Below are 72089 nucleotides of genomic sequence, written 5' to 3' on the forward strand. Positions count from 1 at the left end.
GAGGTAGAGAGAGAGGTAGAGAGGTAGAAAGAGAGAAAGAGAGAGAGAGAGAGAGAGGTAGAAAGAGAGAGAGAGAGAGAGAGAGAGAGAGAGAGAGAGAGAGAGAGAGAGAGAGAGAGAGAGAGAGAGAGAGAGAGAGAGAGAGAGAGAGAGAGAGAGGGGGGTTTAAATGTAATAAACAAAAAAATTTGATAGGTTATAACACATTGGTGCTTATGTAATATCAACTGTATACTGTAGACGGTTTGAATAAGTTAAGAAATGGTATAAACGATACTTTGTTAGTGTATTCGTACACACTCAAGAGCGGCAGCTAGATGACAGCTGATCTAATCACAGCCAAAAGTAAAACAAAAAGAAGTCAACAATACTCGATTTTTAAAACACACCCGAAATTTAAAAACAAAAGTACACGCTTTCTTAATGTGCAATTAACTATTTAAAGAGTGGCAATTTTCTAGAATAAAGTGATATTTCCCAAAAAATAGTGGTTTGCTGATGAAATCGGATGCCGTATTTTTAGCTATGATTGAAATGGATGTAGACTCGGCCTAATTTTTTCGTTTCGTATTTTATTGACACTAAGAAAACTAATTTTAGTTTCTTCATCTAAATGTAAGTATTGTATAACACGAAGAGAGAGAGAGAGAGAGAGAGAGAGAGAGAGAGAGAGAGAGAGAGAGAGAGAGAGAGAGAGAGAGAGAGAGAGAGAGAGAATGAATCAGCTGTTGTAATCAAATGGCGTGTTTTTGTTTCGTGAGAATTTCATCGCCACGACTATAACAACAACATACTGTACTGGACTTTACAGTATTATACAGACTACTGTACTGTAATATGATAAAGTAAAATATTTGTAACCTATTTTATATGAAATGGGGCTAGTTTTTTAAAATTTACATTTACGTATGTAAAACAACTCTCTCTCTCTCTCTCTCTCTCTCTCTCTCTCTCTCTCTCTCGTAGATTGTTTTCCTGCTTTGCTACGTATGTATGATTTTATATAGATACGGTAAATAATATTTGTAATAACATATTTAATAAAAGCTTTTACTGTAATACCATTATTTATCACTTTTATCATGCGCGTTAAATTCCTTAGTTTGTTTACTGAGCGTACTTTATGACGCCGTCGTTTCAGGCAGCGTCATAAAGAAAAACATTTCATTTGGAAGTCCTAAGAAAAATTAAGTAAAACATTAGTAATAACCAAATCAACATACTGTACTGAATAATCAATATAATCGATGCAAAAAGTAACCTATACACAGATGTGTAAATGCGTTTGTTTCTTCATTATAATCAGAGATAAACGTAAACAAAACATTGGTTGCCATTTTTTACCGTGCTTTTTGGCGTGTACAGGAAACGCATGATATAAAATCGCCTTTAATATTTGTGCCTGTTTTAGTTTAGGGTACGTTAGTACATGCATTAAGTGTTCTGTACATTAAAGGGTAGTTTGTTAACAGTACTACGTACAAGGGAAGGTTTTAAAAGTCTGAAAATACATGTTAAATAAATAGGTAAATATGGTGTCACTACTTCGCGGATTTTCACCTATCGCGGCCGGGTCTGGAACCTATCTACCGCGATAAACGAGGGTTCACTGTATAAGTTATGTATTTATAACTACTGTACATGAGTAATTTACTACAGTACATATAATATTAATATTTACAATTATCTTAAATAGAAAAAATAATTAACACAAGTGTAAATTAAATCAATAAGATCTAAAATCAGTCCTTATTTGATAATTTTATCCATAAAACAAGTAGGTAGACAGTATGATTTAAAAGTAAAATCCATTAGTTCAAGTTTCCATGAAACTCAACTTATCATACTAGAGGCACAATGTTTTAACATCATCACAGAATAAAGTGGCTTACAGTTACTAAAAAGGGTGATGAGATTTACGGCTTTGCTTTTTCCACAGATGACTGTTTGATTCTGTAATCGCTAAGAGCTGCTTTGATAGCATCTTCTGCAAGCACTGAAATTACACAAAAAAGTTGGTTAAACAAGTGAAAAAGCTCAAAATTATAATCCTTTGTATCGCACACTATAAAAGAACACAGTAATCCCTGGCCATACCATGGCTCACCTACCACACCCTCGGCACTAGCAGATTTATAAACACACAGTATAGTGCAGTAAGGCCGGGAGCACGCAAGCGATTCTGTGGCGCCACAAAGCCACAGCATCGTGTGGCGGGGATGAGCGACAGAGAGCCACAGTCGCTAGTTTGCGCGGAAAAACTTGAAAACAATGGAAACCTATGGGAGACCACATCCCTGCCACACGATGCTGTGGCTTTGTGGCGCCACAGAGTCGCTAGGTGTGCTCCCGGCCTAGAGCCTCGCAACATAATTTGTAATTCGTTCTTGAGTGGCTTTCTTTTTGTAATGTCACATTTTACATGTAAATCACCCAATTCGTTCCAAACCCTACAAAAACACCACATTATATTTTAAAATAAAGCTAAGCTATTGATACCGTACAGCCAAATACATTTGAACCATTCAATAAACCTAAACTAACATGTTAATTACCTGTAAATTAAGTACTTATTAGAACATAATGCAATAATACATGGAAAATAATACAATACATACAGTAAAATACTGTACATATACAAAACATACAGTACTTTATATACTGTACTATTATAGTTACCATTACAACCGAGATACATTTTCTATTGTGTAAACAATAAGTTTTCATCAAATTTTTTTAATGGGTGACTTATTTTATTCTTGACCTGACACTGGAAAATCTCTCTTCTTATCATGAAACATTTTTCGCAATGCGAGTTGGAATAATCTTCACGTCTCGTTTCGCAGCGTGAAAATTTTGTAAGCATATTCTTTCATGAAGTGAGGTGACTGTACAAATAAATCTATAATCCCAGTCTTCTGTGGGGAAGTTTTTTTTTTTTTTTTTTTTTTTTTTTTTACCTAAAAATAAAAGTAATAAAGAAAAAGGAATTTGGTTTGGTAGCAAGAAAGCAATAGCAAGAAAGCAATGAGTACCATATGTGACACAATGAATCACTAAATTGTAAGTGGAAAACTAAACTTGTCAAGTTTAAGGAGGGTAGCCAAAGTTGCCCAGATGATTTTGTACAATGTAGACACGACCAGAGCACTCAATCTGTGTCCTGGCTGTTGGGCCACAGGATCACTCGCAGGCAAACACCTGCATTCGGTATCCAGTCCCGGTTTGCTTTTATGCATACCTACACGTTACACTCAATCTGTGTCCTGGCTGTTGGCCCACAGGATCACTCGCAGGCAAACACCCGCATTCAGTATCCAGTCCCGATTTGCTTTTATTCATACCTACACATTTTACTCTGTATCTTAATGTGTATTGCAAGGAGTTTTGCATTTTTGGCAAAAATTGTCATCGTAAATTACTTCAAGTCCTACAATACCAGCTCAGCATTCCACACTTACTAAGGCTCCTGGCAGTCGGCCATCATAGGACAATGCTTTATAGTGGAGAAGGTAAAACTTTTTGACATGCTTAAGGTAGGTAGAAGCTATGCTTTCACTGTGGCATTAATGAAACTACTGTTTGCTTCATCAAAAAAGACAAAATGAACATAAAGACAACAGAAAATGTCACTTTTAAAAGACAGCGGTAAGTGTGGAAGCTTCCCACAGTACTATAAGGCCATCATAAGGATGGAGACAACATTAGCCCTTTGGATTAGTGACTGTAGGAAGAACATTGTACCGGGTACCAACACCATACGAGAGATGTCCAGACAGATGTGGGGGATGGTGGTGATGACAACCCAGAAACAGGACTATCTCTGGCATCTCCCCCCAACCCAACCAAATTTAGTGCCAGTAAGGGCTGGGTTGATAAATTTCAAGGCAGGTTCAACCTTAAGAGTGTCACTGTATGGAGAAACTGACTCTGCTGACAAACTGGCCGCTGAAAAAAACGTTCCAGACCATCATTGAGGAAGAGGGCTATTCGCGTGAGCAAGTTTTTAATATGGATGAGCCTAGCCTCTATTGGAAATGTATGCTATTGTGGACTTCACTAGGAAAGAGGAAACCAGTCCCTGAATTAATTTGAAATATGTGGAAATGCTGTAGGCTTAATGATGAAGCCAGCATCTACTCGAGTCTATGGATGTGGATATTGACTTCTCGCTAAGGGAGTACTAGCGTGTGTGCACCATTGTAATATCTACAAAATATCCATTAAGCCGTAAAGTAGATGAAGAAAGAAATACTCAACGCTTGCTGGAAGAAACTGGCCAGAAGTGGTTAACAAGTAAAAAGAATTCTCTCCTAACATCAATTATTCAGCAGCAAATAAGACAGTGAGGCTGGCTGGCAAAAGTGCTAGGAGGATATGGCTTCACAAATACGACTACCAACGACGTAAATGACACGATTGAGCCTCCCTCAGATTCATTAACAAATAGAGCCGAGGGAGATGTCGAAGTGTAGAATTAAGAATGAAGAAAAGCATGAAGATCCAGGTGAAGAGGAAGTCAGCCTAACAATAGAATGGCTCTCAACTCTAGCAAAAACAAAACAACTTTCAGACAATGGCCGAACATTGGGACTAACAGAAGATTTGTGCGTTGCAATTCACAAATGCAATAGACAGAGTTATGGAAGTTTATAAGAACATCCTTTTAGCACAAGAAAAGGCAGCATCAGCAATTGCCAATCACTATATTCCTCGCACGCCAAAAAACCAGACATGGATACTACTCAGTCAGCGGAAATAAAAGTTACTTCGCTCGATGACAAAGATATTGCACCACCTGGCAAAAGTGCCTCAAGTGGTGCTTTCAAAATATCATTCTTCTATGTACCACATGGCAATTAATCATCATCAAAGTTTTTAAGCGTGTATAACAGGTTTACGAGTGTTGAGAAGATATATAAAAGCTTAATTTATAATGATAAAAAAAATACCATAGATTTGACGTATCTACTGTACTTTGCAGTTTTCCAGCTATCTTACAGTTCCTAGAAAGCAACACCCGTGTTGGCTGAGGAGAACTGTAACAACTACCGGGGAATATCACTACTAAGTATCGCGAGTAAGATTTTCGCTCGGATTCTCCTTGACCGCCTCCTTATTCTCGCAGAAGACGTCCTGCCAGAGTCCCAGTGCGGCTTTCGACCTTCCCGCGGGACCATAGACATGATCTTCTGTGCGCGACAACTACAAGAGAAGAGCCTCGAACAACAACAGCCCATAATGTTCATCTTCTGGGATTTGAAAAAGGCCTTCGACAAAGTACCCTCGACCTGCCATGTGGGCTGTCCTCAAAAGATATGGCTGCCCACCCGATTTTGTCAAGCTGGTGCGTGTCCTCCATGACGGAATGGTTGGGAGAGTCTGCCACCAGAACTCTCTTTCAGACCCATTCCCCATCAACGGCGGCCTGAAGCAGGGCTGTGTTCTGGCCCCGACGTGTTTCTCGCTATACACCGCAGCAATGCTCAACGAGATTCCCCCAGACACACCCTCAGTCGACCTACGTTTCCGCATGGATGGAGGCGCTTTCAACCTCGCTAGACTCCGCGCCAGAACCAAGACCACATTGTGTGCAGTGCGAGAACTGCAGTATGCTGACGACAATGCCACCCCAGGTCAGACGGCAGAGGACCTGCAGTCGTCAGCTGATGCATACAACTCTGCCTACGAACGTTTTGGGATGCAAGTCAACTCAGACAAAACCAAGACCCTCGTCCAACATCCACCAGGACTGATGCTCCCCAACTTCAATACCACAGTGAATGACCAACCGTTAGAACAGATGGACCAGTTCTCCTACCTAGGGAGCATCCTAACATCAACTCCCACAAGCAAAAAGGACGTGGAGAACAGGATCAGGGCAGCCCACTCCGCCTTTGGCCGACTCAACTGCCGCGTATTTAACAACCACGCTCTGACAATGACCACCAAAATAATGGTGTTCAGGGCAGTAGTCCTCTCCACGCTCCTGTATGCACGTGAAACATGGACGCTATATAAAAACGATCTTAAAAACCTAGAACGCTTCCAACAAATGAAACTGAGGCAGATCTTGAAAATCCCCTGGGAGAGCCACACCACCAACATTGAAGTCTTAGAACGTGCCTCGCTGACCAGCGTGGAGGCCACCATCATCCACCACCGCCTCCGCTGGATAGGACACGTGCATAGGATGGATCCATCTAGGCTCCCAAAGAAAATATTCTACGGAGAACTGACCCAGGGCACCAGACCACGAGGAGCCCCAAAAATGCGCTATAAAGATCAACTAAAGCGCACCCTTGCTCTAACTGACATCGATCCTTCCTTATAGAAAGAAACAGCCAGGGACAGGAAAACCTGGAGGAGTACAGTACACCATGGCACCGTGGACTTCGAGGAGAGGAGGAGACAAAATGAGGAGGCTAGGAGGAGAAGAAGGAGAGAGCGGTTAGAACAGCCCCGCCCACCACCTACCCTCCCTTGTGAACACTGTCCGCGACTCTTCCACCACAGACTAGGGCTTAACAGCCACATCAGGCATAAGCACCCACCCCACAGATAGGAGGCTGATGGCTAACGACAGAACCCAATACTCGGACACGAGTGGGCGCCGACGACGACGATTTTAAGGCAAAAGAATAACCAAAAATGAAATAATAGAAAGAACATAGAATGGGATAATTCAAGAACAGTAACTTTTGTATGTTATCAATCAACTTATGTGATACAAAGTAAAAATATGAAATCTATATCAATCAATCACATCAATCTGTAAGTAATTCAGATGAAAATATGGCCAGGGTTGATTATAAATAGTTTACTGTACAGTATTTGGTAATAAATTACTAATAACTTAAAGTAAAATTTATTGTTTCAAGGGACTACTGTACTTTATATCAAGTCATCAAAACACAATAAATACATACGTAAAGACATGAGATGATGATGATGATGAAAGACGTTTCTAAATATGAATTCTCTAAAAACACTCGATAAAATAAAAAAAATAATAAAAACTTTTGTATGTAAAATTCAAGTTTGCACCAGGAGTAGGCTATTTCAGAAAACTTACACTTTCAACCCCCCCCCCCACCACAAAAAAAGATAATAACTCCAGTACCTCAGTTAAAATATAAATAACAAAATACACCTTCAATATCTCATTAAAAATGAGGATGGAAAAATACACATTAAAAAAAAAAAGAAGTAAAGAGTTAAAGCAATGAAAAGAGAGAAAATTAATAAATAACCTTCACTAATTCTAATAAATACATATTCACCTTTACTAATTTTACATTACATGAATGATAAATCTTGATATAAAAAAATAGATGACACCTAGATCCTGATAAATCGACTAAGAGTGGTACACCACTTTCATTGGTATTCAGGCCAAGATCCAGTGCTACCATAAGACCAGTTTAATCTAATACAGCAACTTCGTCATCCAAGCTAACAGTCATCTATAAAGAAATTGCATTTTCTAGCCTTTCAACAACAACACCATCCAATACTCACTTGAACAATGAAGCTTAACAGGTGGTAGACTCAACTCTTTGGCAATGTCTACATTTTTAATCTTCAATGCATCATCAACCTGAAGAGTATATGAAGAGAGTAAATAACTAAAGAGTAATAAAAATTCATTAAACCAACCATGGAAAAAGCATAAAGTTCTCGCAAGAATATTTAATGGGAGCTAAACATACAGTATACTGTATATCCATTGATTTACATAAACATCAAATACTGTATTTTATCAAGATTTACTGTACATAGTAGTTTAAAACATGAGCTTTCAAGTACAGTATTGCATAAAAAAGGTCAAGTAAAAATTACCATCCTTATTTGAGAAGCATTAACTGCACAGTATTTTAAAATAAAAAATACAGTATACAATCATACATGGGGTTAAATAGCACAGCAAAAGTTTAAAATCTAAGAATAAACACTGGCTCCCTTAAGTAACACTCCCAGAGCCCCTATTTCCTTATAAAACTTGAAAAAATAATATTTGTAGTTATATAACACTGAAATTATTCACGATTGTTCTAATAAAAAAAATTCTCATTTGTACAGGGTAAGTACAGTTGCCTTCTCTTTGAAGGACTTCCCTTTGCCTTATGGGGTAGAATGTAGTTCCAATAAGCTGCACTGCCTGACATCACTTAGACCCCAGTAGCATATGTTCATCTGTTTTTCCAGTCACCAGCGTCCTTCCTCCCAGCAGCAAGGAGTCCTAGCACGATTAGATCGACAGAGACGCAAGGTGTGTTACTATTTTAGGTGTAGGATCAACTTTGTTTGTGTGTAATAGTCTGTAACACCCATTTGCTTTAAGCAAACCTATCCATCAATTACATACATAATCCTGAGGTATCTACACGGATAGCAAAGTGTCCGCCTCTCTGGTTGGTCAGCTGCAGATTTGAGCCCGTGCCACAGACTTCTGCCCTAACTGACTTAGCCATCGAGGCTCAAAAATTATTAAAAGTTATACAATACAAATTACAGAACAGCCTCTGATAGAAAAGACAGTCACCAAAAAGGGGGTTGAAAATTTACTTATGATACTTGTCTCCAGCTCTTCCCAATTACTGTGTTTGGTCTTTTAAGACTATGCTTTTATATTCTTTCAGTTAAGGTACATTCACAAGATTTACAATGCTTGCTTACCAGAATGCATGAAATATCACATGAGGTTGGGCTGAAGATAAATAGAAGACATGATGGGAACGGAATTTGCAATGGAAGATGAAATATCATTGGAAGGAGAAAGGATTAATAAGGTAGAATCATTTAAGTATTTGGGAACTATGATCTCCAATACAGGGTCTTCAGAACTAGAGTTTAGTGAAAGATTGAAAAAATGCAAATCAGACAATGGCTAGGTTAAGAAGAATTTGGAAATGAAATCGCCTGAAATTACATATAACAATCAGACTCTATTTCAGTTTAGTGAGATTGGTGTTAGACTATGGACACCACGAGTCATGGTATGACAATGAAACAATCTCCAATAGATTTAGTAGATTTGAGAACAAAGCCCTCAGAAGGATATGAGAGTTAAATGGCAGAACAGTATTAGAAATGAAACTATAAGAGATAACTCTAGTGCTATTTGTGGATGAGATCATGATGAGGGGTAGAAGACAGTTTGGGCATGCTCTTCGCACTCCCCATGACAGATTGGTTCACCAAATGTTCAGCTGGGCTCCACAAGGCACAAGTAGAGTTTGAACACCCAGGCCTACATAGCTGAGGACTATGAAGTGCGAAGTAGGAGATGATGAATGGAGAAGTATTGAATTAAAACTCAAGATAGAGACGATTGGCGAAATCTAACTGAGGCCCTTTGCATTGATAGGCGAAAGAGGAGATGATGGTGACATTCACGATTATATATAATTTTTCTCAATACATTACCATAGAAGCTTAGATAACCACAACTCCCACGGCTACAGCTCTGAGCACATTTTTCCCCATACATGTGTCAGTTATCAGTTTCAAATCTATTTGATATTTTCCCCCAATTGTTTGTGCCTCTTTAGTAGGATTCAATATACTGTATGCCATAAAATACGTGTTATGAGTTTTTCCATCTTCTTGGAGCTCTTTTCAAAATAAAATTTCAGAATATACCAGGAGACATTTTTTAATCCTTATTAAAAATCTCTTAAGAGGAAAATTTAGATGAGAATGAAGACACTCCTATCACTCGGCCCAGTTTTAATACCGACACCCTTTAGGGGTGAGCAAGATGGGTATATTCCTGGCATTCCATGCAACTTTTTTCTCTGGTATATTTAGCAGTATTTATACCTTTGAAATGGTGCTTTAAGGGACCGTCCGCCATGTCTGCCTTTTTTTTTTTTTAATGATCCAAATTACACCATTTCTATATATGTTTTAGACATATAGTATACCTTCATCATATAAAAATATCAAGAAATATATTATACCTTCATCATATAAAGATTTCAAGTCATTTTATCAAACACTTTAGGATTTATTAGCAAAAATCATGACTTAAAAAAAAAAATTTAGGTACATTTTCCCCCACTACTATAATACCAATTGTATTGAAACTTATACCATGAAAACTACTCTATCAACCGAACAATTCTGTCGGACAGAATTTTGATTTCCCTTTCTGTTTGTTTTTAATGAATTTTTTTTTTCCTCGCCTAGACGGAAAATATTCGTGAAAAAAAAATATAAAAAGAAAATCAAAATTTTGTCTGACAGAATTGTGGGATTTCTATTCTTCTTTTCAATGATATCTTTCTCTCTAATATCGAACAACAAATACATGAGAAAAATGTACCTAAGTGTGAATAAGTATGTTTTTGAGTTATGAGCTCCCGGGGTCCACTCTATTTCGATCTGTGATCAATAGTAGAGGGAACCCTACTCTCGCTAAAATCAAAGTAGTTACAAGGTAACTCACTGATAGCAGCCTGCAGAAGCTTGTGTGAGAGAGACTCGTGGCTTGTCTTCACGTAGGAACTCGAGGATTCTAAGACATATCCAATACCCTCCCTCAAGAGGTATTGGTGACGTAACAAAGTATTCATTCATACCCAGGATGCACAAGGGAAATGGTTCTTACCTGCAGAGAGGTGAGGTCAGCTATGCTTCGGTCTTGCGGAGCTATTTCCCCAGGGGGGGAGAAGGAGAAAGAAAGAAGTGAGCCAGACATTCTTTTCATTCACCCTAGACTAACCTGGGTAACCTAAGCCCTCAACCCTCTGCTACTGTCCATCAAGGAGCCTGAGGCATTAGATCACTTGTTGTGCGGCCACCACAGGACCAATGGAGAAGGTTTCCATGCTCCTGTGGGTTACGTCTTTCAGGTAGTGGGCTGTGAAGGTCGTCTGACGCTTCCACACGCCCGCTTGCAATACCTGTGCCACAGAAAAATTTTTCTTGAACGCCAGAGACGTTGCAATGCTTCTGACGTCATGATCTCTGGGTCAGTTGGACAGAGGAGGATCTGGATATAAAGCGTATTCGATTACTTTCCTTATCCAGGAGGAAATAGTATTCCTCGTGACCCTCCTCTTGACCTTCCCCATGCTGACAAAAAGTACTCGTACACGGGGGCGAGCTTCTGCTGTTCTTTTTAGGTAACACCTCAGACTCCTCACTGGACATAGTAACAGTTGGTCTGGATCTTCGGTTACAGAACGAAGACTCTCTATCCGAAATGGGCCGAACCTGGAGTCCGGCACACCCGGATTTTGAGTCTTGGCTACAAACTCAGGGACGAAGTTGAAGATTACTTCCCTCCATCTCCTAGAGTGGGAGACATCAGCAGATAGACCATGAAGTTCGCTGACTCTCTTGGCCGAAGCCAAAGCGAGCAGGAACACCTTCTTCCACGTGAGGTGGCGATCTGAGGCCTGGCGTAGTGGTTCATATGGGAAGCCCTTCAGAGACCTGAGGACCCAAACCACGTTCCAAGGGGGAGGTCTTAGCTCTGCCTAGGGGCAAGTAAGCTCGTAACTGCATATGAGCAAAGAAAGTTCAAACGAGGAAGAAATATCGACCCCTTTCAATCTAAAGGCGAGACTCAAGGCTGAGCGGTAGCCTTTGACTGCCGAGACCGAGAGAAGCTTTTCTTCCCGAAGGTATACAAGAAACTCCGCTATGGTTGGAACAGAGGCATCGAGGGGAGAGATACCCCTTCCACGACACCAACCACAGAAAACTGACCACTTCGCCTGGTAGACTTCCTCTGTGGATCTCCTGAGGTGTACAGCCATTCTTTTCGCATCCGGTTGCGAAAAGCCTCTCTGTGTGAGGAGGTGCTGGATAGTCACCAGGCGTGAAGTCGAAGCGAGGCTACGGCTCTGTGAAAGATGTTGGCATGTGGTTGTTTGAGGAGGTGTTGTGGAGGAAGCTCCCTCGCGATCACCGTGAGGAGATGCAGAAGGGACATTTGCAAATTGTTGCTTGCTCGTACCTGGTTGAGGACTTTTTTCATCAGACAGAACGGGGGAAACGCGTAAGCGTCCAGGTTTACCCACCGTTGTTGAAAAGCATCTTGCCAAAGATGCTTGGGGATCCGGGACTGGAGAGCAGTACAACGGGAGCCTGAAATTCAGGGGTGTTGCGAACAGATCCACCGTCGGGGAACCCCACAAAGTCAGGACTTTGTTGGCTATCAGAGGATTCAAAGACCACTCTATGCCAGCTATATTAGTCGCTCTGCTCAGCTTGTCTGCTAGCACATTCCGCTTGCCCGGAATGAAGCGAGCTGATAGAGTCACCGAGTTGTCTTCTGCCCATCTGAGTATCTCTACTGCAAGATGGCACAGTTGCTGCGAAAGGGTACCGCCCTGTTTGCTTAGATAAGCTACTACCGTGGTGTTGTCGCTCATCAGCACCACGGAGTGCCCCGCCAGGACCTGGTGGAACTCTTTGAGGGCCAGAAAGGCTGCCCTCATCTCTAAGAGATTTATGTGCTGGTACCTTTCTGATTCGGACCACTGGCCGGAGATATAATGGTGCAGCACGTGAGCCCCGGGGCCCATCCTTCTTTTGATGCGTCCGAAAACAGCATCAATTCCGGGGGAGAGATGAGAAGATCGACCCCGTTGCAAAGGTTCGGCTCCGACAGCCACCACCTGAGGTCCGACTGTTCCTCTCGCCCTATGCGGACTAGGTGATCCCAGGAATCGGAGTGCTGTTTCCACTGGGATTTTAGTCGCCACTGGAGGGATCTCATCCTGAGGCGACTGTTGGGGACCAGTTAGGTCAGGGAAGAGAGGTGACCGAGAAGGCGAAGCCAATCCTGCGCCGGGAGCTCTTTCCAACTGAGGAAGACCTGTGCTATCTCCCTCAGTCTCTGGATCCTTTCGTTTGATGGAAACGCTTTGTGCCTTAGGGTGTCTAATCGCATGCCTAGGTATACCAGTTCTTGAGAGGGGAGCAGTTGAGACTTCTCGAGGTTTACCACGATCCCCAGATCCTGGAAAAACCTTAGAAGCTCGTCTCAGTGACTGAGAAGGTCCGCCTCCGAGTCTGCCAGAATCAGCCAGTCGTCCCAGTATCTTAGGAGACGGATGCCGACTCTGTGAGCCAAAGATGATACTAGGGCGAATACTCTCGTGAATACCTGGGGTACTGTGGAAAGACCGAAACACAGCACCCTGAACTGGTAATGCTTCTGATTGAACATGAATCTCAGATACTTCCTGGAAGATGGATGAATTGGGATCTGGAAGTATGTGTCCTTCAGATCTAGAGTGCACATGTCTTATCGCTTGTCTGACTGTGTCAGCCGTCTCCATCCTGAAAGGTGTGTGTTTGACAAACCTGTTCAGGGCCGAGAGGTCGATGACTGGTCTCCAGCCTCCAGACGCCTTTTTCACAAGAAAGAGTCGACTGTAGAAGCCTGGGGACCCATCGAGGACCTCCTGGAGAGTGTCCTTCTCCAACATGGACTGGACTTCTGCCCTGAGGGCAAACTTCTGTGCGGATCCCTTTGTACAGGAGTTAAATGGAATCGGCACTCGAGTCAGTGGAGGGAGAGAGTGTGAACGGGATATGATACCCTGAACGAATCACCTCGACCGTCCAGGGTTCGGCCCCGTGGTAAAGCCACCTCTACCAGCAGCTTTGCAGGCATCCCCCCACAGGTGGACAAATGGGAGGATTGCCTGTCTTATTGGGACCGGCCTCGGCCAGATCCCTTCTTACCCTTTCCCCCACGGAATGACTTTTTGCTGTGAAAGGCCTGCTTTGCACCCTTTTTACCCTGCTGTTTTGGGTCTCTAGCCCTTTTCAGCTGCGGGTTCTGCTGTGCTTTCCGCTGTGGCTGAGAGGGGTAAGGTCTCGCTGTTAAGGCCTTTTGGATGAGGGAGTCCTGACTGGACTTCCTCCACCTCTCTGCCACCCGCTCGACATCTTCGGGATGAAACAAAGAATAGCCCTCGAAAGGAGCATTTCTCAGACTCGCTACTTCGGCCTGAGGGAGATGTCTATACAGCTTTCCTATGATGGCATCCCTCCTCTTCAGGATAGTGTTGGCTCAAAGGTTCACTACCTGATGAGAGAGGAACTCAATGGCCGGAGTGCCGGACAAAAGGAAAGTCTCCAAGGACTTCCTGGAGGACTCCCGAGACAGGTCTTTAGACCGCATCAGTTGTCCTAAGGATTCTAACCAGAAATCCAGCCACGAAGTAGCTTGCATGGCATACTTCGCCACCTTTTCCTGGTTTAGGATTTCAGAGGCCGAAAAGGAGACGGGAAGTCCCAAGAGTTTCTCGAGGGGGTGGCCTTCGAGAGTGCCTCTATATAGTGGTCGAGAGGCAGCGTTGGAAGGGATTCTCTGAGGATTTCATAGTACCTCCTCTGAAACACATACGGAGGAGGTAAGAGCTTGGAGGACGAGTTGGAGCGGAGAGAAGAGGTGGAACCAGTTGCCTGAGACACAGCCTTCTGTTTGGCACTCTTCAACCCCTTTGACCAGGGCAAAGCTGCACTAGTCCTATGAGGTTTCTGAGTGCCATAGAACTGGTCAAGGACCGTTTCTTTTCCATCTAGAGGGGCTGCCGATGGATCTGGAAGTCCATTGATGGAACGGATGCAGGCTAGAACCTGCCAGAAGGCGTGTTACGATTCCTTCCTCTCATCCTCTGTAAGCCTAGGGCTAGCGGCTACTGGCAGAGCGTCGTCCTCGAGATCGCTCTGCCCTTCCACGTCCAAGCTCTCATCCATAGGAGCCCGGCGTGGGTCGAAGTCGTCAACTGTATCGACTGGGGATAGGGAGACTACCGGGGAGGTGCTTGCTTACGGCTGCCTGGGAGGCAGTGAGGAAGAAAGCCTGGCCGAGGATTTGGGAATGGTGAACAAATCCTTCGGTTCCCTCCTACGAGGCCGGAGATCCTCTGTCCCCAAGGGCCTAGAGGATTCCGTCGGCTTACGGGTGGAAGTCCATTGCCATACGGGATAAATCCCGTCCGGTCGCATGTCGTGCCTCATTAGACACTATCTCGACCGGTAAAGAAGGGAGGGAGTCTCCATAGTAAGTAACCCTACCCTCCTTGGGGCAGAAGGACGAATCCTCTTCCATTCCCCCTTTGGCCTGGCCTGTGGCGTCTTGAACTGCAGGGGGCTACCCCGAGGTTCATGCCTGATCTCCTCCAGAGGTATTTTGCGAGGGGATGATCGTCTCCCCTGTCTGAGGGGCCAGCCTGTGCGAGAACTTCCGACCTCCTCCTAGGATCGGAGGGAGGAGAGGACCCCGGGAAGAGAGGAGGCGACAAGGGAATCCTAGGTATATCACCTAAGGACTGGGAGCGGGGAACGACTCCCTTCATGGCTTGGCGCATTACATTAAATAAGTTGCTAAGCCACGGGGGGTCACGGGCTCCTGTGGGACTAGGGGAAAGTTCCTTAGGAAAGGACTGCTCCCTGGGTTTAGGAACCCCTAACCCTCTTGTCCGATGGAGCTTCAGGCAAGATAGGCACAGGCCAACCCTTAGGGATAGGATCTGGGCTCGGTCGCACAGGCGACCGTTGTCTCTGTTGAAGCCCAAGGGCCTCGAGAGACTGATTGTGAGCGCCAAGATGATCGTGTACTCTTGCGCCTAACTGTTGGTAGGCGGAAGGGGGCTCGCGCGCGCCTCTCCCGATTGTGCGCACCTTTTTCGCGTTGCTGGAGCGCATGAGGTTGTTCGCGTACCTGGCGCGCATAAGATTGCTCGCGCTGCAGTGTGTTGTTCACGCGCATGGCGAGCAACAGGATGTTCGTGGGCATGGCGAGCAATAGGCTTTTCGTGCATATGGAGCGCCATAGGATGAACCTGCGCGCCATGATCGCCCTTTTTTTTGCGAGTGCCAAGTCGGTCGTGCTCGTCAACTTGATCATGCGTGCCAAATTGGCCGTGCGCGCGAGAGCTCTCAGGTTGTTGAGAGAACTCACTGCTACGCTCACCCAAAGGTTCACGATAGCTTGTGTTGTGTGAGCGCGAACGATCAACACAACGAGTTTAAAAACTCTGTCATAATAAGAATGACTCTGGTCACGAGAACCCGAAAGTTCAGCGTGAACTTTGTTGCGTGAACTCGAAGGAGCAACGCAACAAGAAACCGGAGTTTCTCTGTCACGAAACACTGAAGTGTTAGCGCGACTAGAGTTACGAGAGCCCAGGGGCTCAGCGTAACTCAGGTTACGAGACCCCGAAGGGTCAGCGTAACGAGGAATAGAGATTCCACTGTCACGAGATCCCGAAGGATTAGCGTGACTGACGGTACGAGAACCCAGAGGTTCGTCACCGTCGTTACGAGAGCCCGAAGGTTCAGCGTAGCAGAAACCCAAAGGTTTCAAGTCGCGAGAGCCTGAAGGTTCAGTGCGACGGAGACCCGAAGGACTCCTGCTGTCATGAGAACCCGCGGGATCAACACGACTAGAGTCCGAAGACTCACGATCACGCCAGCCCGAAGGGTGATCGCCACGAGACCCGGAAGGGTCAACGTGAGGAGAACCAGCAGGTTCAAAAAGACGTCTCCTCACAGCCCGAGGAGGAGAATGCCGGGGGTGGAGAGGGGTTACCCACCCCTCCACTCAATGAACCTCCGGAGAGGAACGTAGAACAGACTCTGCCCGAGGGGGAGACAGACAGATAAATCCTCCGCAGGGCAGAACTACGCTTATAACAAGGTTCTCTTTCCGCCCCCGGAGGAGAACTTAAAGCGTAAGGAGATTGCCGATGCACAGAGGCAACCTTCTCTCGCGAACGAGAGATATGTTCCCCCGAGGGGGAACCTCGCCTTGGAGAGAGCCCTGCCACCGCCCCTGGTGGGTTAGCTAACTCCTCGGCGTTGGAACCAGACCCAAGGTCTGGCAAGGAATAGGCACTCCCTGGAGGAAGAGAAGGAGCCGACTCACTAGGGGAGCCGTCATCCTCGTCTATCCCCCAAGGTTGACATGGAGTCACAAGCCCTGCGCTAATGCTCGACCGTACCCCAGAAGGGCCTGGTCAAGGATTAGCTTCGGGCAGAGATTTGGGCGTAGAGGAAGCAGAAGCCCGCGATTTCTTAGATTTCGAGGAAGACCCCGAAAGTGAAGATTCGCGTTTAGACTTCTTCTTACGCACAAACCTCTCCCACTGGGAGGCAGGCCACTCCCTACACTCGGAACAGGTGTTGTCCCGCGATCACCGAGTTCCCCGGCAATCCGGGCATAAAAGATGTAGGTCGGTCTCCAGGGACGACATGAAGGTGCCACAGCGGCGGCCCTCAATCCCAGGACATGTCCGCATAGCGGGACAAAAACCATACACACACCGACACACAAAAGAAAAAGGAAAAGCAATAAAGTCAAGGCAAAAGTAAAAGTGGTATCTCAACCGACAGGTGTGAGTGAGCGGGGTAGCTAGTCTACCCCAACACCCTCCCGCTAACTAGCGGATGGGGTAATTATCCCTCACTAAAATTGTCTTGGCTGGTTTTCAGCGTTGCCGAAAGTAATACCCTAATAAATAGCGAAGGTTTGTATCTGTGTCGGAACAAGTATGAATTAACAGATTCTTTTAGTTGTCACAACACTAACAAAAAAAAATAGTTTTCATCGTGAGGTCCTTAAAATGAAGAAGAATGCAAGTGCTCAAGCCTGTCACTCATACGGAACTTCAGGATTGAGTCCAGAATCCAAGCTGGTGAATCCTGGTTGTTTGATGTTTCAAACAAGTTGAGAAGTTCCTGTAGGACTTTATCAATCGAGAGGTCCAAGATACTGTGCCTGACAAGTCGCAAACACACACCTGTATCTCTTGATGGAAGAGGATGAACAAATGAGCTTCCTTCAAAGGAAAAACAGGAAGTCAGCAATCTGAGTTGTAGAGATACTGGAAGAGAAAACAGAGTTGACTCTACACCATTCTCTAAAACCTCCCACTTGGATTGATAAATCCTGATGGTAGAAGTCCTTATTGCTCTTGTAAAAGACTTAGCTGCCTCTTTTGAAAAACCTCTAGTTCCTGTGAGTTTTCATAAGGCTGAAGGTAGCTAGAAGAAGAGCTTGGAGACTTGAAAGGTAACTTTGCAAGAGAGGTTGTCCGAGTAAAACTACTCTTAATGAAAGACTTCTAGGAGAGTCCACCATCCATTCCAGTATCTCTGTGAACCATCCTCTTGAGGGCCAAAAGAAAGCCACCAAAGTCACCTGGTCCCTTCGTGTGACACAAACTTTTGTGTCACCTTGTAAAGGAAATAGAACGATGGAAAATGTACACATCCAGATTGGACCAGACTAACAGGAAAGCGTCTATGTGGACTGCTTCGAGATCTGGCACTGGAGAGCAGTAAGTTTCTAGTCTCTTTGTCTGCGAAGTCACGAATAGGAGTATACAAGAACGACACCAAAGTCGCCACCTATTCTTGCAGATTTCTCGATGGAGGGTCCATTCTCCAGCCGAGACTGTCTGCCATAAGTTCTCTCTTTGAAAGAACCTTGTTAGAAGGAATACATTCTTCTCCTTAGCCCAGATGAGAAGACTCCTCTCAGTCCCGTAAAGGAACCTCGAGTGGGTTCTGTCTTGCTTGGCAATGAAAGCCAATTCTGTGGTGTGATCGGCATAGACCTGCACCACTTTGTTCCAAACTGACCCTTCAAAGCTTTTTGAGAGCCAACTGGACTGTCAACAGTTCCTTTGGGTGATGAGGAAGCACTTCTGCTCCTCTGTCCAAAGTCCCGAAGCTTCCAACTGTATAGTGTTGCTCCCACCTCAAAGCCGGGGCGATGAGACACAACACAAGGTCTAAGATCCTCTGTTCAAAAGGGGTGACCTTCCGTTAGTTTGACTGGATCGTACCACCACTGAAGGCAACTTCTTATGACATCCGAAAAGAGATGCATATCGACTCGAGACCTTCTCCTTGTCCCAAAATGATTGAGGTTGAAATGGAGAGAATAAAGATAACTCACATAAGGACCATAGCTTCTAGCTTCTGACTGGCCGGGAATCGAACCCTGGTCCAAGAAAACTAGGATGAACAGTGACAGTGACATATCAATGGTCACAAAGAAAGAATCAAGTCTTCCCCGGGGAAAAAACCCCCTCCCAAAGAGGAGAGGTTTCCCAACATACTCATCTACTTCCTCGCAGAACACTTCTGTATCTTTAGAAAAGACTGCAGTTTCAAGAAGGCTTGCTCTGTTCTAAGAGGAGACGTAAAAGCCCGAAAAAACTTGACTCTGAATCACCATCGTTAAATAAAGTATTTTTTGTGATGGTGCGAGAAAATCTAACAGAAGTAGTGACGTTGTGTTTATCAGGATACATCTTTTTAAGATCCTGACTCCTGGCGTCAAGGAAACCCAAATCACCGCCTATGTCGCCGTGTTGTACTAAGGCTAGACGCTCGATAAAAAACTTTTGTGATCAAAGAAATCAGAACTAAGGCGTCCTTGATCTCGACATTCAATTGGACTAGTGTCATCACGAAGTCCGAGGTTCTCATGTTCAATGTCATGCCTCCTGCTAGATCTCCGACGTCGAGCGTCCTGAAAGACGGGGCGCCGAGCGTCCTGTAAGACGTGGCGCCGAGCGTCCTGTAAGACGTGGCGCCGAGCGTCCTGTAAGACGTAGCGCCGAGTGTCCTGGAAAGTGTGGCGCCGAGCGTCCTGTAAGACGTGGCACCGAGAGGTTAACAGAGCAAGACACCGAACGTCCTATAAGACGTGGTGCTAAGCTTCCTGGTGTCAAAAGAGACTCGTCTTGTTGACAGGAATACGCAATTCTTCTGATAGGTTCCAAGTTATCTGAAAATCCTTCATGAAGATCGTAAGAAAGAGCTCTGATAAGTCAACCGTCCAGATACAGGGAGGCTCTGATGTCTCTTGAGTGCAGTATTCTGCTACATTTAGCAAAACTTTAATTGCAAAGCCTGCCTCTTATACTCCTCTCTAGATCTGGGAGAGAGATCTATTGGAGCTAAAACTAAAGGAAGTTTCCCTATGAAAAGGAAATTGTAATCCTCCTCCAGAAGATATCTTCTCCCAAGACTGCCAGAAGTTTTGTAGTCTGGCTCTACTGCCTGAAGGCGAAAGCAGTCAGACTCTGCTTCGCCTTGTGACCAAGCTGACATGAGACTAAATAGTTCATGATTTTGATGTCTCCATGGAGAACTTTGACTTCTGAACGAAGGCATTGAGAGCAGTTACATCCAGGACCGGATAAAAGCCTCCCTGTCCCAAAAGAGAGACATTTGATGTTGCAAAGTCTGTTTTGCAGAGAGGTCTTATCGGAGTAACTAACAAAGGAGGTTTCACTAGGAAAAAGATTTCGCATCCATCCTTTAGGAATAGCACGGACCTCAAAGTCATTCTGCCCCATTGCCTGGATTCCCTAAGAGACTCAGCGTTCCACCCAGGAGGCTGTAAAAATCTCTGTGGGGCTTCCACAAGGTCCTCGACCTTAACGTGGCTAGACTTCCACCCTTGCTATCCTGGAATACCTGATAAGGAAGCTGGCTTCATAGGTTTATATGCCTCATTTACCTGCATTCCTTGAGAGACTCAGCAATCCACTCAGGGGGCTGTAACAGTCTCTGTGGGGTTGCCACTAGGTCCTCGACCTTAACGTGGCTAGACCTCCACCCTATATGACATATCTGTTTTAACGTTGTTATGACGTTGTTACTGTTTTAAGAATAATTTATTGTTAAATTATTCTCATCATTTATTTATCTCCTTTCCTCACTGGGCTATTTTTTCCCTATTGGAGCCCTTGGGCTTAAAGCATCTTGCTTTTCCAACTAGGGTTGTAGCTTGGCTAGAGATAATAATAAAAATAATCTCGTACCCAGATACAAGATTTAGAGGCCAGGTTATACAGAGGAAAAAAGAAAGCTGTCTTTCCTTGGTCCTTTTGAGATTCCAAACAGTCTCCCATCATCCTTAAAGCTCCATTGATGACCACGTGTAAATTCAGAGGGTGGCGAACGTGGAGCAACAGGCATAAAATAATTTGGAAACTAATCATAAAAACTTTCAAGAGTTTCTAAATCAACTGAAGGACAAAAGGAATAAGGATCTCCTCCTTCTGATAACCTCAAATTCAACAGGAGAAAAGTGATCACCAATGTCTCCTTCTGATAATCTCAAATTCAACAGGAGAAAAGTGATCACCAATGTCTTCCTCTGACAAAGATCTTGTAAGACGTGGCGCCGAACGTCCTGAAAGACGAGGCGCCGATCGTCCTGAAAGACGTGGCACCGATCGTCCTGAAAGACGTGGCGCCGATCGTCCTGAAAGACGTGGCGCCGATCATCCTGAAAGACGTGGCACCGATCGTCCTGAAAGACGTGGCGCCGATCGTCCTGAAAGACGTGGCGCCGATCGTCCTGAAAGACGTGGTTTCAGGACGTGGCGCCGAGCATCCTGATAGACGTGGCGCCGAGCATCCTGAAAGACTTAGCGCTGAGCGTAAAATTATCTTCATTACGTCACTCGGCGCGTTCGGTTCATCAGAGGGTTCTCATGGCCGACTGGCACTCTGGGATAAAAACCGTGTCTATGTTGATTCGTAAGCATTATAGTATTGCTATTATCAGCAAATGTGATGCAATGCAAGACTCTAACAGCAATATTAGTAGCTTAACGTCCAACGCTCTTTGCTTTCCCATGGCAAGGGCAAGCGTTCTTGAGAACGTCAACAGGAACACTCGAGAGGACGTCTGCTCTTGAGCTAACGCCTCTCATTTCCTTTGGCCAATCGACATTCCTTCTCCCAGGGGTTGGGGAGCTTGGAAGAGGTCTAAGGCTAGGAAAAAACGTCCACTGTGCTGAATAAATTCACTGCACTAATTTAGCACTGAAACTTGCACTTTTAAACTCTTACACAAAAGACCATAATTAGTCCTGCCCGTTGTGAGAGATCTTTCTCTACTGCCAAGGGCTTGAATGAGAATGCAAAATAGTTTCTAGTTCTTGCTACATAAAATTGTAATAAAATATTTATTATAAAATATTACACTGATATTTTCATTGTAAAATAAATGTTTGAACACACTTACCCGGTAGTTACATATAACTACCGGTAAAGATAAATGTTATACATACTCACCCGGTAGTTATATATAACTACCGGAAGAGTTACATGTTATATGATTCAAATGAACAGATATAGGAATAACATATATATATATATATATATATATATATATATATATATATATATATATATATATATATAAACAACCCTTGATTTTTAAAGGTTCCCAAATAGTGATTTGTTATGATTAAAATGAACAGATCGCAAAAATGTATATGCATATGTAAACAACCCTTAATCTTAAGGGTTTCCAAAAATAGTGGATTGCTACACTTTACAATTGGAACATATGTGTGAATATACGAATAATACTAGAATCCCAACATCGAAAGAAAATAAACAACGATATCAAGAATTGCTGGGACTGCATCGTATTTTCATGAGAACTACGCAGCGAAAATTAACAATACGCTAGTTCTACAGCGAGCCCTCGCTACTTCGCGGTTCGACCATCGCGGATTCACCACTTCGCGGATTTTTTTTCATAACACATGTATATATATATCGCGGATTTTCCGGAAATTTTGAAAATACCGCGATGTGACCGATGGTGCGAGATTGGAGAAAGTAAGGAAAATTGAATCATGATTGATTTTCAATATAAATGAAACTTTGAGGAGCAACAAAGATATTTGTTAGAGAGATAGAGAGAGGTAAGGAATGGGAGGTAGTGAAACGTAGCCCACAGCGAGAGAGAGAGAGAGAGAGAGAGAGAGAGAGAGAGAGAGAGAGAGAGAGAGAGAGAGAGAGAGAGAGAGAGAGAGAGAGAGTGTGTGTGTTGTTTTAAATGTAATAAACAAAAAAATTTGATAGGTTATAACACATTGGTGCTTATGTAATATCAACTGTATACTGTAGACGGTTTGAATAAGTTAAGAAATGGTATAAACGATACTTTTTTAGTGTATTCGTACACTCTCAAGAGCGGCAGCTAGACGTCAGCTGATCTAATCACAGCCAAAAGTAAGTCAACAATACTCGATTTTTAAAACACCCGAAATTTAAAAACAAAGGTACACGCTTTCTTAACCCTGGATAGGTACGGTGGGTCGTTTGCGACCCCGAGCGTCAAAAAAAAACAGGTTTTTCTCACGTGACTCACCCCTGTGACTGAATTTGTGGGTGATCGACCTGCAGGAGGTGTCTCCCCTACACGCTCTAGTAGTGTCCAGATGTGCATTGCTGTAGCTGTACTCCTTCCCCGATTTCTGAGACGCGTCGGGGTCGTTCGCGTCCGAGTTTACCCTTCTGAGGTAGTTTGCATAATTATCAAAGTTATTACGTATTATGAAATTGTCGTAGAATGGTGCAACTTGTATAGGTTATCAGTTGTGGAAAGTCTTGGTGGATTATTTGGCTACCATGTGCATGTTTTTTTTTTTAGTTAAAATGTCGTTCATCACCACGAGGACCATTTTACCGCGAGTGCCCCTTTTTCATTTTTTTTTCATTTTTTTGCCAAGTCATTTTTCCGTAAGATATTGCCAAATAGTGTCGTAAAACTTTTGCTTGTTTAGTGTTGGAAAGTGTGTCTAGATGATCTGGCTACCCATGCATGACTTTGTTTTTGTCAGATACGACGTAGTTATTGGTATATGGGGTATTTAACTGTGGTTACCAATTTCTGTTTTTTTTCAATATTTGTAAAAATTACTACGTAGTAAGGAATTGCCGTATATTATTCATTTTTTTTTCATGTTTATGTGTTAGAAAGTGTGCCTTGATGGTTGGGCTAACACGTGCATGTCTTTTTTTTTATCTGAGATGTCGTATATTAGAATGTCGGGCATTTTACCGCGAGTGTCCCTTTTTAATTTTTTTTAATTTTTTTGCCAAGTCATTTTTCCGTAAGATATTGCGAAATAGTGTCGTAAAACTTTTGCTTTTTTAATGTTGGAAAGTGTGTCTAGATGATCTGGCTACCCATGCGTGATTTTGTTTTTGTCAGATACGACGTAGTTATTGGTATATTGGGTATTTAACTGCGGTTGCCAATTTCTGATTTTTTTTCAATATTTGTAAAAATTTACTACGTAGTAAGGAATTGCCGTATATTATTGATTTTTTTTTCATGTTTATGTGTTAGAAAGTGTGCCTTGATGGTTGGGCTAACACGTGCATGTCTTTTTTTTTTATCTGAGATGCCGTATATTAGAATGTTGGGCATTTTTCCGCGAGTGCCCCTTTTTATTTGTTTTGCATTTTTTTGCTTAGTCATGTTACCGTAAGGAATTGGCAAGTAGTGTCGCAAAACTTATATTTTTATAGTGTTGGAAAGTGTTTCTAGATGATCTGGCTAGCCATGCCTATTTTTTTTTTTAGCCAGATATGGCGTATATATAAGTATGTGTTCGATTTTCCTGTGATTGCCCTTTTTTCGTTTTTTCCCATTTCTTTCAAAATTACTACGTACTAAGGAACTATCACAGAGTAATATTTCATTTATATGTTTATTTGTCGGAAAATATGCCTTGATGGTTTGCCTAGCACGTGGCTGAAATTTTTTTTTTCTGAAATGCCGTATATTAGAATGGCCATTTTTCCACGAGTGCCCCTTTTTATTTGTTTTGCATTTTTTTGCTTAGTCATGTTACCGTAAGGAATTGGCAAGTAGTGTCGCAAAACTTATATTTTTATAGTGTTGGAAAGTGTTTCTAGATGATCTGGCTACCCATGCCTATCTTTTTTTTAGCCAGATATGGCGTATATATAGGTATGTGTTCGATTTTCCGGTGATTGCCATTTTTTCGTTTTTTCCCAATTCTTTCAAAATTACTACGTACTAAGGAACTATCACAGAGTAATGATTCCTCTAGATGTTTATTTGTCGGAAAATTTTGTTTACTTTTTTTTTGATTGAATATCATCAAATTTTTTTAGCTAAAATATTGTTTTACATTTTTTTTTTTTTTTATTTTATTTCCCTTCAAAAAAAATTTTTTGGGTCAGAATTTTAATTTTATAGTCGTAAAATAATCGACAATTATCCAGCAACCCACCATACAATTTTTAAGCATATCCAATAATAATTAGATTAGTAAATAACACCTTGAAATTGACATACCCTTCCTACATTTCAAGTGGCAGATTACGGAGTCTGAGTCAGTGTGGTTGGCGGCCATTTTGTGGACATATCCGAAGCGTAAGCTGCCCTATCTATATATATTCTTGTTCCCTATAGAATTTGTGATATTTTGGTATATTTTTACCTGCATAAATATCATATTATATATTAAATATATGTATTTTTTTACGAAATTTCCTAGTACTCAAAAAATTACCTTTAGATATGGCCCCTGATATAAATGTAATTTACAAAATAATGAAGATTTTTTTACATACTTCTATTTTAGGATAACATATGTTTATTCCCTAAAAAAATTAGCCACTTCCTATTTCATTTGGGTACCCAAAAAAATTCATGAAATTTGGACAATTTTTTTTTGGCCAAAAAAAGTTACCCTTTTTTTCTCATTTCAGATCTTCACCTCCATGGGTCTGACTTCATCCAAAATACATCAAGATGTGTCCTAAACATTCAAGAATCAATTCCTAAAAGGATTTGTGTATATATGTATAAACTTTTTTTATGAATTTTTATGTCAGGTCTTTTTTTTTTCTACTTAATTTTTTAAAATATTTATAATAAATAGTTTTTCTGCAGATGAGTAGTATTTATCTTTACAGTTGTTTTAAGCATTCATTGAAGTTTTTTTTGGCAAAAGAAAAAAGGAGGTTACTGCAAAAACTGATTTTTCAAGAATTTTTTTTGGCGTCGGGGTCGTTCGCGTCCGAGTATACCCTTAAAGGGGTGTCCGAGGACCGTACCTATCCAGGGTTAATGTGCAATTAACTATTTAAAGAGTAGCAATTTTCTAGAATAAAATGATGTTTCCCAAAAAATAGTGGTTTGCTGATGAAATCAGATGCCGTATTTTTAGCAACGATTGAAATGGATGTACTGTAAACTCGGCATAATTTTTTCGTTTCGTATTTAATTGACACTAAGAAAATTAATTTTAGTTTCTTCATCTATATGTAAGTATTGTATAACACGAAGAGAGAGAGAGAGAGAGAGAGAGAGAGAGAGAGAGAGAGAGAGAGAGAGAGAGAGAGAGAGAATGAATCAGCTGTTGTAATCGAATGTTGTGTTTTTGTTTCGTGAGAATTTCATCGCCACGACTATAACAACAACATACTGTACTGAACTTTACAGTATTATACCGACTACTGTAATATGATAAAGTAAAATATTTGTAATAACCTATTTTATATGAAATGGCGCTATTTTTTTTTTTTAAACTTACATTTACGTACGTAAAACAACTCTCTCTCTCTCTCTCTCTCTCTCTCTCTCTCTCTCGTAAATTGTTTTCCTGCTTTGCTACGTATGTATGATTTTATATAGATACCGTAAATAATATTTGTAATAACATATTTTTTAAAAGCTTTTACTGTAATATCATTATTTATCACTTTCATCATGCGCGTTAAATGCCTTCGTTTGTTTACTGAGCGTACTTTATGACGCCGTCGTTTCAGGCGGCGTCATAAAGAAAAACATTTCATTTGGAAGTCCTAAGAAAAATTAAGTAAAACATTGGTAATAACAAAATCAACATACTGTACTGAATAATCAATATAATCGATGCAAATACTAACCTATACACAGATGTGTAAATGCGTTTGTTTCTTCATTATGATCAGAGATAAACGTAAACAAAACATTGGTTGCCATTTTTTATCGTGCTTTTTGGCGTGTTTAGGAAACGCATGATATAAAATCGCCTTTAATATTTGTGCCTGTTTTAGTTTAGGGTACTGTAGTACATGCATTAAGTGTTCTGTACATTAAAGGGTAGTTTGTTAACAGTACTACGTACAAGGGAAGGTTTTAAAAGTCTGAATATACATGTTAAATAAATACGTAAATATGGTGCCACTACTTCACGGATTTTCACCTATCGCGGTCGGGTCTGGAACCTATCTACCGCTATAAACGAGGACTCACTGTATTTAATCTTTGAAAATAGATTTTAGATTTAAAGAACGAATACTAAAAAGACAAATATTTTCTTAAAAATTAATATAATCTTTTTATATTAAAAGTTAAATACTATTGTAAGAAAAAGCAAAGAAAAGAATTATGTAACATATTACGTAGTACTGTACAGTACTATGTAGCTTACGTCACACGACTGTGACATCATAAAGATGGTGGAACAATCTCCGCCACCATGTTTAAAGAGCAGGTTTGCAAGTTTTACAGCAGGGGGAAAAAACTCCCATTCCCACAAATGCAGTTAAAGCACCAACACTCAGTAAAAACAAAATCCAACCAGCGAAGGCCAAAAATAAATTGTACATATCACCAAGATAAGAGAGAAAAAAATCTAACATCTTGCCGCTAGCGCGGCAGAGAATATATGAGGGTTCCTGGAATGGTTCCTAGGTACCTCGCTAGGGCGCAGGGGTAGTACACCTGGCTATCCAATTGGTGATTGGCGCGAGTTTTGAATTTTCTGCCGTGACGTCAGGGACGTAAGCTATATACATATAACTACCGGGTAAGTCTTATATTTAAAATTAAGTATTGTGCCCTTCCTTCCCCAGTCAAAATTCACGGGAGAAGGGGGGAGCGGAGTAACTGTAAAAAAGAAAAGAAAAAAAAAAAGTATTACAATTATTTAAATCAGCTAAGAACATTCACTAAAAATAATTGAGACAAACAATCGGAAAAGCAACCTAACCCACGCACGGAAAGGAGCTTCCCCAATAGTAGACTGTTGTTTTAAAAGGTGAACGACCTCGAGAAGAGAAAGACCAAAGTCAATCTTTGAGTGGCCACATACCCTTCGCTCAGAAATCCATGTTTCCCCGTAGGAAAATGGAAAAGGCGAAGACAATAGATGAATGAAGAGGGTCCAGGCGATGAAGATTTCCCTGCGGCGGCCGAGTTAATGGTTACATGCCGACGGAAAGATCGATGGACCAGAGAGGGAGAGGTCGTTCCCCACGAAGTGGAACTGTGCTGGCCTTGCTAATATACGCAAGTGTCGTTGTCGTATATGTATCACACACACAGCACAAACACTGAAAAGGAAACTTATCACATTTCTATACACATATACTGTATATACATAAACATTAAGAATGTTTTCATATATATACAAGTATAAGAAAAAGTTAAAAGACAAAAATTAATGGCAGACCAGAATAGGCGAGGAGGGAGAGAGGAAACAACTGCTCTCGATCCAAGCCAAAAGTAAAGCAACTAAATCACAGATGTGTGAATGGGAGTGGTAGCAAGCTACCCCCCTACCCCTGCTAACTAGCGGTGTGGGTAGTTAACCTTCGCTAAATTTTAATGGCTCATCATTTCAGCTCTGCCAAAAATATAACCCCTAATAAATAGCGTAGTTTGTATTCCAGTCACAGAACAAATATATATAAAACAGTAAGAATGTTTTCATATATTTATAAGAAAAAAAAAAAAGTTTAAAAGACAAAGATTAATGGCAGTCCAAAATAAGCAAAGAGGAAGTGGTAAGAATCGCTCTCCTTCCAAGCCAAAAGCAAAGTGAAGCACAGTCACAGATGTGTGGGTGGGAACGGTAGCTAGCTGCCCCCTATCCACGCTAACAAGCTTGATGGGTAGTTAGCCCTCGCTAAATTCCAATGGCTCGTCCTTTCATCTTCGCCGAAAGTAATGTACCCAAAGCGTTGGTTTATATTCCAGTTACGGAACAAACATGAATTAAAGGTTTGCTTGGTTGAAGATGATTCATTCTTTAAGGTACACTAGTCTACTCTAGTGTTGCTCTGGTATTAGTATTTGGAGACCACACTACATCATAATTTGATGAATGAAAAGCCTAGTATACAGGGGAGGCACGTGCTGTGTGGTCCACGAAGACTCTCCCACCTCTCTAGGCTCATGAAGGGGAAGTGGACATATGGTTTTTAGTCCAAATTTGAAAAATATGGCTGGGTGCATGTAAACAAGCACTCTGGTAGCAATATTTTAATCATTAGTATTAGTATCCTTGAAAGGGGAATTGGAGGTGCTATGGGGGTTCAATTGTGTCTTAATACTTGGGTCTTCCTTATACACACAGTGTGCTTTGCACGTTGATACACTTGGCCTGGGGCATGGAATAGAATATTCTTTGCTATTTTGTCAAATTGGATTCCCTGTTCTAGCCTTTAACAGAAAAAGTCCTTGGGGACCAAAAGCATCAACCCATAGGGAAAAAAAAAGGGAGAGAGAGAGAACAGATCTGTATACATCTTTGTAAGAATTTTTTAGTTTTTTAGGGATAATTTCTTATCAAGGACAAGCTTCATTAAAAGAGTGAATACAACATGATTCTCAGTGAAATTTAAATAAAAATAAATAAATAAAAGGATAAAGTCAACATTACTCTTGCACAACATATGCAGTTTACATACCTTCTTGCATGTTACTTAATTCTCTGAAGATAAAAAAAAGAGGCTGCACTTACCGTTTTCCCTTTGATCCATTCTGTTGCTAGGGAGGAAGAAGCGATGGCAGAGCCGCAGCCAAATGTCTTGAACTTTGCATCGATTATTTTCCCATTTTCGTCTACTTTCACCTGAAGCTTCATAACATCACCGCAAGCTGGGGCTCCAACCAGCCCTGTTCCTACATTTACTTCGTTTTTATCGAGAGACCCAACATTTCGTGGATTTTCATAATGATCGATAACCTGTAACAAAATAAAATTGGTTATTTACTGACTTTTCAGTAGGATGTGCTATGAAATATGTACCATATCAATAACTTGAAAAACTAGGTAGTGTTACTATGATAAATATCCAGTACACTGTACACCAAAAATTAATTTGTTCCGACACAGATACAAACCTTCCACTATTTATAGGGTACAGTATTACTTTTGGCAATGCTGAAACCTAGCCAAGATAATTTTAGTGAGGGATAACTACCCCCATCCGCTAGTTAGCGGAAGGGAGGTGGGGTAGACCGGCTATGTCGGTTGAGTAACCACTTTTACTTTTGGCTCGGTAGAGTGCAGACATTCCGTCTCTCTCCCCTTAAAACAAAACTGCCTTGACTTTATTTACTTTTCCTTTTTCTTTTGTGTATCAGTGTGTGTTTTTTATTGTCCTGCTATGCAGATACAGTGGTACCTCTACATACGAATTAATCCGTTCCACAACCGACTTCGGATGTAGAAAATGTTCGGATGTAGAAACGAATTTTCCCATAAGAATACATTGAAATAGGATTAATCAGTGGTTGAGCCCAAAAACCTATGATAACTCCTTAATAAATTACTACACATAATTACACATGACAATATGCACTCTAAATTAGATAAGGGACATGTAAAAAAGAATAATTATCAAGAAATAATAAATAAGAAACGGGTTTTTAACGTCACTTTACCTTAGAAAGTCCAGCGCAGGTGTTGGTCTTGCTACGCAGAGAGGAGACGGACGGGCAGCGAGGAGGTAGAGAGGTTGACTACGATAAACGTACACTACCGTAACTTATTCTAACTTACACTAAGTGAACTTTAACCTAACTTAGCTTATTTATTTTTTTTATTTTTATATTTTCTATTTTTTCTACATTTTCTTTTTTTCTTTTTGATGATTAATTTTAATCACTTTCACTCTACACTTAAAATTGATTGAATTTTTTTCTCTTCAATCTTTGCCGTTTTCTTTGTTTCACTTTCTTTCGCTTCACTCTTTGCCGTTTTCTTTGAACCACTTCCTTCCTCTTCATCACGAGTTTGCTTCGTAGTTTTTTAAAAGAAGCTATCGATAGAAAGTTGCTTGGTACAGCTTTTCAGAATGTTTCGAAAATAAATTAGGGAAACATCATCAAACTGCGCAACTTCACGACAAACCTGCAATTTCTTTGGATGGTATTTGTCGATGAAGTCGACCAACTCTTGATATTTTCCTAACACCTCTTTTATTTGCGCCGAACCTAACACATGTTTTACCTCCTCGATCCCTTCCTTGTCATCGCTCATGTGCACAGACATAGCATGGAGTTCCTTGAGCTCCTCTGTAGTAAGTTCGTCGTGATGTTCTTTTGCAAGTTCACTCACTTCTAAAGAAAGCATTTCCTTATTCCTTTTCTCACCACTACCACTACCACTTGCGAAACTAAGCCTTTTAGGACCCATGATTTACGTAAAATACCGTAAAAGGATGAACGAAAAAAATCACGATTAAAACACAGTTAATAGCAGAACGCACAGGGCACAACCACACGAAGCCGACGAGAACAGAGGAATGTCCCAAGCCACGCTAATTGAGGGTCCCTCCGAGGTAGAAATGCTGCCTTCTATCGGCGGAAATAAAAAATACATCCGGCGCTATGAATACCATCTACGTGCACGGGTATTGTTTACTTCGGGTGTCGAAAAAAAATTCGGGTGTAGAGTAGGAACGTGTTCGAATTGTACTTCGGGTATCGAAAAATGGAGTTTTTATGATAAAACAAAGTTTTATGAATACTTACCTGGCAGTTATATATATATATATATATATATATATATATATATATATATATATATATATATATATATATATATATATATATATAGCTGATATCTCTAGATCGGCAGAATTTTTCAAAACGAGGCAACCGCCTTGTGGTGGTTGGGAGGTAGGTGGTAACACCCGTCACAGGGTGGTCCAAGGAATCATTCCCGTGTCCAAGACTTCAGTTCATCTATGCCCGACCTGTCTCCTGAGGGGAGGTGGGTGGGCCTTCGAATATATATATAACTGCCAGATAAGTATTCATAAAACTTTGTTTTATCATAAAAACTCCATTTTTATGAATAGTACTTACCTGGCAGTTATATATATATATAGCTGATTCACACATTTGGAGGAGGGAAACAGACAGTAAACATCGTTGGGGAAACAACAAAAGAGTTGTAGGAGATAAAAACACCTTGATTCCTTGCCTGCTAAGGTAGCTGATTCAAAGGTACAGCCTTTAGAGTGGCTTTCCCTTAGGAGAGTTTATCCAGGAGTAAGCCTGCAAAGCTGCAAAAAACTCAATCGAGTCTGTCAAAGGGATAAGACCAACAACTTGACTAGACTTCAGAAACTACCTTCGTCCCATATAATAAAAACGGCAACTTTACTAAAACTAACCACCTAACCCTGCAACATAGACGTAAACTATCTATCTAGACTGAGGGAACCGCACCACAAGACGAAGTCCTCAGACCATCATAAAAACACAAACCCTCATACATGCATATAAACCAAGGTTGAGTGGGGTTATTAACTCCTTTGCCTAATACAGAAACTGCAGCTATGTATGGGCCCAAGGTATAGCACTTGCCAAAGTCTACTCTCACCTCTCTAAGTTAATGAGAAGCAAAGACAGAGTTGCTCCTCCAGAAAATAGCATCCATGAATAGCCTAACTAACATATATTCCTGATATGACAGAGAGGTAGCAATGGCTCTCACTTCGTGAGCCCGTAATTTCAACAGGGCGAAGTGTCCCTCCTCACATAAGAGGTGGGCTTCCCTAATTTTCTCCCTCAGGAAAAAAGGACAAAGCATACTTAGACAGGGATTTTTGGCGGATCTTTCACTGAACACCATAACAAGTTGGATGCACAGCTCACGCTCATAGTGTGAGCCAAAAAAACTTTGAAGGACCTAACTGGGCAGAGGAGTCTTTCCTTCTCTCAACCCACTAGGTTCGTGAGGTTAATGACATCAAACGTCGTAGGACAGTGTTACGAAGGGTTCTCGCTCTTTACGAGAAAGATGAACCTTAAGGCACAAACTGCCCTATCCTAATTGAAGCTCACCCTCTTCCCAATCGCCTGGACTTCGCTGACCTCTTGGCATTCGCTAGAGTCATAAGGGAGAGGGTTTTCTTCGCTACAACCTGAAGAGATGCTAGCGAGATAGGTTCAAATTTCTTGGAGCACAGAAACTTAAAACACCACATCCAGGTTTAAGAGTACCTATTACGTCGTCTGATAAGACCCAATGAGGTCCTGCAAACCTTGATTTTGGGACAACTTTAGGCCTCTATGCCTAAAGACGGCGGAGAGCATACTGCTGTATCCATTGATGGTAGATACAGCCAGCTTAGCATCCTGTCTGAGGTACAAGAAGAAGTCTGCAATCTGGCTCAGGGAGGTAGTGGATGAGGAAACTTGTGCCGCCTGCACCAAGCTCTAAAGGTCTCCCACCTAGATTGGTAGACTCTTTGTGAAGAGATCCTCCTTGCTCTGGCGATAGATTTCGTCGCTTGTGCCGAAAAGCCTCGAGATCTAACAAGCTTCTAGTCAGTCTGAAGGAAGTCAGTTGAGAGCAAGGGGGGTAAGATGATACCTCTCGAAGTGGGGCTGTTTGAGAAGATCTGGACTTGCCGAAGTCTTCTTGGGAAGTTCATCAACATGCCCATCACTTCCGAAAACCATTCCCTAGCAGGCCAGAATGGAGCCGCTAGGATCATTCGCCCCGAATCGAGGAGAGCGAATTTCCTGAAGACCAGATTGATGATCTCGAACGGGGGCAACGCAAATATGTCCACCCCCGTCCAATCCATCAGGAAGGAGTCCACTGCTACAGCTTCCTCGTCCGGGAACTAGGGAGCAGCAGTAGGGGATCCTCTTCTTCCAGTTAGAGGCAAAAAGGTCTGTTACAGGTCTGCCCCACAACATCCAGAGACTGACAGACTTGCGGGTTGAGAGACCATTCTGAGGGAAAAACAAGTCTCTTCCTGCTGAGCATGTTTGCCCCGATGTTTCTTGCCCTAGAACAAACCTCCTTTCTAGATCCAAGAAATCAGAACGAAGGTGTCCTTGATCTCGACACACGATTTGACTAGTGTCATCGCGAAGTCCTAGATTCACAAATTCAAAGTCATGCCTCATGCTAGAACTTCGACGTCGAGCGTCCTGAAAGACGAGGCGCCGATCGTCCTGTAAGACGTGGCGCCGATAGTCCTGTAAGACGTGGTGCCAAAAGTCCTGTAAGACGTGGAGCCGAGAGGTTAACAGAGCGAGACGCTGAACGTTCTAAAAGACAAGGTGCTGAGCGTCCTGGTGTCAGAAGAGACTCTTCTTGTTGACAGGAAGACCTAATTATTTGATAGGCTCAACGTTATCTAAAATTCCAGATACAGGGACGCTCTGATTTCTCCAGAGAGCAGTATTCCGCTACATAAAGCATAAGTTACGTGAACATGAGAGGGGCGGTGCTGAGACCAAAACACACGCCCGAAACTGACCCATTCTACACCCGTTCTTCCTTGTAAACAAACCTTAGATAAAGTTTGATTGCATAGCCTGCCACTTAGACTCCTCTCTAGAACTGGGAGAGAGAATTGTTGTAGCTAAAAACTAAAAGAGGTTTCCCTTTAAAAGGAAAAAGTAATCCTCCTTCAGAAGAAGAACTGACCAAAGGTCTGCTCCCCTCTTCTCCAAAGATTTGATGTCTCCATGGAGAACTTTGACTTCTGAACGAAGGCGTAAAGAGCATTTACGTCCAGGACCGGACGAAAGACTCCCTCTCCCAGAAGAGAGACATTGAAGTTGCAAAGTCGGTTAGGCAGAAAAGTCTTATCGGAGTAACTAACAAAGGAGGATTCACTAGGAAAAAGATTTCGCATCCATCCTAGTAAAAACACGGACCAAAGGACTGCTCCTCTCCTCTCCCAGGCTCGTCAGAAGTAGCAAAGTCTGGCTCCTACTGTTGTTAGTCATCAAAGGTTTCTGTTTTAAGAAACGAAAATAAAAATATTCTTAAAGCTCCATTAATGACCACGTGAAAACTCAGAGGGTGGGGAACATGGAGCAACAGAACTTAGGATCCTCTCCTTCTGTTAACTTCAAACAATTCAACAGGAGAAAAGTGATCACTAAAGTCATCCTTGACAAAGATCTAATAAGACGTGGCGTCGCCCTGAAAGGACAAGGCGGCGATCGTCCCATCATCCTGAAAGACGAGGCTGCCCTCGTCCCGAAAGACGAGGCTGCCCTCGTCCCGAAAGACGAGGCTGCCCTCGTCCCGAAAGACGAGGCTGCCCTCGTCCCGAAAGACGAGGCTGCCCTCGTCCCGAAAGACGAGGCTGCCCTCGTCCCGAAAGACGAGGCTGCCCTCGTCCCGAAAGACGAGGCTGCCCTCGTCCCGAAAGACGAGGCTGCCCTCGTCCCGAAAGACGAGGCTGCCCACGTCCCGAAAGACGAGGCTGCCCTCGTCCCGAAAGACGAGGCTGCACTCGCCCCGAAAGAGGAGGCTGCACTCGCCCCGAAAGACGAGGCTGCACTCGCCCCGAAAGACGAGGCTGCACTCGCCCCGAAAGACGAGGCTGCACTCGCCCCGAAAGACGAGGCTGCACTCGCCCCGAAAGACGAGGCTGCACTCGCCCCGAAAGACGAGGCTGCACTCGCCCCGAAAGACGAGGCTGCACTCGCCCCGAAAGACGAGGCTGCACTCGCCCCGAAAGACGAGGCTGCACTCGCCCCGAAAGACGAGGCTGCACTCGCCCCGAAAGACGAGGCTGCACTCGCCCCGAAAGACGAGGCTGCACTCGCCCCGAAAGACGAGGCTGCACTCGCCCCGAAAGACGAGGCTGCACTCGCCCCGAAAGACGAGGCTGCACTCGCCCCGAAAGACGAGGCTGCACTCGCCCCGAAAGACGAGGCTGCACTCGCCCCGAAAGACGAGGCTGCACTCGCCCCGAAAGACGAGGCTGCACTCGCCCCGAAAGACGAGGCTGCACTCGCCCCGAAAGACGAGGCTGCACTCGCCCCGAAAGACGAGGCTGCACTCGCCCCGAAAGACGAGGCTGCACTCGCCCCGAAAGACGAGGCTGCACTCGCCCCGAAAGACGAGGCTGCACTCGCCCCGAAAGACGAGGCTGCACTCGCCCCGAAAGACGAGGCTGCACTCGCCCCGAAAGACGAGGCTGCACTCGCCCCGAAAGACGAGGCTGCACTCGCCCCGAAAGACGAGGCTGCACTCGCCCCGAAAGACGAGGCAGCATTCGCCCCGAAAGACGAGGCTGCATTCGCCCCGAAAGACGAGGCAGCATTCGCCCTGAAAGACGAGGCAGCATTCGCCCTGAAAGACGAGGCAGCATTCGCCCTGAAAGACGAGGCAGCATTCGCCCTGAAAGACGAGGCAGCTTTCGCCCTGAAAGACGAGGCAGCATTCGCCCTGAAAGACGAGGCTGCATTCGCCCTGAAAGACGAGGCTGCATTCGCCCTGAAAGACGAGGCAGCATTCGCCCTGAAAGACGAGGCAGCATTCGCCCTGAAAGACGAGGCTGCATTCGCCCTGAAAGACGAGGCTGCATTCGTCCTGAAAGACGAGGCTGCATTCGTCCTGAAAGACGAGGCTGCATTCGTCCTGAAAGACGAGGCTGCATTCGTCCTGAAAGATGAGGCTGCATTCGCCCTGAAAGACGAGGCTGCATTTGCCCTGAAAGACGAGGCTGCATTTGCCCTGAAAGACGAGGCTGCATTTGCCCTGAAAGACGAGGCTGCATTCGTTCTGAAAGACGAGGCTGCATTCGCCCTGAAAGACGAGGCTGCATTCGTTCTGAAAGACGAGGCTGCATTCGCCCTGAAAGACGAGGCTGCATTCGTCCTGACAGACGAGGCAGCATTCGCCCTGAAAGACGAGGCTGCATTAGTCCTAAAAGACGAGGCTGCATAGTCCTGCCCGTTGTGAGAGAGCTTATTCTTCTGCCACGGGCTTGAATGAGAAAGCAAAATCGTCTCTAGTACTTGCTATATAAACTGTAACAAAATATTTTTATAAAATATTAAACTGACATTTCCATAATAAAATAAACTTTCAAACATACTTACCCGGCGGTCACAAAAAGAAAAAACCACCGGGCAAGAGTGAGATTAAAAATAGATGTTGAAGACACTCACCCGGTAGTTACATATAACCACCGGTAATTTTAAATGTCATAAATACCTACCCGGTAGTTACATACAAACGCCGGGAAAGTTATACGTTAAAGATGAAAATGAACAGAAAAAAGGGAAAACAAATGTAATCCACAATTAATTCAAAGGGTTTTCAAAAACAAGCGAGTTGTAATGATAAAAAGAACAGATATAGCAATAACGTATCTATATATATAAATGTAAACAATAGGAACATATAAATGAAAATGCTACTAAAACTAGAATTCCCATAGTTGTTGTTGGAGAATAATAGCCAACACTTTAATTCTCAAATCGAAAAGAACGCTACCAAGGCATGTTGGGACTGCACCGATAGTAACGAGTAACAGCGTAAATTAACCATACGCTAGTTCTATTTAATTTATGAAATTAGATCGATGATTTAAAGAACGAATACCAAAAATGGACAAATATTTCTTAAAATTTTACATTAAAAGTTAGAAAACTTATATAAGTGGAATTCCTCCCATTCTTTACATAAAACAAATAAAGAGAATTTGCAAGACATACATGAAGATTACGTCACACGACTGTGACGTCATAGAGTTGCCGGAACGTATTTCCGTCATCAGGATTAAAAACTTTGCACCTAAAATATAGTGCACAAACAAAACCTCTGCATACAAACTGTGAGGATCAACCGACACTTTCGGTAACCTCACCTTGCATACATCACTTGCACAAACACGAAAATTAAGTTATCACTCATGATAAACAAAGTGAATAATAATAATAAAACACGATTGCCAAAATCCTAAATCAGTGTACTTCACCAAACGAAGTCCAAAAAAGTGAAGAAGGGAAAATGATTCGAAAAACTCTCAACGGTGGACCGACGATGTTTTCGATCCAGCCGGCAGAGATGAACTGAAGTCTTGGACACGGGAATGATTCCTTGGACCACCCTGTGACGGGTGTTACCACCTACCTCCCAACCACCACAAGGCGGTTGCCTCGTTTTGAAAAATTCTGCCGATTTAGAGATATCAGCTATATATATATAACTGCCAGGTAAGTACTATTCATAAAAATTTGGATACAACCGGTACAACGAAAATTGCTTACTTCGTGTCGAAATAAAATTTGGGTGTAGAGTCGAAAAATTGCTCGAATTTTACTTCGGATGTTGGAAAATTCGGATGTAGATACGTTCGTGTGTAGAGGTTCCACTTTACAGTATGTCCAAGTCGTGAGGGCCGCCGCTGCAGTACCTTCATATCGTCCATAGAGACGGACCCCCACCCTTTGTGCCCGGCTTGCCGGGGACATCAGTGCTCGCGGGACAACACCTGTTCCGAATGTCGGGAGTGGCCTGCCCCCAGTGGGAGAAGTTTGCGCGTAAGAAGAAGTCGTCTAAGCGCGAATCTTCGCTTTCGGGGTCTTCCTCGAAATCGAAGAAATCGTGGGCTTCTGCTTCCTCTACGCCCAAATCTCTGCCCGAAGCTACTTCTCAACCAAGCCCTTCCGGGGCACGGCCAAGCAGTAGCGCAGGGCTTGTGACTTCAGGTCAACACTGTGGGATAGGCGAAGGTGTGGGCTCCCCCAGTGATTTGGATGCTTTCTCTCCCCCAGGGAGCGCCTGTTCCTTTCCAGACCTTGTATCTTTATGGCCATCGCTGGGCGTCGATGGCCCCCCCCCTTTCAAAGGAAGCTCTCCTCAAACTCCTCAGAAGGGGAGCAGAGAGAAGTCAGTCATCTCCTTCCTCTGCGGAGGTTGATCCTCCTCTTGTGGGCGCAGGCGCTGTTGCCCGTCGGTCAGACCAAGAGTCTGGTTCCGACAACGAGGAGTTAGCTAACCCACCAGGGGTGTTGGCAGGGCTCTCTCCAAGACAAGCTTCCCCTTTGGAGGAACATATCTTTCGTTCGCGGGAGAAGATTGCCTCTGTACATCGGCAATATCCTTACGCTTATGGTTCTCCTCCAGGGGCGGAACGAGAACCTTGTTATAAGCGACGTTCTCCTTCAAGGGAACTCTCCTCCCCTGCGGAGGATTTGTCTGTAGACATTGATCGGTCTCCCCGTCGGGCGGGGTCTGCTGAACGTTCCTCTCCGGAGGTTCGTAGAGTGGAGGGGTTCATAACTCCTCACCACCCCAAACGCTCTTCTCCCCCTGCTGTGAGGAGACGTCTTTTTGAACCTGCTGGTTCTCCTCACGTTGACGCTTCGGGGTCTCGTGACGATCACCCTTAGGGCTGGCGTGATCGTGAGCCTTCGGGCTCTCGTCATGTTGATCCTGTGGGTTCTCTTGACAGCAGGAATCCTTCGAGACTCCGTCGCGCTGATCCTTCGGGCTCACGTGGCTCGAAACCTTCGGGTTTCAGTTACGCTGAACCTTCGGGCTCTCGTAACGATGGTAACGTTCAGTCTTTGGTCTCTCATTCCATCAGTCACGTTGACCCTTCGGGGGTCCCGTAACCTTAGTTACGCTGAACCCTTGGGCTCTTGTAGCTCTAGTCACGCTAACACCTCAATGTTTCGTGACCGAGAAACTTTGGTTTCTTGCTGCACAGGGTACGTTAGGCCTTTGGTCTCTCGTGCCCTTAGTCACACTGATCACTTGGGGTTTCGTGACAGAGAAACCTTTGTTTCTCGTTGTGCTAACCCTTCGGGATCTTGCAACACGGTTCAAGCAGAATCTTCGGGTTCTCGTGATCGAAGTCATTTCTTATATAACGGAGAGTTTGAGGACTCTCGTTGTGTTGATTGTTTGCGCTCACACAACACAGGCTATCGTGAACCTTCGGGGTGAGCGCAGCAGTGAGTACTCTCATTACATTGAGAGCTCTCGCACGCACGGCTGATTTGGCGCGCGGACACAACCTTGTGCGCGCCATGCACGTGAACAAGGTGCGCGTAATCAGCGCCATGCTGAAGGGCACGCACAATCAGCGCCATGTTCAGGGGCGCGGACGAGAACAATCCAGCATGCGCAGACAGCTTAGCGCGCACAATCAATAGTGTGTGGAATCCTCAGGCAGTGACGGGGTTCCTAGCTGCATGAACTATGATAGAGGGCGCGATCGTGATTCACGATCCTCTGTTGCTCCCTTCCCGGGAACATCCCAACCAGGAGTAGATTCTCGCGAACCAACAACCTCGCGAAACCAAGCCCTCCATGATTCGGCATCCCCGGACGAGATACCGTCTCACTTTTTGGCGGCAGGGGTTAACCTCCCTGTAAAGAGAGACTCCCATCAGTCTCTCAAGTCTCAGGCTTTCACAGAGACAACAGTCGCCCACGAGACTACACCCAGATCCTATCCCTAAGGGTAGGCCTGTGCCAATCCTGCCTGCCGAGAAACCTCCCTCAGGCAAAAGGGTTGAGAAGGCTCCTAAACCCAGGGGCCCGTCTTCCCCTTAGTTCCTCCGGAACCTGTGACCCCCCATGGCTGCGCACCTTATTCGATGTACAGTAATGCGCCAAGCCATTACAGGAGTCATTCCCCTCTCCCAGTCCCTTAGGTGACACGCCTAGGATCCCTTTGTCGCCTCCTCTCGTCTCAGGGGTCTCTCCTTCCTCCGAACCTAGGAGGAGTTCGGAGGATTCCGCGCATGTGGGACCACCTGGCAAGGGGAAACGGTCATCCCCTGTAGTTCAAGACACCACAGGCTAGACCCATGGGAAAAGGAAAAGAATTCGTCCTTCGCCCCCTAATGAGGATAGGGTGACTTGCTACAGGGACTCCTTCTGCCCCCTACCAGTCGAGATAGTGCCTAAGGAGGCACGACTTGCGACTGGGCAGGATTCACTCCCTATGGCAGCGGACTTACATCCCACCCGTAAGCCAACGGAGACCTCTAGTCCCTTATGGACAGAGGACCACCTGCCTCGTAATAGGGAACCGAAGGATTTATTCACCATCCCTAAATCCTCAGCCAGACTTCCTTCGGCATTGCCTCTTAGGCAACCGGAAGTGAACACCTCCTACTGGGGAAACCGTATATAATGGTAAAACAAGCCTTTCCTTCACTATACATTACCTTCTCGGATGTATAATAAACCAATGAAAAAATACGGTAATATTGAGCTGCTCAATCTAACATTAGCAATGTTAGCGTAACATACTAACATTAGCAGTGTTTTTCATTTATTTGGTGACATTCTACTGGTAGGTTGTAGTCGCTCTCATTCGTTCGTTTGTACATAGCAGGTTTCGACCTTCTGCACATAAACTCCTCCCACCTGGGCATAGACTCCTCCTGCACCAATAGGATTACTTCATCTCTAGCAGCCATATTTAAATATCCGATTGGATCAAGTATTTGACTTGATCCAGTTCAACTATACCATTCCGGTAAAGTTTTGGATTCAACCAAATTGGGAAATGTATTATATTAATATATTTTCCTAGTAAAGCACGTGATAACAAAACACTTCTTCTCAATACATTATTGTCGCTAATGCATACTTACAGAGAAAAAAAATATTTCAGGAATTGAAGGTCTTGACTTTTTCTAAGTTTAGTGTATATCTTTCCATGGGCACGCAAGGTAGCTCTTGTTCGTTTGTATGTCTGTTTTCATCTTACTTGGCTCCGCCCCATTGCGTAATGTGACAATATTTACTTGAATGCGCATTTGCTCCTCCCACTAATGTCGCTCCTCCAATCAAAATACTACTGGGTTCTTTTCAAGGGTTATTATTGGACGATTCATTGGTCTCTCAGTCTTGTTTCAAGGATCTGTTTTTCGTGCAATATAACATTGTAAACGATACTCTTTTGTTTTTTTCCCTATTTCATTATGGGAGAAACCCGTGATTGTCGTTTGTTTTCGGTTTTCAAAAGTTCCGGTTTCTATATTTTCATCACACGTCATTTTACTGTCATGGATCCTCCGGTACGGTTGTGTGAAATATGTCGTTATTCCTATTTTGATGTGATCGGCCGATTTCATGGGAATTATAATGGAACTCCTGAAGTAGTGAATCGTTTTCTAAGGGAGCATTCCGTATTACCTTTAAGTGTCCAGTGTGGTAAATGTGATTCGCCTTTACATTTTCGTGAGGATAGACATGTGTGGTATTGTACCAAATCTGAACGTATTCCAGTACTTGATGATTCAGAAGAGGGTCAACCACAACCTTCCACATCTTCATCGTCATCTTCCGTTTAAGGAAAGAAGTGATTTAACAAAATATATATATTCAAATTTACCCCTGGTTAAAGGGGGGGTCGCAGGGGGGGCGAAGCCCCCCCCCGGTAGGGGTACAGGGCCCCTAGGTTAGGTTAGGTGGGTTTGTTAGGTTCTGTGGTGCCCTGAAAATTACTGTGGCCTTAAGGGGGGGTCGCAGGGGGGGCCCCGGTAGGGGTACAGGGCCCCTAGGTTAGGTTAGGTGGGTTTGTTAGGTTCTGTGGTGCCTTGAAAATTACTGTGGCAATAAGGGGGGGTCGCAGGGGGGGCGAAGCCCCCCCCGGTAGGGCTACAGGGCCCCTAGGTTAGGTTAGGTGGGTTTGTTAGGTTCTGTGGTGCCCTGAAAATTACTGTGGCCTTAAGGGGGGGTCGCAGGGGGGGCGAAGCCCCCCCCCCCCGGTAGGGGTACAGGGCCCCTAGGTTAGGTTAGGTGGGTTTGTTAGGTTCTGTGGTGCCTTGAAAATTACTTTGGCCATAAGGGGGGGTCGCAGGGGGGCCCTACCCCCCTCCCCCCGGTAGGCCTAGTTAGGGGTATGGGGGAGGGGTGCTGGAACATTAATTATTCATTTATTGCAAATATCATTCAATGCCCCAACACCCTCCCCCCCCTTCCCCCACCCAAAACCCCGGTTCCCAAAGGGTGTCCCCCATAATTGGTGGGATGAACTAGGGTATACATAGTAAATCTCTAAATCGGTTGGTTTGCAGTCAAAATAAACGTTAAATTCATTGAAACCACACTATTTCTGATGCAACAGATATATTTTTATTGCATTTTTCCAAATTTGGCTGAAACTAAAAATTTACCACCATTCCTTTTATGTAATACCCTCGTATACATATTACGTTTGACCCAAGAATTACTAGTTTTATTATCCGATATCTTATAAAGTCACCTCATTTTATATTCCCATTAAATATTATTTATCATACACTCGATTTTATCTTGCTATATTACTTTTATACATTTTGTTATTACCTTGTCACGCCCAGATTTCACATAAATAATTGCTCTGGACAAGTTTCCCATTCTGGTTCATTCATGTTTACTCTCTAGACTCCGTTGCTTTTCCGTTAACCAACCACGAACCCATACGTATGTTAAGTTTGCACAGGGGGTTTAATATTTCCCAACCCCCACCTTCCAACAAACCCTTTTCCGTGGAAACCTTTGTCCAAGTCAGGTCTTTGTTAGTTCAAGTGACGTCTTTTTGGCGTATTTCAGGATGGAAGTTATAGAAACTTGTAACGACTGCAGTAATCCATACTTGAAAGCATTTCGGTGAATTCCAATGTTGATAATTTTCTTAAATCTCAATGTAATAGCCCAACGTTTATAGTGTCCCAAGTGTAGTACTAAGCTAAGACAAAGAAGAAATGGCAATGTGGATATACAGAAGTTAAGACGTCACAGTCACAACACACCGGTGACCCACAAGTTTCGTCGTCGCGGTCATAAAAGTAAGTCATTAATTTCTTAAATTTTATATATTAGCAGATAGAACCTTGGATAGGGGTTGTGACCTGGGTAGGCGGCAAGCCCCGGCTAGGGGTTATGACCTTGGAACTATTAGGCTAGGTTAGCTGGATTTGTTAGGTTCTGTACCCTTTAATATATTGTGTAAAGGGTATGTAATTAGCGTAGCATTGCTAATGTTAGCGTGCGCAGTACATACGTTCTTGATGAGTGAGGTGAGGACGGAATTTAAACACGAGCCATATTTACACATTTTAACAGAAAATAAACGTTTTCCTGTAGAAAATATCGTGATTTAACCAGTATTCAACTTCATTTCATCCGCAACAACAACCAGTTCAGCTAATTGAAGTTACTCAAACTGAATAATCTGTTTGTTTGAGGTTGAAATGAAGGTCAAATTCGGTTACATCACGTCATTTCCTACAGGAATACATATTTTCTGTTCGAAATGACAATCTGTAATACAGTAAAACTATACCGGCGAAACATTTTTTATTTTGACAAATCGCCTCAGATTTAATCGTGAAACCTAATGAACTAGTAATGATGTTGATGGTATTTTGTAGTGAATTACAGGGCAATGTAACCTAGGATTGGCTTCTAGCAATGTGTTTTGTTTCAAAATAATTCGCTTAGGGTCACCGAGGCGTTCCTTCAGTTTTACACTAAAATATGATTAAATCATTTTCACCACTTCAACTTACCTTTTCGTGATATCCAGCAGAAAATCTGGGCACAGCAGAAAGAACAGAAGGTCTGCTACAACAACGCCACAGGCTTAGGAGAGACATGTTTGTATATGCTACGTCGCAATATTACGTTGTGAAACCTACGACGTCGGACAACCACTGGTCACTGTGACGACTCGGTCGACGGTCTCAAACCAGGGCTGCCACTCGTACTTTTCAGAAAACCCCAGATTCAGATGAAAAAAAAAACCAGATTGCTAAACAAAAAATCCAGCACGCACGTATGTATATAATATACATACATATGTATGTGTGTTTGTGTACATATATATATATATATATATATATATATATATTACTTGGTAATAGTACTAAATAATTACATTAGACATACCTGGGATATAAATAATCTGAAGAACCTTAGGCTTGCAGTAACTAAGGCGATGGATGGAAAAGGCTTATGTTCGAGTTTCTAGGAGATCCGGATCATTCTCAAATTCAATTTACTTTTACCAGAAAAACCCAGATTTCCAAATAAAAAACCCAGATAAGGGGCAAAAAACCAGATCTGGGTTTAAAAACCCAGGAGTGGCAGCCCTGTCTCAGACCTCCGACTTAAGTAACTGTTTCTTCTTCTTCTGTTTCCTAATTGTTCCTCCGCAAACTGAGTTTGCGGCCACTCTATCACTTTATAGATAGGTACAAAGCTGCTAAGTTTATTCGTATTATTGTAGTTAAACTTATTTTACCTGTATCATAAATAGATTGATAATGAAATTCTCAAGCTTTAGTTTTCATCTTGAAATCAGCTAGGATAACAACTTGCTATCATCAGTTTTTTCAACCTTTTTTCTTCTTTCAAAGGCATTGCCTTACTTATAAATGCAACCAGATCCATGCTAGGATTTTGCAACGTACCTAGCTTATGTTTAGTTTCATTAACTGTCCTAATTTTGCAGATCTGTCTTATTACATGGGCGAAGAAGGGATTTGCCTTTTCATCAGCACCTCAATGTTGTAACTAAAACAATAAAACATGCTCGGCCTGGTTTAAAGGCAAGTAGCAGCGACAGTTCCTGAACTAGGAAGACAATTCCATAAAGACTGACTATATAGCCAGGCAATCAATGGCTGCTCAATTTGGATATTCTAAGACAAATGCGACAAAAATATAAAACATTGTTTATTTTTGTATTCCATAATCTATGGCATAGTCACGGGATAGTAACAATGCCCTGGCTAGATGGTTAATGTCCTAGAGACTGACTGACCATTTATACATATGATCAGCACCCTCTCCCAAGCTAAGACCAGGAAGGTCCAAATTATTGGTGCTAAATTTGGATATTTTACGACAAAAGCTTCAGTTTTACACTAAAATATGATTAAATCATTTTCACCACTTCAACTTACCTTTTCGTGATATCCAGCAGAAGATCTGGGCACTGCAGAAAGAACAGAAGGTCTTCTACAACAACGCCACAGGCTTAGGAGAGACATGTTTGTATATGGTAACTTGTAAGTCGCAATATTACGTTATGAAACCTACGACGTCGGACAACCACTGGTCATTGTGACGACTCAGTCACAGGGTTTCCACGGCCTGAATTTATTTTACCCTAGATCTGGGCCTCAAATTCCCCTAGATTGGGACGGATTCCCCTAAATCAATAGAGGGATAAATCTTAATGATAACTCCGCGCCGGGTATTTGAAAATTACAGTTTCCTATAGTATTCGGGTTGCTTATTAAGAATTTACCGTTATTTTTGGGCGGTCGACTGTAATTAACCACCAGGGGCCAGTACTAAACACGGGGAAATACATTGGACGCCACAATCCCTAGTGGATGTTGTATTCGTTCCTTGCAGTCCATGTGGAGTTATTCTTCAGAATTACCAATAAAGGTAGGGTAACCATGGTAAAAATACAGTATATGGGAGTATATATTGGAAATTTTATTATTTCTCTTATTCACAGTAGTAAGAAAATAATCTCTGACAAAACAAACATAATAATGTAATTTTTCATAAATAAAGTAATTGCACTTCTTATAAACTGGCCTATAATAATGGCACCATAGTTTACTTTCAACTTAGTGACATGTGACTGATATATGTAGAAAAGAATCACAAAATAAAGCATAACGGTCACTTTATTAAAGGGATATGCATAGAGAAATAAATACTTAACACTATCTTTGCAGCAGCATCACATATAAGCCGACAGTAAATATCACATATACAGTATCATTATTTCCAATGACATGTAATGACATGGCATTATAACTAGAAAGGTTGGTTCTCCAGTCGGGACATCTGATCATGCCTTGATTTCATTTGTAGTGAAGACCGAGCAGCCTGTCCCTGATATATCATACACTTGTAAAATTTATATGAAATCCCAAGCAGACTGGAATGGGATTTTGCATGATCTTTTGTGCTTGAATTGGTCACAATTATATAGTAGTGTAGATCCTGTTATCTCTTTGAATGAGAATCTAGTCAACATAATTGATAGGCGTATCCCTTCTCGTGTGCTAAGATACCGAGTGAAGGACAAACCGTGGTTCAATGATAATTGTAGACGTGCTTATTTGGAGAAGCAGGAGGCCTATCATCTTTGGAAGGGTAACAGATCAGATCTGACCTGGAACAACTATACTCAGCTTCGAGCTTTTGCTCAGAGAGTTTATGCCTCAACTGAAAAGGAGTACAATTTAATCATAAAAGAAACCCTTTCTGGTACAAATCAGGAACATGAATGGTGGTCTACCCTTAAATCTGCACTCTTTGGTGTAGATGCAACAGTTCCTCTTTTACTTGAAGCTGGTGGCTCAGTCACTCACTGTCCAAAGGAAAAGGCAACCCTTTTGGCTGATGTTTTTGACAGTAAACAGAGTAATGAAAAACTTTAACTTCCTCATTCCTGTTTTCCTGAGGCTAAACTAACTAGTTTAGTTTTTCGACCTCGTGAGATTAAAGGTCTGTTGATGGACCTTGATGCTTATGGAGGTGTAGACCCAAATGGTATTTTTTCCTTTGTTTTATAAAAACAGAAAATTTCTTAGCTCCAAAGTTATCTGTTATTTTGCGCAAGTTAGCAAGAAGAGGAGCTTTTAGCACTTGTTAGAGAATTGGTAATGTTACTCGTCTATGTAAATGTGTTTGTGGTAGCTCAAGTCCCCTTGATTACTGCCCAATTTCCATAACTCCCATATTATCTAAAGTTTTTGAACATCTTCAGGCAAAATGTCTTAATAGGTTTGCTGAAGGTAATCATCTACTCTCTAGTTTGCAATTTGGTTTTCGTAAAGGCCTTGGAGCATGTGATGACCTTCTTACAATCTCCAATGCTGTACAGAAATCCCTTGATTGTGGTCAGGAAGTTCGTATGATTGGCCTTGATTTTAGTGCTGCCTTTGACAGTGTTAATCATGAGGTCCTTGTTTTCAAACTTAAACAGTTGGCAGTGGGTGGGTCGTTTCTTAGCATTATTATTGATTTTTTAAGTAATAGATCTCTAAGAGTTGTTGTTGATGGGCACCATAGTGAGTACAGGAATGTGATATCCGGCGTTCCACAGAGTAGTGTTCTTGGCCCATTACTTTTCATACTATATAGGCCTACACATGACATGTGGTTTGACCTAGAAAACAAGCCTGTTGCATATGCAGATGATGCTACTCTCTTTGCATCAATTCCATTCCCTGAATGTAGATCTGGGGTTGGTGAATCCCTAAATAGAGATTTAGCTAAAATTAGTGCATGGTGCAAATTATGGGGTATGAAGTTGAATCCTAACAAAACTCAAAGTATGATTGTAAGTAGGTCAAGGACGGTGGCTCCTCAACATCCGGTTCTCAGTATTGATAATGTTTTTTTTTAAATTTGTATGACTTTTAAAATTTTTGGTGTGCTTCTCGACAGTAAATTTACTTTTGAGAAACACATTAGGTCTGTCTTCTTCAATTGCACAAAAAAATTGGCTTATTGAGAAAGTCTTACTAGATTTTCGGTGATCAATCTATTCTGAAGAAGTGTTTTAATTCTTTCATTCTACCTTGTTTTGAGTATTGTTCTCCTGTCTGGTGTTCAGCTGCTGATTCTCATCTTAATTTGTTGGACAGAAACTTACGGTCTATTAAATTTCTTATTCCTGATCTAGATATTAATCTTTGGCACCATCGTTCAATTAGCTCATTATGCATGTTGCATAAGATTTTTCATAACTCTGACCATCCTTTACATGCAGATCTTCCTGGACAATTCCATCCTGTTCGTAATACTAGGCAGGCAGTTAATTCTAATAGCCAGGCCTTTTCCATCATAAGGCTCAATACTAGACAGTATTCTAAAAGTTTTATTCCATCTGTTACCAAGTTATGGAATGATCTTCCTAATCGGGTAGTTGAATAAGTAGAAGTTCAAAAGTTCAAAGTTGGAGCAAATGTTTTTATGTTGACCAGGCTGACATGAGTCTTTCTATAGTTTATATGACATATCTGTTTTTGACGTTGTTATTAGTTTATATAGGACATATCTGTTCTGACGCTGTTACTGTGTTTTAGAATGATTTATTGTTAATTTATTCTCATCATTTATCTATTTCCTTTTTTTCATTGGGCTATTTTCCCCGTTGGAGCCCTTGGGCTTATAGCATCTTGCTTTTCCAACTAGGGTTGTAGCTTGACTAGTAATAATAATAATAATAATAATAATAATAATAATAATAATAACATCTGTAATATATGACAAGATTATTTTTTCCATATAAAAGCCAATATTGTATGTCCTTAGTCCTGTGAAACAGTACTACACAGTGGTTATGAAGTAACTAGTTTCCACCAATAATCACTGACTTCAGCAAAATGTAAAACTACTTTCCCTGTCAAGATATGCCCAAAACCATTATTACCTTAACTCTATCTTTGAAACAGTACCACACAGTGCTTGTGCATAAAGTATTTTGTATTAATAATCACTGACTTTAGCAAAAATCCAATATCCATGAAACTGTCAAGTAGCATACTGTAAAAATTTTTATTTATTGCTCTGCAAATGATCTGCCTCACATCATCATAATCTACTATGTTTGGAAAGTCAGCAATATGTGCTGCTCGTCGGACTCGGTCGGAGAGAGAAGCCTTTGTCTTTAGAACGGCCCCTCTTTACCTTTTTGTATAATAATATTTTCTTGTTCATCATACATACATACATACATATACCAAAGGCACTTCCCCCAATTTTGGGGGGTAGCCGACAACAACAAGAAACAAAACAAAAAGGGGACCTCTACTCTCTACGTTCCTACGTGTTCATGAACTAAGAAAATTGAAAAACTAGGAATTTTTCGTATTGATCGAGAGAGAATCTTATAACACCCTAGAAAATAAACAATTAACCCTAAAGACATCCAAATTCCCCTAGATTTTGGCCTTTTTAGGATTCCCCTAGGCTCAACCCTAAACACCACCTGATTCCCCTAAATTGGGGTATTTTCCCCTAAAGTCGGAGGTCTGAGTGACTGAGTCAGTCACTCAGACCTCCGACTTAAGTAACTGTTTCTTCTTCTTCTGTTTCCTAATTGTTCCTCCGCAAACTGAGTTTGCGGCCACTCTATCACTTTATAGATAGGTACAAAGCTGCTAAGTTTATTCGTATTATTGTAGTTAAACTTATTTTACCTGTATCATAAATAGATTGATAATGAAATTCTCAAGCTTTAGTTTTCATCTTGAAATCAGCTAGGATAACAACTTGCTATCATCAGTTTTTTCAACCTTTTTTCTTCTTTCAAAGGCATTGCCTTACTTATAAATGCAACCAGATCCATGCTAGGATTTTGCAACGTACCTAGCTTATGTTTAGTTTCATTAACTGTCCTAATTTTGCAGATCTGTCTTATTACATGGGCGAAGAAGGGATTTGCCTTTTCATCAGCACCTCAATGTTGTAACTAAAACAATAAAACATGCTCGGCCTGGTTTAAAGGCAAGTAGCAGTGACACTTCCTGAACTACGAAGACAATGCCATAAAGACTGACTATATAAACATTATGATCAACGTCCAAGCTAGGACCAGGGAGGGCCAGGCAATCAATGGCTGATCAATTTGGATATTCTAAGACAAATGCGACAAAAATATAAAACGTTGTTTATTTTTGTATTCCATAATCTATGGCATAGTCACGGGATAGTAACAATGCCCTGGCTAGATGGTTAATGTCCTAGAGACTGACTGACCATTTATACATATGATCAGCACCCTCTCCCAAGCTAAGACCAGGAAGGACCAAATTATTGCTGCTAAATTTGGATATTTTACGACAAAAACGTCAGGAATGTAAAATACATGGTTTATTTTTGTATTTCCTAAATTACATTATTTAAACACAGTATTTAGCTAATTGCATCATGCTTTTTAAGGATGTCATGAGATTCAAGTTTTTGGGCGACTCAGTTAACCGAAAAAAAATCATGCATTATGTCAGGTGGTGTTATCAAGTTGTTATCTTTTTCAAGTTTTGGTTATTTGAGTATATGACTCAGCAAAACCCGTTTTCTTTTAATTGTCTGGGTACATCTTGTGGATTTTCGCAAGTCCAGTGATTTTAATTTTGTCAATATATGCAGCTGTATAAAAAATACGCTCTTTTGATAAAAAAAAAAAAAAATAGAAATTACATCTAGGGAGATTCCAGTATTTACAGAAAATAATATTTACACTCCATCATTACTTGAATTGGCTATACAGAAGTCCCTCAACTTACATACATTCGACTTATATGGATTCGTAGATACAAACCCAAATCCAACTGAAAATAACAAAGATAAAATGAAGAAAACCTGTAATAAAACAATATCATACCATTTAATACAATAAAAAAAGAGAGTAATTTGTGATAATCTGACATCTATTTCATATGAAACCCGAACATTTGTTGACCTTTGTAGCTGGAAATCATAGGCATGGGATTCAGGTTAGGCCTACTCTAAGCCAAATTTCAACAAAATTAGACTTGCAAACAGCTTTTTTTTTAATCAATTAAGTTTGTAAGCTAAGGACCTTCTGTATTTCATATTATACATGAAGAGCTTCAATGAACACATATATCATAAGCTAAGTCAGGAGTTCTTTATAGTTCATACTAAAAATGCTGACAATTGGTCGAGGGTACACTCGGGCACAGTATTCTATCTTTTTTTTTTTCTTCCTCTTGTTTCCTTTTGAAGGGCGTGTTGGGCAGGCTTGAAAGACGAACCATGGATGCCTTGTGGTTTATCAAGAGGTTGTCTTTTCCATATCTGATTCTTTTCTTCTCAAAACCATCCTTACTGTCCCCCCTTCAGTTGAAGTGGCTATCCTGGAGGGTATTTAGCCTTGCATGGTGTATCGGCTCCATGTTGACCAGTTTTTCAGCCTTTTTTCTATAGTCTATGGGTTTGATCGATAGCTTTATTTATATTTTTTACATATTGTTTTTTGTTATAATTCTTAATCCAGTTTTTAGGTATAATATCACTTTTTATTACCATTAATTTGTACGTTGTCTGGAGACATTGGGTGAAATCCGAGACCAGTACGTCCTAAATTTCGTCAATGTCGTCTGCTGTATTGTAATATTCGTGGCCTTCATGCAAATATTCAATATCTTACAGTTGCGTCCAGACAGTATGATATTCTTTTGTGATCAGAAACTTTGGTTTCTAATATGAGGCACTCATCTGAGCTCCTTATAACTGGTTTTGAGAAGCCAATAATGTTTACACGTGATACCATCCTTAGAGCCAGGGGAATGACGGTGTATATTAGGACTGAGTACCCTGCTTGTCATAAGTCCTGCTATCAATGTGGATGTCATGAGATTCAGGTAATAAAAGTTTGTGGTAGGCATAACAACTTTTATTTGTGTTCGATCTACCGGAATCCAGACATGGATGATTTTATCTTTGATTGTCTTCTTACCATTATGGCTAAGATACAAGAAGATGATAGAAAGGCCTCTTTTGTCTTTGTTGGTGATTTGATGCTCACCATAGGGAGTGGTTAAGTTTTGTTCCTCCTACCGATTGCCATGGCTTAAGAGCTTTAGACTCTGCCTCTGAATCAGGCTGTGAGCAAATCATTAATGAAGCTACTCACAGGTCAAGTAACTTCTTGGAACTCGTATACACTGACTCCACTGACATTATAACAAGTATGGTTGGTTCTCCAGTCGGGTCATCTGATCATGCCTCGATTTGATTACGAGTGAAGACTGGGCAGCCTGTCCCTGGTGTATCATACCCATGTAAGATTTATAGGAAATCTCAAGCAGACTTGAATGGGATTTTTCATGATCTTTTAGACTTGAATTGGTCACAATTGTATAGTACTGTAAATCCTGTTGTCCCTTTGAATGAGAATCTAGTCAACATAATTTATAGGCGTATCCCTTCTCGTGTGCTAAGGTAACGAGTGAAGGACAAACCGTGGTTCAATGACGATTGTAGACGTGCTTATTTGAAGAAGCAGGAGGCCTATCATCTTTGGAAGGGTAACAGATTAGATTTAACTTGGAATAACTATATTCGACTTAGAGCTTTTGCTTAGAGAGTTTATGTTTCAACTGAAAAGGAATATAATCTAACCACAAAAGAAACCCTTTTTGGTACAACCCAGGAACGTAAGTGGTGGACTACCCATAAATATGCACTTTTTTATATAGATGCAACAGTTCCTCTTTACTTGAAGCTGATGGCTCAGTCACTGACCATCCAAAGGAAAAGGCAACCCTTTTGGCTGATGTTTTTTGAGAGTAAACAGAGTAATGAGAAACTCGAACTTCCACATACCTCTTTTCCTGAGGCTAAACTAACTAGTTTAGCTTTTCGATCTCGTGAAATTAAAGCTCTCTTGATGGACCTTAATGCTTATGGAGGAGTAGACCCAAATGGTATTTTTCATTTGTTTTTTTTTTATATAAAGACAGCAGATTTCTTAGCTCTAAAGTTATCTGTTATTTGGCGCAAATTAGCAAGAAGAGAAACTTTTAGCACTTGTTAGAGAATTGGCAATGTTACTCCACTATGTAAATGTGTTTGTGGTAGGTCAAGTGCAACTGATTACTGCCAATTTCCATAACACCCATGTTATCTAAAGTTTTTTTTTAATGTCTTCTGGCAAAACGTAATAATAGGTTTGCTGGAGGTAATCATCTGTTCCCTAGTTTTCAATTTAGTTTTCGTAAAGGCCTTGGAGCATGTGATGCCCTTCTTACAATCTCCAATGCTGTACAGAAAGCCCTTGATTGTGGTCAGGAAGTTCGTATGATTGGCCTTGATTTTAGTGCTGCCTTTGACCATGTTAATCACGAGGCCCGTGTTTACACACTCAAACAGTTGGGAGTGGGTGGGTCGTTTCTTAGCATTATTATTCATTTTTTTAAGTAATAGATCTCAAAGAGTTGTTGTTGATGGGCACCATATTGAGTATAGGAATGTGATATCTGGTGTTCTACAGGGTAGTGTTCAAGGCCCATTACTTTTCATACTATATACACATGACATGTGGTTTGGCCTAGAAAACAAGCTTGTTGCTTATGCAGAGGTGCTACTCTCTTAGCATCAATTCGATCTCCTGAATGTAGATCTGGGTTTGCTGAATCCCTTAATAGAGATCTAGCTAAAATAAGTGCATGGTAAAAATTATAAGGTATGAAGTTGAATACTAACAAAACTCAAAGTATGATTATAAGTAGGTCAAGGATGGTGGCTCCTCAACATCCGCATCTCGACATTAATAATGTTTCTTTAATTTTGTATGACTTAGAATTTTAAGTGTGATTCTAGACAGCAAATTTACTTTTGAGAAACACATTAGGTGTATGTCTTCTTCGATTGCACAAAAAATTCGCTTATTGAAAAAGTCTTTTAAGATTTTTGGTGATCAATCTATTCTGACGAGGTGTTTTAATTCCTTCATTCTACCTTGTTTCGAGTATTGATCTCATGTCAGGTCTTCAGCTGCTGATTCTCATCTTAATTTGTTGGACATAAACTTACGGTCTAATAAATTTCTTATTCCTGATATAGATATTAATCTTTGGCACCGTCGTTCAACTAGTTCATTATATGTGTTGCATAAGGTTTTTCAAAATTCTGACCATCCATTACATTCAGATCTTCCTGGATAGTTCCACCCTGTTCGTAATGCTAGGCATGCAGTTAATTCTAATAGCCAGACCTTCTCCATTATGAGACTCAATACTACACAGTATTCTGGAAGTTTTATCCCAGCTTTGACCAAGTTGTTGAATGATCTTCCTAATCGGGTAGTTGAATCAGTAGAACTTCAAAAGTTCAAACTTGCAGCAAATGTTTTCATGTTGAACAGGCTGACATAAGTCTTTTTATAGTTTATATAGGGCATATATGTTTTGATGTTACTGTTTTTAAAATATTTTATTGTTGTTTTTTTTCATATCATTTATTTATTTCCTTATTTCCTTTCCTCATTTGGGCTATTTTTCCATGTTGGAGCCCTTAAGCTTATAGCATCTTGCTTTACCAACTAGGGAAATGGCTTGGCTAATAATAATAATAATAATAATAATAATAATAATAATAATAATAATAATAATAATAATAATAATAATTATTATTATTATTATTATTATTATTATTATTATTATTATTATTATTATTATTATTATTATTATTATTATTATTATTATTATTATTATTATTATTATTATTACAATAACAGGAGATACAGGAACACGTGACAGTTAAGAAAAATCTTCCGTAAGAGTTGTGTGACATTTAAAAAATGAGTCTACCCAAATGAAATTATTCTTTGCCACCAGACTACGATACGAAACTGATAACACTCCACATTTCATTATAGTCCTAATTTTATGTAGAAAACAAACAAACAAATAAAATTCCTAATGTGCCATTATTATCTTTATCACCATAATCTTATCAAAATTCGCCTCAAAGTCTAAATAGGGCTCTTAAACTTGTCACTGTTTATAAATTTTCGGTTCCGTGAAATTAACACTCGTTTTCTAACCCTTAGTAGACACACACACACACACACACACACACACACACACACACACACACACACACATATATATATATATATATATATATATATATATATATATATATATATATATATATATATATATATATATATATATATACTGTTTACAGGACCTTTGCATTCCTTTTATCGAATACATTTCAAGTTATTCAGCATTCCTCACCACATATTGCTCACTTATTGTCAAATCCACATCATCGGAACACTTAGAAAACATGAAGGGCTTCAGTTTACTCTTGAAAGCCTTAATATCTTTAGTTTTTGTGATGTCTCGTGGAAGCTTATTGTTAGGTCTCTATAGACTCAAAAGGATATTTTTTCATATAAAGACAGTTGATTTACTTTTCGAAATTTAGCAAGAGGTACCTTTTGCATTTGGAGATTTGATAATGTTACTTTATTAGATAAATGTTTGAGATGCTCTAACTCTGCTGATTACCGCCCAATTTCTACTTCTACATTATCTAAAATTTTTGAACATCTTTTGGCAAAACGAATAGACAGATATGCTAAAGGTAATTATCTGTTCCATAGTTTTCAGGTTGGCGTTCGCAAAGGCCTTACACCATATGAAGCCCTTTTTACATTTTCTAATGCCATACAGAAATCCCTTGATTGTTGTCAGGAAGTTCGTATGATTGACTTTGGTTTTAGTTCTACCTTTGGCCAATTTAAATATGTAAGTCATATTCAAGTTATGGTATGAAACTTATGTCAAATTGTTCAACATAATGATATTTGTAAAAAGTTTGAACTTTTGAAGTTCCATAGACTTAGCTACTAGATAAGGAAGCTCTTTCTGCAATCTAATCACAATTGAAATGAAACTTCGAGAACACTGTGCAATACTGAGCCTCATGGAGGAGAAGGGAAGACTTAGAATTAACTGCATAGTTAGTACTTCGTACTGGATGGTACGGTCTGGCAAGATCAGAATTATGAAAAAAAAAAATTGCAACATGCATCAAGAACTAACTGAATAACGGTGTCAGTCAGTAATATCCAAAGCAGAGATGAAGAATTTGATAAACTACAACCTTTTGTCCAATAAATTGGGGTGATAGTCTGCTGCTGAATACCAGACAAAATTATATCAAAATTATTTCAGACTAAAGGAATTAAAGCATCTCCCCAAGTTAGATAAGATTTTTTTCTTGCGCCAATGTTTTGCGCAATTGAAGACGGAATAGACTGACTATATTTCCCAAAAGTAAGTTTGTGACCAAGAATCTCACCTAGAATTTTAAATGAGTTGTATAAGTTAAAGAAATGTTATCAATGAAAAGATATGAGTGTTGAGAAGCCACTATCCTTCACCTACTTATAATAATGTGATTATTATTATTGGCCAAGCTCCAACCCTAATTGGAACAAGATGATGCTATAAGCCCAAAGGAGCCAACAGGGATATATAGCCCTGCAAGGAAAGGAAATAAGGAAATAAATAAACTACATGAACAGTAATGAAAAATTAGTATAAAATATTTTAAGGTCGGTAACAATGTTAAAATAGATATGTCATATAGGCTATGAAATATGAAGAAAGGCTTATATCAGCCTGTTCAACATAAAAAAAAAAACATTCGCTATAAGTTTGAACTTCTGAATTTCCAGTGATTGAACTGTTTGATTAGGAAGATCATTCCACAACCAGGTCATAGCTGGAATAAAACTTCTAGAATATTGTGTAGTTTTGAGCCTTATGGTGGAGAAGGCATGACTGTTAGAATTAAATGCACACATAATATCACGTGCAGAAAGGTACTGTATTGGAAGATCTCAATGCAAAGGATAGTTAGAGTTATGAAGAAAATCGTATGCAAAAGGCATAAATAGCTAACTGAATGACGGTGTCAGATATTGATATCTAGATCAGGATTGAGAAATTTGATAGACCGCAAGTTCTTGTCCAACAAATTAAGATGAGATTCAGCAGTCGAAGACTAGACTGATGAAAGAATTAAAACACTTCTTCAGAATAGATTAATCACCAAAAATCTTAAAAAAATATGATCTCAATTAGCCAATTTTTGTGCACAGACCGAAACTGTTTCTCAAAAATGAATTTACCATCAAGAATCGCACATAAAATTCCGAAAGTCATACCATGTTACAGAAACATTAGCCAGTTTTTTTGTGCAATTGACCGAATATTTTTCTCAAAAGTGAATTTGCTATCAAGATTCACACCTAAAGTTTTAAGTCATACAGAGTTTAAGAAACATTGGCCTTTTTTTTTTTGTGCAATTGACCGAATATTTTTATCAAAAGTGAATTTACTATCAAGAATCACAGCTAAAATTTTAGAAGTCAAACAGTTAGAGAGAGGTTATCCAATTTTTGTGTGTAATTGACCGAATATTTTCTCAAAAGTGAAATCAATATAAAAAATCACACAAAATTTTAGTCATACAGAGGTAAAGAAACATAAATTGTTATTATTATTATTATTATTTTTTGTTTTTTTTTTTTTTGCAACTGGCCGAATATTTTTCTCAAAAGTAAATTTACCATCAAGAATCATTACATTTAATTATTGTCTCTGACACTTTTTGCATATTTTAACACAACCAAAATATAATGATTGTAACTATATGAACGAGCAGACAAAGCCATACTATGAAGATGACCTAGAAACCCGTGCAAAAGGTCAGGTCAGGTTCTGAGGGTGAGGCATAGCCTTTACAACCAACATTTTACCTTACAATGCTATCAATAAGAGAAAACTAAGAACTTCCCATGAAGTATTAGAGAGAGCTGTTTGTTGGAAACTGGTATAAATATAGTTCCATCGAACTCTTAAAGATAATAATGATTACGTATTTTGCTCAGAAAAGGGTTGCGTAAGGGACCGGATGCAATTACGTTATTATAAGAAAGGGATGTTTTGGTTATATATTATTTTCTTTTTCACTAGAAATACTATTTGGAAAATAAATTATTTACATGATCCAATACAAAATTGCAATAAAATTGATTTCCAAAATTCCAAGCAGAGGTCGTGAGTCGTGCCCCTTAAGATTTATTCTAGCTTTGATAGATAGTCAGTGTAGTTCAATCAGTACATGGCTGGATCTAGTCCTAATCCTTGCTTCTCTGTAAATTATTTCATATAGTCTTAAGTTGTACCCTACTTTGGTAGGTAGCAATGGATAGTTACAGTAATAAATCTTAGTAATAACACTGTGAAACACAAGCTTCCGAACAAAACATTCATCCAGATATTTTTTTTTAAAGCTATGTTTTAAGGCGATAGCCAGTGACTCTTACATTATTTATTTGAGTAAAATTATAGTCCTGTAATAAACTTAAATCACGAATTTTACTAGGTCACACTAAAAAACGCCGGGGGAAATAGAAAGCATCCGGAAGAAAAAGATTGCGCCTGGGAGTTAAAAGTGTGGATAAATCAATGGAAGTGTGGTATAAGGAATAGGGGCTCTAAATTCAAAAGATTTATTTCATATACATCATGATGATACTCGAAAAAAAAAAAACAACACTGAAATGTAATGGCATCATCTATATCCACGATATTCATCTCTGATATTCAGGGCGTCTCTTTAACTTGGTATAATGTAAACTCGTTTCAAGACTAAACCATATGTTGGACTGGATCGTCGATTCAGAGGAATTCCTACGTTCTTTACAGTTCTTACAGAGTCCTTTTTCAGACCATCATACTGGAATTTTTCCGCCTGTGTGCAGAAATCTATGATTTTTTTAATGAAACCTTTTCCCGCACTCTATAATCATTGACGTATTGTCTAGTTTCCATCCAGCTTCTCTCTTTGTTGTTTTGGAATTATCAATAATATATCCAACGAACAAGGTAAAACGACAACGGAGGTCCTGTAGAGAGTGGGGTTCCCCTGCTGTATGGGACCGGAAAAGCAGCCATCAAAGTAAAGTAAGTAAGTAATATACAAATCTAAGATTTTACTAAGATAACGTATACAAGAATTAAGGCCATGGAACATACGGTCATTTCTCCTTCTAAATCCATATGAATAGATGGTTTAAATATTTATTTCCGTTTCACTTCTCTGTCTCGGAGGAATTGAAGTATATATATATATATATATATATATATATATATATATATATATATATATATATATATATATATATATATATATATATATATATATGTATGTATATATATATATATATATATATATATATATATATATATATATATATATATATATATAAGACCACGTATAATTTCATATTTAAAACAAATCTTTTAAGTCTTTCCTTCCAATTGATAATTCTATTGTAAAATTGCTCCTAGATGCCTTTTATTTCTCCCGGGCGCTATTTTATTTTCTCCGGTGCCTTTTTACAGTCCCCTGGGTGCTTTTTAGTCAGACCGGAAGATATAGGCATACTCAACACATTCTTCAAATCTTCCTAACACGAGGTCCTGGGAAAAATCTTATTAGATATCAATTAGGGGAAGCTAGTCCATTGTTCCATTTGAGTAAGTCAGCCCTTGACGTTTTTTAACATCAATATAAAATAGAATTAGAATGAATCTTTAATAGTTATAACATAATGCGAATCCCATTTGTGCAAGTTACTCTTAGAAGTACATCTCTTTTAAGGGACAGAAAATTAGGATAAATCTTGGATGGATAAATTTAACTGCAGTAATTGTCCAATTTGACAGAGTCTGGTCTTGAAGTAGAGCATATTGATATGAAATACAAATATAATAAATCTCTGACTACGGCAGCTAGAAATTTGGAAAGACATCCATTAGAATAAACTATATTCATAGAAAACAGTTTTACTGCGTATTTACAGAAAATGTAAAAATGTAAACATAGAACGAAGACCGTAGCTGATTGGTTAGTTGAATAATGAGGGTTTGACTGACCAATAGGAACTGTGAAGGGTTCTGCAAATATCGGCCGATTTATCGTCTGTTTGTTGTTGTTCTCGTATTGATTGTGTGTTACAGTATTTTAGTCATATTTCCTTTTAGTTTTTGTCTTCCATCGCTTCTGAAAAGTTATCTTCCACCAGTAAATCAAGGTATGTACATAGATACTCAAATATAGTAACATTTAACCTGCTCTGTAACAAATTGTTGTTGGCCTCGCCACATTGGTACACTGGGCTTGACCTACCAGTAGGAAGGTAGGCCTAGGACTTGAACTACCATTGACAAGGGACATACTAAGCTTTACTTGTCATTGGCTTGTGGTACATTAACATTTACATGTAATTGATAAATAATGAAATTGACCTACCATTGGCATGGGGTACACGGATCTTTATACTGGCGATTGATACACTTTACTTGAACTAACCCACGATTATTATTATTATTATTATTATTATTATTATTATTATTATTATTATTATTATTATTATTATTATTATTATTATTATGGGTAATTGTTTACAACACCACGCTCTTCATTTACTCCAAAATAATGCAATCCTGCAGTTCTCACCTTCTTGCACAGTAATTAGGTGGTTATTTAAATTCTGGTTAAGTAATAATTAGCACGATATGTTGAGGAAAGGGGAAGGGGTTATAAAAAGAAAATAGCTCGTTTTCCTCACTAAACGGCTTGGAACTGACATGTCAACATAGCGCACATAAACAGAAGTTCGTGATGCCACCGTACATTTGACATACTGTATGTTCAAAATATACTTAATCAAAAATTGAGTGATTACTCAAAAGTGTCACTATTTGTAAATTGCATATTCTATTGACACTTTTGAGTAATTATTTCATATTTCCATTTACTCCCAAATTATGCAGTCCTGCAGCTTTTCTCCTCTTGTATAGTAATTAGGAGGTACTTTAGATGATGGGAAAGCAAACGACTGGGAACGGACACGTCAACATAGTCAACCAAACAGAAGTTCATGATGCCAGCGTAAATTTGATGGGGTGTATGTATGATAGCAGCCACCTGTATGTATTATTATGTTTAACTTAGAATACAGTAGTGTAAGGAGGGTTTGCAGGGGGCCGTTAGTCCTCCCGTTAGGTAAGTAGGTAAGGACACAGCTTGTAGGTTGGTTTAGGGGAGAAAGTTTGGGTTAGTTAATGTCCATGTTTAATGAACGCGTGAGGAGCTGGCCGCTGATATACAAAGGCTCCCATTTGATATACTGTATATTCAAAATATACTAAATTAAAAATTGGTTATTAATGTACTGTTGTACAGGGTAATGTAACCCTGGGAAAAAACTACTCTTTTTCTATAGAAGAAATTCCGCTCTCTTCGAAAATGACACTCGTTCTCATCGCAAATATATATATATATCTATATCCAACGATGTGTCCCCCTAGTGGGTACTCAGGGTTTTGGGTGGGGAAAACATACTGGGAAACAGTATATAATGGTAAAGCAAGCCTTTTCTTTTCTATACATTACCCTCTTGGATAAACCGATGAAAAAATACGGTAATATTGAGCTGCGCAATCTTACATTAGCAATGTTAGTGTAACATGCCAACATTAGCAGTGTTTTTCATTTGTTTTTTGTCATTCTACAGTTCGGTTGTAGACGCTCTCGTTCATTCGTTTGAACATAGCAGGTTTCGACCTTCTGCGCATAATCTCCTACCCCCCTGCTCATAGACTCCACCTCCACTAATAGAATTTCTTCTTCTCTACCCGCCAAATTTAAATATTCGACTTCACCCGCTTTATTCAAGTATATGACTTGATCCAGTACAACTATACCATTCCTTTTATGTAATACCCTCGTATACATATTACGTTTAACCCCAGTATTACTTGTTTTATTATCCGATACCTTATAAAATCAACCCATTTTATATTCCCATTAAATATTATTTATCATACATACCATTTTATCTTGCTATATTACTTTTATACATTTTGTTATTACCTTGTCACGCCCCTATTTCACACAAATACTTGCTCTGGACAGGTTTCCCATTCTAGTTCATTCATGTTTACTCACTGGACTCCGTTGTTTTCCTGTTAACCAATTACGAACTCATACGTATGGAGAGTTTGCAAGGTCTTTGTTGTTTCAAGTGAGATTTTTTTTTGTATTTTGCGATGGAGGAAGTTATAGAAACTTGTAACTTAAAAGCATTTGCTAAATTTCATGGTGATTTTTTTGGTACATCATCCAATGTTGATAATTTCCTTAAATCACGTAATGTAATACCTGAACATTTACAGTGTCCCAAGTGCCGTTCCTTGTTATCGTACAGAGTTAAGACGTCACAGTCTCAACACCCCCGTGACCCACAAGTTTCTACGTCTGGGTCATAAAAGTAAGTCATTCATTTCTTTAATTTTAATATTTTTAGTGTGCGCAGCTCAACATTACCTCTTGCCTGTACAAGTTTGTGACCTGGGAAGGGGGTCTGGGGGCTTTCCCCCGGCTAGGGATTGTGACCTGGGAACTTCTAGGTTAGGTTAGGTGAGTTTGTTAGGTTCTGTACCCTTTTATATATTGTGTAAAGGGTATATGGAAAAATGCTTTAAAAGACACATGCTAATATTAGCGTAGCATTGCTAACGTTAGTAATGGCAGTGTAACATTGGTAACATTGCGTAACATTGCTAATGTTAGCGTTAGCAGTACATACGTTCTTGATAAGTGAAGTGACACGGAATTTGAACAAGTCATTATATTTAAACATTTTAACAAAAAATATATAAGGAGAGACATTATATTTAAACATTTTAACAGAAAATATATGTTTTCCTGTAGAAAATAACATGATTTAACCGGTTTTCACCTTCATTTCAACCGTAATAACTGCAACCAGTTTGGCTACTTAAAGTTAGTCGAACTGGTTGTTCTGTTTGTTTGTGGTTGAAATGAAGGTCAAATTCAGTCAAATCACGTTATTTACTACAGGAAAACATATATTTTCTGTTCGAAATGAGAATCTGTAATACAGTAAAACTTTACCTTAATTCATTTTTAATTTAGTATATATTAAGATTATATATTAAATGTATGCTGGCATCACCAACTTCTGTTTATGTAAGCTGGTATCACAAATTCTGTTTGGTTGACTATGTTTACGATGTTAGCTCGTTTAGTGAGGAAACCGAGCTAGATTTTTTATAACCCCTCTCCCCTTGCTCAACATACCTTGACATTTTTTGCTTTCCCAGCATTTAAAGAACCTCCTATTTACTGTACAAGGATAGGAGAGCTGCAAGATTGCATAAATTGGGAGTAAATGGAGAGCGTGGTCTTGTAAACAAATACCATTATTATTATTATTATTATTATTTAGGTAATGGCCCTCATTAGGGCATGTTTGGTTGAATACAATGGCTGAATCATTGGCATTAATTTTATATTCTGTCTTCTTGATACCTCTTATCTTTTCAGGATTACTGTGTTCCACCAGTAATTGAGCAAAAGACATTATTCATTGTTAAGAAGTCAAATTCAAGATAATTTTCAGTCAAGTAATTAATATAAAGTTACTCGACTGAGACTTGTCCTAAATTTGACTTCCCAACCATGAAGAATTACTTTTGCTCAATTACTGGCGGAATGCTGTAATTCTGAGAAGAAGATCATCAGAGCTGTCGAGAATATGGAATGTAAAACTAATACCACTGAGGCTGCCATTATATTCTACTAAATATTATTATTATTATTATTATTATTATTATTATTATTATTATTATTATTATTATTATTATTACCATTTTTATAAGCCAAGTAGCAATGCTAGTTGCAAAAGTAGAATGCTACAAGCTTAAGTTCCATGCAAGGAAAGAAACCCAAGGTGGAAAAGAAACTACTGTATTGGAATTATACAATATTTTTCTCAAGGGTTACATTGGCCTTTCTTTGGAATTGGCAAGGGTATGGGTAGAATTATAGATCAGTCCATTAAATGGTTTTAAGAAAATAAGACTGTTATCTAGTGTATTTTGTTTTGTGTTGAAAGTTTTTAATGATGATTCCTGGTGGAAATCCATAGATTTCTAGTTATGGTAGGTCAACTGCCATAACTGAAAAGCTATGAGTTTGTGCTAGGTATCGTCATCAATTACGTTTTATACACCTTAAAATATACTGTGAACTAGTCTAATTATATGATATTTAAATCAACTTTTTTATACTTTTTTGTTTCCACTGGTCATCATCATAAAAACTTAGGCCTCATAATAAACTAAAAGGAAGAGGCTATTTTACCGGTCCTGGTAAAATAGACAAACATGATTCTCAATCTTATTTTATCAGTCCTGATAGAATATTATCCACCAAAAGATTGTTAAACCTGAAATCATATACTACCGTATATTTATAATCAAATATTAAGTCTCAGAATATTCAAGCTTAACAGTCTGCAAATCCAAATATTGCCCTTGGGCATAGTTCTTTTACCAATTCACTTAAGGTGCGCCCACTGAAGGCAATAGTCACAAACCACAGATTCCATGCTGTGCAATACTTGCCTACAGAGCTCACACAACCACTTTGTTGATATTTTCAAGGCCCCATACACATGCTCCACAGCTTTCCAATCATCTGCATCAAAATATCTGCAAATGTTATGCATTGAAGGATTGAAACATTGCTTCAGTGTCCTTTTATTGATGCCTGTTAGTATCATAATACCTAAGTAAATGGTGCAGTTGTGTGTCTCTTGAGTTCTTTGTAATGTGTCATATTGATCTTCTCATTTGTAATTTTGCATTTGAATGTTCTTAATACATGAAAAAGACATATATGGTAGTCAGAGTTTGGGGATTTCTTTACTGATTACAGTTCTTTCAACTATGTTATATCTCTCTTAGTATAATACCTGTAATTCACTGACTTCTGTGGATGGTTTGGGTTTAACAGCTGTGGCACTGTTGTAAATGGCCTCCATGAACAAAAGTTTACCTGTGGTATCAGAGAATTGTTGACAAACCATCTTCCTGTTGGCCCCCTATATTTCAGCATATCAGCTGTTGTCTTTATCAGACGGGTTTAGATGTCTTTGTACTTGCAAGGGGTTGTAATGATGCTTTAATACATCATGGTTATGGTCAATAACGTACTTTGTATTGATTATCCTCGGTCCATCTTTACTGAATCTTAGCTTCAGCTGGTATGGGCAGTTAACCTTAAATGCAGATTGCTTTGGTTGCTGTCCTTGAGATGTATTTGTGTCTTTTGCCACCATGCACACAGGAGTATCATCGCCCAAAGTACTTGATCTTCATTCCTGGGGAATCTGTTGTCACTGCGCTATCACTTTCCTGTTCTCCTGCGCCTGTGGCAGCTCCTGATCAGCGCACCGTCTTCGAGGAACTAGCTCTGTCTACTTTTCTCAGGTAGAGCTCATGGCAGACCTTCAACTTGAACAAGGCTTGTTGATGGGAAGCAAAGAACACTGCCCAGAGTTCCGCCTCCAGGGGTGTTGGGTTGTCCTCGCTTTTGAGGGAGATCTTCCCTCCATCCTCTCTGTCTAGCAACCTTTCCACCTGCTTGGAGAATTGGTGACAGCTACGTCCGACTCTTCCCTCGCATCGACTGTTGCAGTTTCTTCGCCAAAGACTACGCTCTCTCCAATGTTGAGCCCACTCTTCCGTCGGGGGCAGAGCAAAGTCCAAGGCATGTCTCACTTGTGAGTGTTCCCCTCTCTCATTTGCCAGAAGAGCCACTCATAGAGACTCCTCTTCGGAGGCCTGTAGCTGATTGCTAGCTCGTCTTTCTCTGATTGTCGACCTCCAGTCTCGTCAATCGCTGATCCCCAACTTGTCGACAGCAATCGTTAGCTTGCCGATCGCTGATCTTCTGTCGATCCCCAATCGTCAGCTCACTGATAGTTAGCTCACTGATCACTAGCTCATTGATCGCCGATCGCCAGCTCACCAATTGCCGACCATTTGCTCGCCGATCACCGATTGCTATCTCGTCTTTTTCCAATTGTCGACCTCCAATCTTGCTGATCGCTGATCTCCAGCTCACTGATAGCCAATTGTAAGCTTGCTGATCGCTAGCTCACCAATCGCTTATCGGTAGCTCACCAATCACCGATCGCTAGGTCACCAATCACAGATTGCGGATTGCTACCTCGTATTTCTCCGATCATCAGCATCCAGTGTCGCCTATCGCTGATCTCCAGCTCACTGATAGCCAATTGTCAGCTTGCTGATCGCTAGTTCGCCGATCCCCGATAGACCGATTGCCGAATGCTAGCTCACCAATTGCCGATAGCTGTCTCACCGATCGCTGGCTCATCGATCGCTGATCGCCAAGCGCTAGCTCACTGAGCAATGGTTTGCCGATCGCCAATCGCTGGCTCACCGAGCAATAGTTCGCCGATCTCCAATTGCTACCTCGCCGATCGCCAATTACTAGCTTGCTGATCACTAGCTCGTTGATCGCCAACTCGTCGATTGTCAAACCTTACTCTAATCACCCGTTTTTTGATCGCCAGCACTTCGAGCGTTGTCTCAGATATCCGAGCGCCGATCGCCAACTAGTTGATTGTCAAACCATACTGCTTATCTGATCATCCGCCAGCTCGCCTATTTTGCAGTGCTCTGCTCGCCAGGTTAGCAATCGTTAGCCTACCTTGCCAGCTCGAAGATTGCAAGCTCAACGATTGCCGAACGTAAGTCTGCGATCGCCGATCGCTTAACACCATGCCGGTCCCCGACTGTCTGCTCGTGCTTCCGCTAATCGTCGATCTCAGGCTTACTGATCACCGATCGCCAATAGGCATCTCGCTGATCGCCTTTTGCTTGTGATCTCAGACTCTCCTTGGTCTTGTCGTTCGGCAGCCTTACGACTCTCGTCAGACCAACTCTCCTCGCCACCTGCTCCTCAACGAACTCCGGTTCGTTACTCTCTAGCTGGTTCCAGCCACCCGGTCGCTCATCCTTCGATGACCTGTTGGCATGCATCCGTTCACTATTTGGCAATGGTTAGCCGCTTGCGGACTTGTCTAGCTGTTTGCCGTTCACCTTTGGCTTTTCGATCACCAACTTGCCGATTGCCAAGTCAACCCACCGATTGCCAAGTCAACCCACCGATTGCCAAGTCAACCCACCGATTGCCAAGTCAACCCAGTGATTGACGGCAGATCACTGCTCACTAAATGACCAGGCAGCCTCCGACTGCTCGTCAGTCACCATCCGTTCGCTGTTTGCCAGTGGTAAGCTATTCGCCGCTCGGTAATGGTTAGCTGTTCATTCACTTGGTAATGGTTAGCTGTTCGTTCGCTCGCCAACGGTTAGCCATTCGCCGCTCATCTTCACCTCAGTGATTGCTCTTCGCCAATCGCCATCCCGCCAATCGCTAACAGCTCGCCACTCGGCAGCCCACCAGTGGCCTTCAACTACTCACCAGTCACCCTCTGACCGATGATCCTAAGAGAGATCAGAAGGCAAACGACACCAGCTCCTCGCTGCTCGCCGTTCTCCATTGCGCTGATCCACTAAACAATCGGGAGGCGAACGGCAGTCCCCATCAGCAGCTCGTTGACAGGCGACTATTCGCCACGAAAACTAGCCCTTGACCATCGTCAATGTTTTCCAGAACAGCATTGTTCTAAGGAACAGCTTCACCATAGCTTCTGGTGGCATTGATGGAAGCAACCTGGCCTTTCATTTGAAGGGGCTAGGGTTCGATCCCAGTATGAGATAGAAATTTATTTCTATTTTGAACATGATATTGTGTTGATTTCCCATCAGAGGATCCAAGGTAAGGTCAAGCTTTGCCTTGCTCACTTCTCCATCAGTTCTGACTGAATTCTCTCACAGGGAAGAGTCCTTTTCTGACTTTCCGGCCTTCGCTCATTGAGGAAGTCCCGAAATATCGTATAGTAATCTTGAAATCCTGGGGAAGATTTTATCCTTTCCTCTACTGATGGCCAACAAAATGCTGTAACACCTAGACCTTTGGTGCTAGAGGCCTTCCTTTCTCTGAGTAAAGACCTTAAAAAGTTCTCATCGAGGACTACAAAACCCGCAAAGGGGTCAAGCAGTCCACATTTGGCCTCTTCGAGAACTACAAAACGGATTTTGAGCAAAGCGAAAAATCTATTTTTGGGTGATATGGCCATGTCATCCTGATGGAAGGTTCCTCTAGGCAGCTTTCCAAGGGATATTTGGCTATGGCGATACTCCCAGAGAATTAACCACAGGTCTCCAGAATTCTAACTCCTGACGCAAGTATCCTTAATATAACTTTTAAGGATATCGCATAAAAGCAGGGGACGTATTTCTTGATACGACACATGGCAATCTTCACCTTGAATAGATTTTACGCTTTGAGGGGGAAGAGTGGCGAAATGAAGGGGAGCCGTTGTCAAGGTTACCTGGTGGATCCCCTCCCAGTACTACTACGGCGTAATTTGCCTTGTTGCATATAAGCATGGATAGCCACAGATAGAGTAGTTTCGGGTGGGGTCTTTCGTTACGTAGTTGTATACTCCTTTTGATAGAAGGGAGGGTCCATCAGGACGACATGGCCATGTCACCCAAAAAAAGATTTTTCGGTTTGCTCAAAATCCGTTTTTTGGGCTCAGCCATGTCGTCCTATTGGAAGTTTACCAGAGAATTACTTGAAAGTACTATATCTGTGGGTTTGTATAAATGCCTTTTATATATGACATTACCGTTATTTGTCATATCCACTAAGTTTGGAACTAACTTAGGGCTTCCTGCCCCCTGCAGGAAAATTGTTGATTTCGACTATAAGGCATCAAAGTTTGTCATTCTGTCGGAACAAGGTGGAACTTGTAAAGATTACCAGGTTGTTCTTTCAGAGATTTTACTCCCAAGAATATTATTTTAGGAAAAAATAAAAGGCTCTGGATAGTTTTATTCGTATTCATTAAGGGCGAATAAGACACAGATACATTTATGTCTTTTTATTTTTATAGACAAAATATAAAAATGCAAAAAGCAAAATGTATCATTAGAAAGAATCTATGTCACAAATCTACATCTCTGGGTATATATATTTTTAACCTGTAAGGGAAGAAAATACATGTATATTAGCTCATTCGTAAATACCACTCAATATTGTGAAATTACCGTATTTCCCCTGTCATAAGACGCACTTTTTTTCACGAAAAATGCCCTTCAAAATCACCCGGCGTCTTAACACTAAGAAAAAGTTGTATAGGGGAGTTTGACACCCCTCAAACACCAAACTATTGACATACAAGCACTCAAACTCACGAGAGATAGAATATAAACCTACAATTATCATTCATATAATATAAATTAATTAATTTTCATATGCACTTCATTTAATGAAGTACAGTAGCAAATTATTTGTTTATTTTGGTAATCAGGTGATGACTCGCTAACCCCTTTCCACATGTAAAAATGCCAACTAGTGGTCTCGTAGCAGACGACACTATGACATATTAGTTGTTTATTCAGTATATATCTATTTTCTCATATTTTGTTGATATTTTGTAATAAAGCAATATATTGATAATGACCTTGTTGCCTGAGTTCCAAAATAATACAAACAGTCAGGTGTTGAATACGTCCTTGGAAAAAAACTTCTGTTAGTTAAGTGCAGTATTACCAAGTTAGCAGAAAAGTAACTAGACCCAGAATCACATAAACAATAGCGAAAGTATTCCACCTCAAAGAATTTATAGATTTCTATAATCAATTACTACATTTGTTCAAACACGGAGTACTTACTTTCTTAGGAGTATCTGGGATCTCCTCCCAACCGACCAGAATTTTGTGTAGTTTACCCTACTCCTGTTTTCTATGCGGGGTAACCTCTGGCGGAGTGATACGAGCCATGAGGCGACCCGGGGTCAGAGAGCATGCTTGCTCAGGTCTCGATCTCCTGTAAGTTTTTTGGTCGTGTCGCGTTAACACCTCGACGCGCTCTCCTTATCCAGTGCGACCCTTTGTGTCCCCAACCCCTTTGTGTCTCACGTGGTCCCATTGTGCTCTTTCCTTACCCTTTCCTACCCTTTTTCTCTGTGTTCCTGTGTCTCGCGGTGCCTTACTAGTGCGTGATGGAGCATCCTCGCCGTTGCCCCGGGCCTATTTCCGGAAAATCGTGTGGCACTTTTCTGTCGAAGCCTGAAGTCGACCCGCACTCCTTGTGTTCGTCGTGTAGGGGCAGCATGTGTTCCCCTACGGCCCCGTGTCCGGAGTGCGAGTCCTGGAACGAGGTGCAGTGGGTGCGATACGACACCAAGAAGAAGAAGGTGTCCAAGAGGTCGCCTAGGAAGCCGAACGTCTCCTCGCCACTTACTTCCCCCGGTGCTTCGTCGGATAGGGCTTCTCAGCCGCCTTCCCCTACCCAGAGTAGGGGACGAGGTAAGTCAGTTGCGGGGAAGAGGCCTATTGCTCTTCACCAGGAGTCTGAGATACCTAAAAGTGGGGAGGTTTTGTCGGTCCAGGCAAGTGGGGGGGCCTGGGGGAGGGACGGGAGTGTGTTCGGAGGACGGAGTCCTGGTGCCAGCAGGGCTCGTCTCTTCCGACGATCCTATGTGGGGGAAGGCTGCTGCAGCCTCTTCCCCCGCTTCATGAGCCTGTATTTCAGGTACGTCTACAGCCGGGGAGACGCCGAGAAGGAGGACTCGTCGCCGTCGAATCCCCTTACGTGGGCGCCGCCAAGGACGCCCTTCAGATCGTCCATGAGGCTGGAGGAAGAGTTCGAGGCCTGGTTCCCCAGCAAGAAGTTGCCTCGCTCTCCCCCAGCGCCTTTTGCAACACTCCCGCCCATCTTCATGGAGCCCTCGTCGCCTACGGATCGTCACGTGGAACCTCCAGCGACGCGGGATGACTCGGAACCTTCGGTGCGGTCCTACAGGTCGTCGGGCTCCTCGTTCGAGGCTTACTCTTACTCCTCGGAGGAAGGAGCCCCGAGGGACCAAAGGAGAAGACGAGACAGGTCCCGCAGGAGGCAGTCCCGTTCCCGTTCCCGATCTCGACACGCCAGGAGGCACGCTAGATCCCCCAGGAGGAAGTACAGAAGGAGTCGCTCCCCTAGAGAAGAATGGGTGCGTGTCGCCATTCCGCGCAGCCAACTCCTGGGATCTTCAGCAGTTCCGGGTACATCTGGCTGGCTCCCAAGGGCTCGTTCTCCTACAACGACGTACGTTCCCTGCAGCAGGCCTGAGTGTCGAAGAGAGTCCCCACTTCAGGCCCCAGGAGACAGGCATAAGTCCGTAAAGGTTCCGGCTCCATCCGCCCAGTGGAGAGAGTCGCCTCTTTGGCCTGGCATCTGTGTCCCAGCCTCCAAGTCTTCGACTTTCCGGCAGGAACGCGAGAGACATTCAGCAGACGTGAGGAAGCCCGTAGTAGCCTGGTCCTCCGTGGGGAGAGACAAGCCCAGGACGGAGGCCTCCGTCCCAGCGGCGATGCCCGTCCTCCATCCAGAACCGCCAAGGGTATGCCGCGACAAGAACATGCCTCCTCCTCAAGCGGCACCCTCCGTCGGGGGTGCCCCTTTTCAGGCAGAGGAACATTCGAAAGAGGTCCTAGGAGACGGCGCAGAGGGCTCAGCGGTCGAGGTCTCGGCATACAGGAAGGTGATAGCTCTCATTAGACGGCACCACAGACTGGACGAGCCGAAGCCCGCCACAGACGAAGACTGGCTCTCAGGCCTCAGCAGGTTGGTTGATACCCCTGTGCAGCAGAGGCCCTCACTGGCGCTTCCCCTGGCGAGAGACGTTAG

At 41.4% G+C, this 72089-nt stretch overlaps 1 protein-coding gene across 2 annotated transcripts; it reads right to left on the reverse strand.

The window, feature by feature from the left end:
* Positions 1-1740: 1740 nt before the first annotated feature.
* IscU (Iron-sulfur cluster assembly enzyme) lies at positions 1741-45912 on the reverse strand. 2 transcript variants are annotated; one of them, XM_068385594.1, is made up of 4 exons: positions 45758-45912; positions 29577-29801; positions 7522-7600; positions 1741-1996 (listed from the first exon to the last, which is right to left on the reverse strand). In XM_068385594.1, exons 1-4 carry the CDS (start codon positions 45842-45844, stop codon positions 1917-1919), a joined length of 471 nt encoding a protein of 156 aa, XP_068241695.1. In that variant the 5' UTR covers positions 45845-45912; the 3' UTR covers positions 1741-1916. The 2 variants fall into 2 exon arrangements, with proteins under 2 accessions (XP_068241695.1, XP_068241694.1); XM_068385593.1 differs by lacking the exon at positions 45758-45912 and adding an exon at positions 44360-44523.
* Between the last annotated feature and the right edge of the window lie 26177 nt (positions 45913-72089).

Source organism: Palaemon carinicauda, chromosome 13, assembly GCF_036898095.1.
Source record: "Palaemon carinicauda isolate YSFRI2023 chromosome 13, ASM3689809v2, whole genome shotgun sequence".
In the NCBI taxonomy this organism is placed as follows: domain Eukaryota; kingdom Metazoa; phylum Arthropoda; class Malacostraca; order Decapoda; family Palaemonidae; genus Palaemon; species Palaemon carinicauda.

What these genes read in the sequence shown, in the direction of transcription:
- IscU (XM_068385594.1), bottom strand. Translation starts at nt 45,844, where the DNA reads ATGTCTCTCCTAAGCCTGTGGCGTTGTTGTAGAAGACCTTCTGTTCTT. An exon ending in CTGCTGGATATCACGAAAAG is followed by an intron (nt 29,802 to 45,757) that starts GTAAGTTGAAGT and finishes ATTTTGTTACAG; the next exon opens with GTTATCGATCATTATGAAAA. An exon ending in AATGGATCAAAGGGAAAACG is followed by an intron (nt 7,601 to 29,576) that starts GTAAGTGCAGCC and finishes TATACTCTTCAG; the next exon opens with GTTGATGATGCATTGAAGAT.